The 72,089-nt window shown below is 31.3% G+C and overlaps 1 protein-coding gene across 2 annotated transcripts; it reads right to left on the bottom strand.

Annotated features, from left to right (window-relative positions):
- Positions 1-8,280: 8,280 nt before the first annotated feature.
- On the bottom strand, positions 8,281-52,645 carry LOC139495737 (galanin receptor type 2-like). 2 transcript variants are annotated; one of them, XM_071284098.1, is made up of 5 exons: positions 52,467-52,645; positions 23,354-23,699; positions 13,519-13,654; positions 11,733-11,965; positions 8,281-10,392 (listed from the first exon to the last, which is right to left on the bottom strand). In XM_071284098.1, exons 2-5 carry the CDS (start codon positions 23,678-23,680, stop codon positions 9,943-9,945), a joined length of 1,146 nt encoding a protein of 381 aa, XP_071140199.1. In that variant the 5' UTR covers positions 23,681-23,699; positions 52,467-52,645; the 3' UTR covers positions 8,281-9,942. The 2 variants fall into 2 exon arrangements, with proteins under 2 accessions (XP_071140199.1, XP_071140200.1); XM_071284099.1 differs by lacking the exon at positions 52,467-52,645 and adding an exon at positions 30,896-31,008.
- Positions 52,646-72,089: the final 19,444 nt, after the last annotated feature.

The following is a 72,089-nucleotide window of genomic DNA, read 5'->3' on the forward strand; positions in this document are numbered from 1 at the left end:
AGGTCGATGTTTCAATATAGCAAATAACATTATTAAGTTCGGTACTCTTTTTACTATCTTTTTCGAGTTTCTCAATCTTTTTTTGTACGTCTGTCCATTTGTTCTCTAATACTCAACATATAGTTGTGTTTGTCCCCACTGCACTTGTATCTACAGTTTTCTAACAGTCGCAAACATTTCTTAAAGATCACTAACATAATCATTCAAGCATAAAAACTTTATAAAAGGACATGTATCAGTCTCACAATAGAAAAGTAACATTATATTTTGATATAAATATACTCATCATAAATGCCCAGGACTAAGTTTTGTATATACGCCAGACGCGCGTTTCGTTAAAGTTAAAAAGGCCAAATAAAGTACGAAGTTGAAGAGCATTGAGGACCAAAATTCCTAAAAGTTTTGCCAAATCCAGCTAAGGTAATCTATGCCACACTAATCTATATGTGAAAATGACAGTATTTAAAAAAAAATAATGAAATACCTGGTATATATGAATGTATTTCGTTTTCTAATAACAAAATAAAAATGATGATTGTAGTTATGCTTCGTACTTAAATAACTAAACAAAAACTAAGAAATACACAAACAACGAACTAAATTTCATGTCAAACCATAACTTACACAAATTCTTCACATTGACAAACTAGAGAAGTCAGCCAAGATTAGAGATAATATGAGACAAATTATCTCTTAGTGCAGCATCGTGATCAAAATTATATAGTACCTATAAAAAACTAGATGTTGTTAGTGCAAAAACAGACTCTGGTAAATATACACTTCTTATTGTGTTTTCGAATAGTATGAATGTGTGTAATTGACAAGCAATTGGGCCATTTTTTGTCCATTTCATTATTTCAATTAAAAAATGACAAGAACAGATATATACAACAGTGCTTAGATAATATAACTCAAAGACGGACTTATGTTTTCATTTGTACAGACGTCTGAAAAAGTCCAAAAAGGATTGTATTATTAAAAGTATTGTCAATCTGACATGAACTATTTTTTGTTTTTTTATGAAGAGGTATGAAATGTGAACACAAGTGGATATATATAAAAGTTAATGAAATCAATCCAATGATTTCATAAATCAGGAAAAAAATACTTTAAATTAATACGGATTTTTGTATGATTGTCAATGAAAAATATATCCATCATAGAACACAATGACCTAAGGGCAACACCAGTTTATCGCATGTCGTTCAACTATGAGCACAACACATATCTAACAGCAAGATATTTGTTAATATTACGACGAGGTCACTGATTATTGTTATATGAACAAACGTTATATTAACACAATAAGATATATGAAATCATATAAATTGCGCCATAACGAAGTGAATAAACACCAGACTACTACTGAAAGGCTACAAATTATACTTGGCATTTCAATGTCTGCATCATCTAATAACCCCGTCCTCCTCACAATTAATTGTGATAAGCTACTATTGTTATTAAAAATGATGGTTATAGAATTTGGCGACACAGTCAATCAAAATGTCAATAATAATTTTTCAGTTGTAAGGAATTAAGTAAAATATTATACACGAAAAGATAATATAAACGCTATATCCGAACATAATAAAAGATAATTACTGGTTGCATGCGTAAGAGTTATATAAAATGGTTGTACATGTACGTATACAGTGTAATATTTCAATCCTGGTACCGCAATGTTTCTGTACTTATTAATTTGATAACTTTTATGAACAATGTGCTTTAATTTTTCTTTCTACATTTCTATGGTAAAAATACGTTTCTGTAACACAAATGGTCAACTTAGATCAATATAAGTTTTTTTCATCTCAGAAAATGTTGCGGTGATTTTTGTTTAGTGCTAAAATGCATATGTTTACACCTTCAATTCTTGTCTGTAGGGTGTTGGTATCTTTTCAAAATAGATTAAAAAATTATATATCTTGCAATTTAACAGAAAAAACACAATTCTACCATCAAAATCCTAGACCGAGATCGTTTCAGTTTTTGTCATCTGGAAAAAGTATTGCAGTGACATTTGTCAATTGTTAAAGGATGAATAATTGACCTTATACATCTTGTCTTTAAGTATTTTGATGGCAATTAATTTTTAAAATCAATATTGTATACTTTCAGTTACATTAATTATGTTAAAATGTAGTATTTTGCCTATGCAATCGATAATGTCATCACACAGAGTATACTAAAAACTCTAAGCTAATGATGTATTATAATGACATTGGAAACTAAGAAAGATTATGAGAGACGTTTTTTTGACAGTTTTTGTCTATTATTCTATATTGAAATTTTTCATTTCATTATATTTTCAATCCTCAAGTCAATTCTTCAAATACAACTTTTTGTGCTGACATGAATTATCATTGATATTGTTATATTTATAATTTGACTGTTTACCAAAAAATTTACTAAGTCTTTTCTACCTCAGGCATAGATTACCTTAGCTGTATTTGGCAACACTTTTAGGAATTTTGGATCTCAATGCTCTTCAACTTCGTACTTTATTTGGCTTTTTTGAACTTTTTTGAATTCGAGCGTCACTATGAGTCTTTTGTGGACTAAATTTAGTCCTGGTATCTATGAAGAATTTATGGTACTGAGTAATAGTCAAACTTAAGATAATTCAAGGATCACACTCAATTTTCACTCACTTTTCTTTGGACATTTGATTGTAATATACGATGGTAACATTTTGAAAATCTTACATTCTATTATCATTAGACTATTATGCGTCATTCACAACGGTAAGGATAAATTGTAAAGGGAAATAATTTTCATAGAATGAGAACTTTATTCGACCCCTAATAACAAAATACCCGTAACAAGTCAGGAATATAACAGTTGTTATCCATCCGTTTAATTTTCCTTGTAGTTCCGTATTTTTTTCTGATTTTACATTTTGATATGTTTGAGTTTTTGATTTTGCCATTTGAATAGGAGCTTACCGTTTTTAGCTGTTCTCGGAGTTCGGAATTTTTATGATGTCACTTTTTTAGCATTTGGATATTTTTAATAATTGACGCTAACTTGTAGTTTCGATTGATACTCATTGACTTTATAGGTAAGGATATCAAAAAGGTGCACTTGATTCAGCTATTTTATTAAAACATTTCATTTTATAATCGGAGTTATGATATGTTGGAAACAACTATTTCCAAGAAACCACCTACCGAGGATTGAAACAACAAGACCTCATCACACGATCTTCATAATCAACAATGAGCAAAACCAGTACAGTAGAATAAGTCTAAAAATGGCTTATGATACTATTTTTCCGGTGTTTTTTTAACGATACATCAATTTAAAAAAATAGTGATACACTACGAATTTCATTGATGAAAGATATTTGGGTCTAAATGGGGTATACAGAATACAGAATAATTGGCAAAAAATGCAGAATAAAGTGCCAAAAATTTAAAGAAGATAGAAATAAAGGCAATAGTAGTATACCGCTGTTCAAAACTCGTAAATCTATGGACAAAAAACAAAATTGGAATAACAAACTAAAATTAGGGGAAACGCATTAAATATAAGAGGAGAACAACGACACAACATTAAAATGTAACATACACAGAAACGGACTAAGTATTATACAAAATCCGATGAGAATAACAAATATAACATCAAAACCAAATACCTGAATGTGGGATAGAAAAGTATCGTGACACGTCTTATAGTAATGTGAATTCACACTCAAATATAAGAGAAAACAAACGACACAACGGAGACACAACGTTAAAATGTTACACACACAGAAACGAACTATAATATAACAATGGCCATTTTCCTGACTTGGTACAGGACATATAGAAAATAGGCCAAATAAGTTAAGAATCAAGTAATGAAGGGTCCCTGCGATCCAGACCCTCATATATGAAAAGAACAATCATGAGACGACAAAGTCCGATTTGCTGAACTATTACTGACCATTTATCTTAATTCTCAAGAGGCCTTTACTGTACAGATTTATAAGGATTGAAAATAATAAATGACCATCTGAGCGAGATCAATTAAGTTAATAGATCTTGACTGAACCTGTTTGAAACTGATTATATAAAAAGTAATTTGGTCAAATGTCAAACCGTCAAGAGACTCCAATAGTGTGGTTGTTATTGAATTATATCGTTAATTATAAACATTGTCACCATTCTTTGCGGAAATGAGATTACAGTGTTCGGAAAGAGAAGACATATATTTGTGATAGAAGCTGAGAGTTTACATGATTTTCGTGAAAACATTTATTACTATCTTTTATTTCAAATGTCAAAATATACTGTCTTACATGTATTAATCGATTGAATGTCAATACATTCTTAAGCTTAAGAATTGAATTCACAATACTTGTTCCGTGTTTCAACAATCAACACTGTTGAATAAGTGTTTCATATGAGCAATTGACATTTATCGCATATTAATTGGTAAAAATTGAATTTTGACATCAAATTTACTTGTTTATCCGTTAATTATATGATGGTGACGATCATAAACAAAATGACCAGTTGAGATAAGGTTACATTTAAGAAATAGATTTTCAAATTGATTAAAAAGTTAAGACAATATTTGACAACAAATCCTATCCAAATATATATGTATAAACTCCATAACTGTATCACGTACAATACGATATTTCATGAGTATTTAGTAGACAAAAAAAGCGCGTCATGTTACAAAATGATCATTATGGTATCTTTATTTGGATTTCTTTTCTTTTTCAGTTCTTGGCATATGATATATATTATATCACACTCGTGGCACAGGTGAAATCTATATGTAACATTATCCTTCTCATTTTCATGAAATGCTGCTAAATGTCAAGGTCATTTATCAAAATCTGCAAAATAACTCGAACTGATCATTAATTGTCTTCATGGTGGATGCATTTCAAGGGTTATGTGTCTTTATTGGAAGTAGAGCTCTTTTATGACATTTGTAAACTCGGGTGATATATTGTCTGCTATAAGACGTCAAAAACTGTTTGCGTTTATATGTATCTATTACATATACTTTATTTAAGTAGTATATAATGATAAATAAACTCATCATAGATACCCGGACTAAATTTTGTATATACGCCAGACGCGCGTTTCGTCTACAAAAATGAAGTGTATGTTTTCTACAATCCATAGTATTTTGTATGCATAAGCAACGGCTTTATCAAAGTTCGTATCTGTATTATAATATGTTATCGATATCAGTTACGATTGCAAAGGCTTTATATAATCCCTTACATATATATGTATCTTCACTATGTCATGTTACATCTACATCTACATCTACATTAGGAATAATATACAGTTTTTTTTCAATTTATCACATTGCATCAACACTCAACCTAAATGAATCCTCGGGCAAGACTTTTGTGATTATACTGGTGTATCGGGATGAAGCGGATGTGAAATTGAAAAGTAGTATCTTCATGTGTTGTTGTTAGGACGTGGTTTTTCTTTTTTATAAATGTAAATGAATAACTACCCGTCAGCAAAAAAGTAAAATCTCAAAAATACTGAACTTAGAGGAAAATCAATTCGAAAAGTCCATAATCACATGGCAAAATCAAATAACAAAATAATTAATGAGCACTAAATACTCTATTATATTGACGCACTCCGTCTTGTGTTTCTCTCAATTTAAATCTGCATTGTATATTGAAAAGCGGTTTATGAGTCTTGAATATCGGTATACTACTGTTGTCTCATACTTTATACAATATGTGTGAGTTGACTCGTTCTAACATCTACAGTTTGATAAATAATGATTTGTTCGAATGACGATTTGATTCAATCGCTTATATATTAACCAAAAGATGGTCATCTGATAAATGCATGTTGACTCCATTCAAAAAATTCTTAGTTTGTTGAAATCATCTGTCCTATCGAACCAGAGATAAAGGATACAACAGATACAGTAATGTCTGACTCATATATTGACTTAGATTTAGAAATTTACCATGGGTCGGTAAAAACAAAACTTCTACGACAAAAGAGATAATTGCAGTTTCCCTATTGTGAACTTTTCATTTCTATGTAGCAACAATGTAAGACCGCCTGCTTACGGAATATATATCTCCAAATTGATACGATAACATTTTGTCATTTATAATAGACATAAGCTCCAACATCCTTCTCATGTAATGAAAAAAGTGGGCATTTATGATACACAAGTGTAACAATTACAAAAAAAAAGTTTTCCAGAGGTTAACTTTGAAAATAGAAACTTTTACCGATTTTGCTTTTTATCGAACTTGATACGTTACCATGGTTACCGATTAAAACATGAATAATATCATACAGAAATGGCAAAACAGGAAAATTGTATAACATACCACTCCAAAACGCAACACCCTAGATCTCATAAAAAAATTATGAACAATCAAGGACAAACATCTATGAACAACACATGATCAAGAAATGCACATTATGCTAGCCTTACTGGTAAATTGTATATCATTTTGTGATTTGAAAGAAAAATCATGTTTTTTCCTTATCTTATTGCATTGAATGTCTTATTACATAATCTGTTTTTGTATTTTTTATATTGTACTCTCAATATTGATTGTTGATCTCTCTTAAAATATACATATAACAAGTACCAGTTTTATAACTAAGTTAACTAGACTAGCATATCGTCTACGTAATAACTGTATGACTCAAAACTGCCGTAAAGATCAAACCGACTGAAAGAACAAATTACCGAAGAACCTGAAATGTTGCATTATCTGTCTGACATCTTTCAACTGTTTTATATTGATAACTTTAACATAATAAGTATAAATTAGGAACCAAGTAAAACAAACCAAAAAAATGCCATAATCAAAAAGTAAAAACATCGTTAGTTATAGCTACAATGTACATCGTTATTTAGAGTTATAACATGACTATGGATTATAAGGTTTCCAATTGTACGGTTTATGATTTAGTATCTCATCAAGACATCACAGTAATACAATTTACAAACACAATATAGTTGTAATTGGAGGATCAATACTATATTTAGTATAGAAATGCTACATTTGTACCTACGTAATTCCTGAAGTGATTCCTTTTCTGATATGAACTATGGAGAGACAAAATTGTACCAAAGAAAATGAAACTCATTATTCTAAAACGAATGACAAGACCATAGTAAAACGACAAAACTAAAAAAACGACTAAAAGAGAAACAACAGTTTATGGAACACAACATCGAAAACTAATGACTTAGCAATACGAACATTACCAAAACCCGATGAATTCAGATGATGAAGGAGCAGTATAAAATCAGATCATGCTCCACATGTGTTGTCTCGTTTGTTGTTCATGTAAGTACACAAATGGTAGGTAAGAAGCAAAGATAAGACACCAGGATTGCAGTTTCGGCAAAAGTTAAATAAAAAAAAAATGCCTCCGAAACATCTTTTTTTTCAAATTTACATCATGATACAAATACAGAGCACAGGCATTTGTCTCAAAATGTTTTCCCCTGTATACCTTAATTGAATTTGGGCTAAGTATCATTGTATCTTTTATCTGTCTATATCGCTTCCCTGATTTCGTAGTTGCATGAGCGCAAAGAGTGTTAAAGAGGTCATGGGATCTCTCCCAATCTGATACTTATATCCCCTACATGGCAGTTACCGCTAATCACGAATGAGTATTGAAATTAGCCCGCCCGAAATATGCCTGCCAAGGTTCCGTATTGAAGACCGTACTTTGACCTATAATGGTTTACTTTTACAAATTGTGACTTAAATAGCACTCATACAACATGTTCCTATTTCTATCAACTGATTCATAATTGACGTTATGTATGTGTTTGTCCCAAGCCAGGCGCATGCAGTTCAGTTTTTGTAGTTTGTTGCTGAATATTCATATTAGTTTTCGTTAATTATTTTGTGCAGGCATTCGGCTGTTACATTTTCTCGTTGGAATTGTTTAGCATTTGTACGTAAGGTGTTCCTTTTATAATTGACTATGCGTTATTGGTTTTGCTCATTGTTGAAGACCGTAGAGTAATCTAAATCTATGTCATTTGGTTTCTTGTGGAGAGGTGTCTGTTTGGAAATCCTACCACATCTTCTTATTTTTACATACTTGTAACAAGTCAAGAATATGACAGCTGTTATCCATTCGTTTGATGTGTTGAATTTTTTATGTTGCCATTTTATTAGGGACTTTGCGCTTTGAATTTTCCTCGGAGTTCAGTAGTTTTGTGATTTTACTTGTTGCGATAATCCTAAAATGTATCAATCATTGAATACATTAAGAACAATGGATACATATATGTACCAATAAAGTGACACAGTCGAATTGAAATTTGATTTTATTTGCTTTGAGATAAAATACAAATATAAAGAGAAATATCTATGTCTAACATCTAACGTTTCTATTTTGGTTATCTCATACGATTCGGACTATTATTACAGTATTTCTGGACTTCGTACGTGTCTTTAAGATATGTAATGTCCGACTCATCGTCAGCTACATCAACATTTAAGTTAATGTGTAAAGCTTTCTTTCTTTTTGTTAAATCTTGAAGAAGAAAAAATGTTGACTTATATTAAAAGAACTGTTTACGTACTTTTTACAAGTTTCATTTTTCTACAACAAACCAACATAAGAATATGAATTAAAAATTGGTAATTTCTGTCAAAAAACCGTTCGATGGATGTTTTGCCAGTTAAGGTTATTAAACATCACCATCATCATTTAGTCATAAGACAAGACAAGTGTTCTATGGATCATTAGCATTATATATAGTTCAATCAAGATGGCATCGAAACCAGGATGTCGTTGTAATAATGTTCTCTTTTTTATTCACCTTAATACAGAAGCATTGAAAGTTAAACCACATTTTAAACAAATTATAATAAACATCTAAAAGAAATATTGACTAGTTTAGTAGCCATCAAATATGAATATAATTATAAGAAACAGCTAAAACACTGTATGGATTGGCCATGAATATCAAGCTTTTTCCTGAGTATTGCAAATCCATATGCGTAACAAACCTTACTAACACAATTAAAAACACCATTTAATTTCAATAATTTAAGATAGCTGGTGAACTTAAATGAGGCAGCAACTCAAATATGAAAAAAATTTGAGATGTATATATATATATATCGATACAATAGTTAAGTTTCTCTGTTATATGGCTCGAACGTATTTGCTCCGAGTAGCGATGCAATACAATAATGAACCTTTACTGACACTGCCTCTTTTGTAAAAACATTATTCCTCCTACTCCTTTTTTCCATTCCGAAAATCACTTAACATATTCAATTACACTGCTGCTGCATTAAACGACAATCTTACAGAAGTTTGACAGTACATGTATTTGTGTTTACATTTAGTTTATTCATAACGGATAACATCTTATTTGAGTAGATTGTACCTCATTGAATTATATACAACCGTTAAGGAAACTTTTTGCGAAAAAAATTAAACTGTTTAAATATTTATCACTCGAAAAGGATTTTTCACAATTGTATTCGAATAATTTTGAAGTAACAGAAGAATGTAATTTTTATATAAACATGATAAAAGTAACACATTAATTATGTATCTTTTTTTTAATTATTGACAGAATTGTTGCAGAATTTGTTTATGAAAATATAAGAATCATCTCTTTTTTTTAATAGAAACAATTGTCTGGTGTTTTTTTTTGTGTGTAAAATATTGATGCAAATCACAGTTAATATTTCTGCAATCTTAGAGCCTTTTAATAATATTATATGCTGTTGTCATAGTTACATATATATTGCCATTTTCTCATGGAGTCTTGGTTGAATAAATCTGAAATCAGAACGCGACGTAAAAACTCTGATATCGCCTTATATAAACATTCATTAAATCATTAAAATTCCTTTCAGGCCTCATGTAAAAGTAAAACATGAGTTATGAATGTTATTTTAGGTTCATATAATTCATCTTCATCCTTTAAAATGTCCAAACTAATATTTGATTAATGAAATATACACGCTGTAGTCTGTGTTGCTGTACTACATTCGGAATGCACGTCCATTCCGGGTTTGGCTTCTACGGCTTTATCTACCATACTTGTATCCGTTTCCTGCGCAATCGGTGATCGCAATAAACAACTACACAATTGATATAATTTAGGTGATCGTCGTATAATAGCTTTTCTAAATCCTTCATTTATAAAAGCATACACAAATGGGTTTACACAAGAGTTGGCGTAAGATAGTGTGTGAGCAAATAGTTTAAAATAGTGCATTGAGTCTGTTTTCGGAAATTTCGGGTCAAACTTTATACAAATGGCAAGTATGTGAATAGGTAACCAACATATAGCAAACAGAAAGACAACAATTGCTACCATCCGGGTAACTCGTCTTTTTCTCCGAACTTGTCTTTCTGCCTTGTCATTTTTAACTGAAAGCGCACTGTTTTCTCTCTGAAAAATAAAATTTAAGTTAGACTTATTTCAATCAGTGGTATATACAGCCAGAATATTTTTGGGTATCAAACGAAGATTCAAGTCGGAATCAAGTATAAGAATGTAATAAAAGATCAAAGAAGAATAATTTGTTACGTATGATTTTACAATATTGAGGTCGGAGTTTGAGATATGATTATGTAGGTTCGAAAGATGATTTTCATAATAATGTTTATCCTTTTCGTCCAGTCATATTATTTATAAAAGGTTTGAACATAATTATTTACATTTATTATAGTATTTAATATTCTTTTATACTCAAGCAGTCGGACTCGATCCGTGATGAGTACTAGATATTTCAGCGTGTTAAAAATTATATGCATTAGTTTACTGTTTGCTTTGGTTATATAATTAAAACGCGAATATGTATTGGCATGTTTCTACGTAGAGAGGTAAAACTCCCAAAAGTCACTTCCGTTGCCTGTGGAGAATGTATAAATACAAAGCGTGGCCCGACCGCAATGAATTTTGATTCACGCTATATGTCAAAGGGTCAAGATTGCTTCAATCTTGAAAGGTTTTCATTAATGGCCTGTTTTAAGATCTAATTAATGTTGTCCCTTTCCAATTACTCTTTGTTCGGAGATTGTGTTTAACAATCTAACATTTATCTTCATCCCGCTACTACACAGAACCTACCATTTACGTTTATTATGTATTCGCGTTCTAAATATGCATGAAATATTAGCCACTGGACGTTAAACAGACAACAAGCAATTGAGTTCGATTGGAATACCTTACTCAATAACATATAAGATTTAATTAGCACATAGTTGTAATTGAAATTACTTAATTCCTACTAAATTTCCATGAATTTCCGTAAAAGGTTACTGAATCACCAGTACTATAACCTTAAGGTTTTATCATGAAGACGGTAGACTAAGTATTCTTTTATTCTAAAGACACTTTTATACTGTTGGTGACCTTCTGCTGTTCTATGGTCGGATTGTTGCCTCTTGGCACATTCCCCAATTCTATTCCCAATTTTTTTTTGTAGCAGTAGTGTATATTCAAAATGTATTACTTTTTTGGACTTCAGACGAAATATGTAAGATAAACCTCTTCGTGTATACATTTTGACTGATGATTAATGTTGGTTGGAAGTCGACACGATACTACATGTACCAGTAGCCAGGCACTAATTACCTTTCAAATTAATAAAGCGTAAATTGCATACCGTTCTTGTTTCATCTTATGTTTCGCTATTATCTAAATTGATTTCTTTTTTGCTTTGCATATTTTATAAAGCATCTTTTTGTACAAAACAATCGCTGTACATACATATTTGTATACCATACCTCAAGTCGGTTGTTTTTCCTGTTTGCTCCACTCCATAAATGAAACAAAATACAAGCATAACAGATTATTATGGCTGTAAGCGGCAACACAAATGTTGTCAAGACGACAACTAATGTTACGGCTTTATCAAATTCTAATGACGGCCATTGTGGAATGCAATCTATATCATCAAATTTTCCAACTTCAGTTACTTTAGTGTAGATCAAGTATGGACAGCAAATTGATAGTGATACTAAAAAATAATTATACAAATGTTTGAATGTAATATACAGCAATGTATCATTTTTTGTAAGTGACGTTTTTTTATTGTGTAAGGCGACAATGGTCTCTCTGCATTGACAAATGCTAGCTTTTTATGAAAGAGTTACACCGGTTGCATAAATAACGACATTGAACAATAGACTACTACTACTACTGGTGAGGCTATAACAGGTGCGTTGTTAAACTAGAAATGTACAGGACAATGCATGAAGTTTAAAGTCGTCTGTATTAAATGCACTTTGTTATCAGAAAATTACACACTCATTAAGACATATTGTAAGGGATGGCATTTTTTTGTATCATAAAACTTGGAATTTTATCTATGTTTTTTTAATGATTTGTGTATGCTTATGTGTATACTGATGCTTATGGTTTTTGTTTCTATATATTCCTGACTTGTCACATGCATTTTTTGATGTAGAAAATGATGGATTTTATAGCTAACTTGATATGTAAGTAAAATTTAATAGCTGTATGCGCTAACTATTATATTTGTAAGTTGATACCAACGAAAAAATATACACGTTTAATGACTACGACATTTGCCCATTTCTCTGGAATGTGTTCCGATGTGTGAAAACTTTGAAGCATTCTAACGAAATCAACACAAGCAAGCCAATAACACTATGAAGTAAATGTCCACATATTTGAAATAACTTAACGTCTGTAACTACTCTGGAATAATCATGTTGAATATCTTGATATTAATTTGACTTATTTACGTCTTCCAATTTTCTTCGATTTTTCGAATATGTAGTAATAATTACATTAGATGTATGTTTTATTATTATACTTTATTATGATTGGCTTACTGCACATCACATGTTATTCCTTAAGCAATTGCATCAGTCAATAAAACTTATCATTCCCGATAACACGTGGTCCCACAATAAAGTGCACAGGTGAATTAAATAAAAAAATTATAAAATTCGTGTTTTCATGATCATAGCTATAAAATGTAATTATAAGTATTGAATGATTCTTTTTGTAACTTCATAGTGTTGTAAAAGCGTTGACCGTGCGCACATTTTTTGTACTTCGGTCAACGTTTTTACACCCCAATAAAGTTACAAAAAGAAGCATTCAATTCTTAAATGTCCCCCATATTTAAAGATATTTATTAGTGACAGTTATGAAAGTTTTTAGTCAATGTGACTGTATTTTATTTCTACAGGGTTATTATATTTGCGATTCACAGATTTTGTTTTTTGTCCTTTTAAGGGTTGTCGTACTTTTATGGCATTACAAATTTGGATGTTGGTTGAGAAAAAAATTGAAAACTTTAAAAAAAAATTGTTTATTACTATTGTAAATGAGGAATAAAGTAAATTTCCAAAAAAAAAAACAATTTTCCTTCCTGTATGCATTTCAAAGGTATATTTGTTTGTTTTATCAGCGTCGAAAAAAATGTGTCGTGAGAGAGAAAAAGCCACGAAACAGAAGCATGCTCGATGCTTGAGAAACCAATTTTGAAAATAAATCTGTTAAATTAATTATAATACATTTGTTAGATTGTCCATTCACCTGCCCATACTGCTAGACTGATCGCCGAAGCCGTCTTTGTTGACCGCCAGTTCATGGAATCTATGGGATTAACAATGGCATGATATCGGTCCACTGTCATGGCTGACAAAGTTAAACACGTGGCATGAAGAGTCACCTGAAAAGAAAAGCAAAAACAATTGAATTAATGTGTTAGGTCAACTGTCATGGCTGACAAAGTTGAACACGTGGCATGCAGAGCTACCTGTAAAAGAACATTATAAAAATTGCATCAACGCCTTTATTCAAAGGAATAAAAAACTTACCATTTGATTTTTTTACAAATTATATTACGAACATTGTTAAATCGCACAAACAGAACAGGATACAGTACTGCTTCTAAAAAGTTGCAGCAATAGCAAGACTATGATTGGTGATTGCTTACTTTATATTCTATCTGCGTATCAGAAATTTGATTAAAATAAAGTTGAAATAAATAAAATGAAGATAGCGAGTTTAAAACACGTAAAATCAAGTAAATTATTATAGCTTTGATTCAAACAGTTGTTGATAAAACATCATGCTGCTTTTATGATGCATAACTAGATGTTATAATTGTTGAACAGTACCAATTTCGTGATTTTAAAAGCCATTCAATTCTTTTAATAGCGTTTTTTTATGATTGATTGATATTTATTATCCAAGTTCTAAAACATTTTCATCCATAAAATTAGCGACTTCAAATAAAATTTCAGTATTAAAAATTTGAACGGAAAACATTAAAAGCCATTAAAATTTAAAATTCACAGGAAAAAGAGATGATAAAATAAGTATTTTCAACAGCTGATATTAACGAGTATAAGCACGAACGTAATGATTGCATGTGTGTGTTAACCAGTGTAAGATCTTCAAAAATAACGTATTTCTATTAGATATGATATTTTCTCTAATTAAATGTGCGCATTTATACCGGTTCTGACCAGTTTATTTTCCACGTTTATTAAGTTTATATCATGTAAGTCTCGCGATATCTTTTCGAGATATTTTCATTGGTATCGTCCAACAAATCATGAGAAACAAGATTATATATCACTATAAGCTGCAAGATATACAAACAATTAAGTGCAAGTATGATTTTTTTTATTTTTAATTATTCAAAAAAAAGTTCAGTAGTGAAATATAGCAAGTTTGGTTATTTTTTGTCAAAATAAGCTAAAATATCGGTGATATATTATTCACTTGCACTGAAAATTTCGACCTGATTGAATCCGTAATTTTAAGTCACATTCAATTTAACCCCTTATGTAAAAAAAAAATGGTAACGCATGCATTAGTCGTGTTAAGTTATTAAATGGAAAAATGTAAACATTAAAAATGAATCAAGGATAAACCATTTGATTGACTGATTCGATCCACAAAAACTCGTTCTTATACATGTTGAAACCGATGATTGTCATATAGTGTTAACCTATAATATGAGAACAATGACACCTACAAAAATTTAATTGCACGAATTCGCTAGCTATTTATACTTTTGTTTAATATCAGGTTATATGACAACGATGATTGTCGGCGGTTTCGGATGCCGCCCCCAAAAGCCTAGACTTATATACACGTACGTTAAATGCCGAAACATTTTGTCGAGCCCATGTTTAATTCAGACTTTTTTTATAATTTGAATATACGTTGTAGTATGTTATAAATCAAAAATGAGAATTTAAGTCAAATCTGTGAACATGAATTTGACAGCGTATGACCATTTAACAATATTTAATATATAAATAAGATCTGGACTGATTGCCAATCAAAACACTTTCCACCAGAGTTACAATGGCCAACCCCGTGTAGTACAATACTTCTCAACTCCTAATCTTTAAATGAATAATTTTGACAATGTTCGGTAAGCCTCGCATTCAAAATTTCATAATATCGAGTGCATGTATATCGTTATCGATGGTGTTATGTAGTATGTATAGATGCAATCGTTTAAGATAATATTTCAGAAGGGTTTGCTGTAGTTCAGATATTTCGTTATCGGGTTTCGATGGAAAAAAAGGGGGTAACTTATATACGATTCTTCTTGTAGGGATATACCGTACTCTCTGCAAATTGAACAGTACTGTAGTCATAGATTATGATGGTTTTTTTTTAATGTTATTGGTTTTGAATTTGTTGTCTGTACTTCGTGTCTTTTTGTCGTGGGAATGATTAAGTACCCTGCCACGTCCACTCTGTGTGTGTTTTAAGATGTATATCTGCTATGTATCAATCTTATAAGTTAAGGCCTTTTCTTTGAGTTTTATAGTTTATTATTGTGTTGTTCTATGAAACTACTGTTCCAGGTTATAGGAGAGGATTGACGCCTTAAAATTAGTTTAACCCCGCCGCATTCTGTATGTGCCTTTCAAAGGTCAGGAGCTTGTTATTCAGTGGTTGTCGTTTGTTGCTGTATATCATATTTGTTATTGTTCATTATTTTGTACACAAATCAGGTCGTTAGTATTCTGGCTTTGAATTGTTTATCTTTTGCCATTTCAGGTCCTTTTATAACTTTGCATTATTGGATTTACTCATTGTTGATGGTTGTACGGTGACTAATATTTGTAAATTTCCATGTCAATTTATCTCATGTTGTGACTTGTTTCATTGACAACAATACCACATTTTCTTATTTTTATAAGTGTGGTAAATCTTTGAAAGACTGTAGATGACCTATTACAATAAACAATTTCTTTTCCCAGTCAAAATAACTTCCTATCCTCTTTAATGTCATTAAACCAACTTTGCAGAACCTACTTAATGTATCTATTCTAGTGTTCTGAAGATGCATGAATTATTTGCCACTGGAGGTTTAACAAACATCAATTGATCTTATATCATATTCAAGAAATTGCAATAAAATAGTTAGAAGCATACAATATAACAACCTAACCTATCTTTCACAAAGGATAAAACTGGATACTTAAGCAAAGAAGTGAATTTTGTTATTTGATAAAATATTTAATATCTTGCTAGCTTTCTGACAGGACTTGTTAAAATTCAGATTAAAATTAAGCACAAAATATTCTTTATAAACTCTTAGTTTTATTCTGTAATTCAATTAGTAAAGTATTACATAAAAAGTTGTATAATAGTTCAGGTTAGACAAACTTTAGTAACGAAAGTCAATAAGAACTCTACATAACAGCCGGTATATCACGATTCCTCACGCACTATTCGTCGTTACTTCTTAAATCATTGGCGTCAAAAAACAAAGATAAGTTATCAACTAAAATGATGTTATGCTATTTTTCGCCTCTATAATTATTGGTTTTGAAAAAAAAAAGATAAGAAAATCAACAAAAACGTTGTTGTATTACTCCCTACGCACACTTTATCATCAATGAGTCTAACTATTTCTTTGTACTCTAAAATGTTTTTGAGACTTATCAATTGTAACCACTTTATATCGATAACATTTATCTTCTTTACAGTAATAACATTTTTTTCTCTATGCTTTTAGTTATTTTAATATGTTCCCGTTGACTTGAGTTGATTAACCATCAATATCACTTTGTTTGAAATGAAATTCCACAAATGTTAATTTGATACAGAATTATACAATTTGATGCAATTGCATTCAGAGTAAATACATGTTCGCTGAAGTGTTGGATTTGGCGCCATAAATCCTATCTTAACTAGACTATCTGTGGTGGCGAAATCCTGTGTAGAATTAGAATAGGGATGCTGTTACATGTTCTCCCAACCAGCTTGGAGTAAAAAAAGAAGCGAAATAATACCAAAAGAATAATTGAATTCATCAATCGAAAACAAACTGATAGTGTTAGTTTTCAAAACGAAAAACGAAAGTATGCTTAACACAGTATAGAAAATTAAAGACTGGGCAACACGCACCCGACCCATACTCGGATGTGATCTCAGGTGCTCCGGAAGGATACACAGATATCGGAAAGGTGTTAATGATCACGTGCATTTTTAATTAATGTTGCTATTATTCTTAGATAAGTCGTTGGTTTTTGTTTTTCCTGCAATAAAACAATTTGCACCGTTGCTTATCTCATTTAAATGGTGTAACAGTTAAGCATGCTTGCGTTTTGCGTATTGTAGTACAAGTGTCTTATAGTGGAGTACATCCTCAACAATTGGTAGATATGTGTCTCAAAGGCAATCATACCACATCACTATATTTCTTATAGTTATATTTCAGAAATTGTAATCTAAATAAACATAATACATGTATACCTAAATACATGTTTTTTTTCTCTTAATACCATCAACCCCGCACCGGTATTATATACATATATATGCTGCATATGAAATGCACAAGCCCCGGTTTTATATACATGCATATGCTGTTTATGAAATGCCCATGCGTCCCATGAACCTTTCATTCATTAGCTATGCATGAGATCCTAACTCGGAGTCATTATAGGATAGCAGATCTGTTTCAAAAAATATCTTGGTAAATTGGGCCCTTTGTCAGATTCATTTGCATAAACAACTAAATTCAGAATATTATATTACCTTACCAAAGTATAAAATAACATTTCATAATCTATGTCAAATCTGCCCATGGAATAGAATGACAGACTGCTGGTGAATGCTATATATAACTATGCGCATAAATCATTTAGACGTGACATTAAATAATTCATGTGAAATCCTTACGCTGGGGAATAGTGATTATTTTATGTCGAATAAAACGTGCACCCAATGACTGCCTTGGCTGGTACAATGAAATGAGCACAAGAGTACATTGCATTAACAAAAATCAATTTTAAAGATTTGTATAAAAAAGGTATGTGTCAAGCATAGACAATGCTTGAAATTATCTTTAAAATCCTCGTTTCAAGTACGCAGGTGCTGATGTGTAGCTTCTTTATCATCTTTATTGACGTTCGTTCTACGTTTTTAGTTCACATTCTAAATTAATAATTAAATAGGAAGTTGTATTCTCCATTTTTGTTTTCAAATTTAGTTCATGATTAAAATATACGAAATTAAAGTCTGTATTAAACATTTTGTATAATTTTATCTCGACCTTTCCAAATTGGTTTTTTTTAAGTTTCAAATCTTTAAATTAAGAATGATGTTATTTGTCTTCTATTTTGCATAAATTAAAGGTTATACATTAAGTTGCTACTGTTTTGAAGCTTGGATGATTAAATTCACTAAAAGATGGGGATGACTGGAAAATGCAGAACTATTGACACGTCTTCCCCGCGACATACATGGAAAATTTAAGGTGGTATCTAACACTAAAGGGAGATAACTGTATAAAATCAGCTAAACGTTTTAATTACGTTGTGTTGTTAAGAAAATATTAAGCTTCTCAATGATCAAAAGTAGTATTTGCCAAACTGCTATATAACCAGTGTAATTTTTCTGAAAAAATGGTTGGTTCAAATATTCTGAAATTTTTATACTTTTGTCAAAGGGTCAAAGTAAACACTTTGTCAAAATTTTATGACAAAAAGTTAAACGAACCAAATAAAGGTTAGTGAATGTATGGGGTACCACCTTAAGCGAGCAATTTGTAATGATTTCAGAAAGCTGCCTTTTTATGATCTTTAACACACAAAAAAAACATCCAATATATTATTCTTTAATAAAATCTATATGCTGTTCGTGATTTAACATGGGTATCTATTTAACATTCAATCCTAATTTTAAACGCTGTATTATCAAAGTTTAAGATCATTAGTTTATTCTAGAATCAGAGCAAAAATTATTATGTTTTAACATAATCATGCATAATGCATTTCATAAGCTTCAGCCTTTTATTATGAATGCGAAAACGTGCCTGCTTACCATTTTTTATATTGAGTTTTATGTTACGGATTAAAAGTTCATAGAAAAACATCATAAATATGCATAAAATTGTATATTTCCATACCTTGGGTCATAAACAAGATATAAAAATGTTAAAATTTGCAATTGCCATTCTTTTGTTATGCAGACTTAGATCACGTTAATAGGAGCTTGTATAGTAGTCGTTATAAAAGTTGTTGACGAATTATCGTAACTATTAATATTATATATTTACAAATATACACTTACAGAAAATATATCCCGTAAAAAAATTAAGTCGTTAAGGTTTATTAAAAGTGAATTTGTTCACATTTGTGATTTCAGAGCCTTCAAACTTGCTATGAAATATTTCCGATATGCGCGTTGAGGGCCGTACGTTGATTTATAGATGCTAACTGCTACGTCATGTTGTCTCTGGTTGAGAGTTTTCGCATTGTCAATCTTCCTTATTTACTTAATTGTGGTTTAACTTTGTAATTCTGTTTTACATGTACATGTCATATCAAAATTAGTGGACGTACATTTACTAGCGCAAGCAATACGATACTTTGCAGAGAAGAAAAACAAAATAATTTTTTAATGTCAGTGTTGCGCATAAAATTGCAAATACTAATAAATCAAAAGCTTCAATCATTTATTTAATGTTTTTCCTTCCCCTTTTTCTTACTACAATTTGCAGTTTTTCGAACTGATACAGGTTTAAAAATATTTGTTGTCCATTTCATTAATAATAACAATGACTGCAAAGAGACTATGATAAAACGTATAATAAAAGGCGACAAATCCCAAATGACCAAACCTACATTTAAATTCGACTACTATTCATGTTAACCCATTTATTTTCAACAGTTAGTCAATTCCAGATGATGATAATCAAGATATTTTTTCATCGTGTAAATAAACCACATTATTTTTAATGTCAAATTTGATTGATGACGTTAAAGATATCATTTATCAATGGAATATCATTTATTTAATTGAAAATAATGCTGTATTAAAAGACTCTATGGGGATTTTGTCTCGTTTTTGGTTTCACACAAATGCATTGTAAATCAAAATATTGACAGTTGTATCTATTCTAGGTATCAAAGTGAACTAACCTTTATAATCAGGGCGATTATTTAATATTGACACATATTTTATTTAAAGAGGAGATCTCACTGAAAATGGAATAGCGCAATTTACACCAAGATGTCATTAAGGTGGCTCGGGACTATTCGACTGCGCATTATTTCACGCATGAATTACAAAAGTATTTGTCGTAAATTCGATATAATATTTTTAAATATTTTGATAAGAAATGTTTAATCATTAAAGTTAGTTGACTAAACGAATATTTTCGTTATTATCAGTATTTTTTTCAAAGGTCAAAATGACATTTCACCCATTTTCACCATTTTCCCGCCAAAATTTGGGTTTTACGGCAAAAAAAATTTTTTTCTTATCGGTGACCTATGTTTTTTATTTGCTCATTCTTTTAAGCTATATTTCAGCTTTTTATATTACAGTTTTGGACCAAATGTCATAGAACTTTTTTTTTTTTATATTCCGATAAAAATATGTCAACACCTCTATTTTTCCCTATAACTTCATTGAAAAATGGCCCCTTTTGCATACCTGTTTAAAAGTAAAATTTTGAGCTCAAATGGTCAGTGACCCCATATTATTTTCGACCAATTTGATTCACTTCCTGTAAAGAATCAGATAATAAAAAATACGGCACTTCTGATAGAGACTTCGAAGAGGCCCGAGCCACCTTAAAGGTAATTGAATACCCTGTCCATCGTACATTACCATGAGATAAGGGCACATTCCGGGAAGCCTCCCATCTTAACTATCTAAATATATCCTTAACACGAGCCCTAATACCTTTGGGTACATAAGAAACATCAAATCGGACTAAAGATCTCATGGGTGTTTCAAATACAATTTTGTACGCAACGCAAACAATAAAAGAACAATCTCGAATTCATCAGAAATATAGAAACATGTACAGAGAAATACTAACATCAATACAAACATATAAAACATAGCGAGATCTCAGAAGTGTTAACAGACTCGTAAAATAATTAGTATCTCACTTTTTTAGAATTTGTGTTTGTATATATGTATATACAATATATGTACATAGTCGGAAAATATAAAGCGTTTCTCCTGTTTCGTAGCGAATTGAGCACATATTTATTTGTGTACCTGTTATTTGTGCAATAGTAAGCTGATAACAGGATAAATCGTGTTACTAGTATTTATGCTACTAAAGGACTGATTTCATAGAGCCGCATCTCCTCTGAAACCTTACAAATTCACATAGAAAGAACACATCTTTTTTGCAGCTCATTTGAAAAGAAGGAATAAGATTGCCTGCATATTATATGAGTCCACCACAAAATTTCGTGTAATACGGTATTTATACACTGGAAACAGTTACATTTTACATATTCCAAAATGGTCAAATAAATTACAAAGCGGAACAATGTAGAAGAGCATTCATAAAGGTTTTTTCAGTTATAGTTGAGATACAAATAACAACAACTTCAACTGTTAGGCTATACACAAGGAAGACGAGCGGTAAAATTGAATTGTAAAACGTAGTGTTATATATTTTTTAAAGACATTTATTTCTATAACTTTGACCTTTTACTTTGATTGTCAGTCGAGCGCCACTGATGAGTCTTTTGTAGACGAAATGCGCATTTGGGGTTAATATAAAATGTTAATCCTGGTATCTTTGATGAGTGTATTGACAACCATGCACTGGGTCGATGATACTGCTGTTGGAGACTTATTTGAATTATCATTGATTTGTTCATAATTATAAATTACCCGTTAACAAAACTTTGAATTTTTAAAATACTAAGACTGTTCTTTGAATTTTTGAAATACTAAGGCTTTTATACCCCAGGAAAAGGTGCATTATCTGTATGTGGCAAAACTTTTAGGAATTTTTGGTCCTCAATGCTCTTGAACTTCGTACTTCATTTGGCCTCTTAAACATTTTTAGTTTGAGTCATTTGTAGACGAAACGCGCGTCTGGGGTAAATATAAAATGTTAATCCTGGTATCTATGATGAGTTTATTTAATAGTCTTCATGAATAATTATGATAATAGAGGATTGCAGTGTTTGGATAAAGTCATGTAAACTAACTATAAAGTGTCAAACCAATTGAACTTATGATCATTAATTAAATATATTTGATATTTAGGTCTAAATCCTAACAACAAAATCTCACAATATAATATAGCGACAGCAGGGCTTTGTTGATTTGACATTGTTATTGAGATTTTTTTTTATCTATATGTTAATAATCAAATTTCACATTTATTTATTCGTTCATATATTTACATATTCTAGGTTTTACATTGATAGAGATGATTACTATATTAATAATAACAGTTGGCGAGAAATTATAGATTATTAAAAGAAAAAAGTAGAAGAATGTAAAAAACTGATGGCGTCGATCAAGTTTTGTGTATATACATTGAGTTATGAGTTGTAAAGAAAAACATATAATGCAGATGTTATATTTCCTTGAAATATAAATCAAGAAACACGTTTTCTTTATCAGTTAAACAAATCAGAAAGTGTAACACAAATATTTACAGATCGTATGATTTGTCAGTGACTATACTTTCTATTTTTATAAAGACATGAATGTCACTTTTGACAGACAGGAATTTATAATCTGTTACAACAACAATGAGATGTTGTACAATTGTCAATGCCACATCTAGCATAAAACATCAAAATACGAGGATATAAACAACTATAGGTAAACCACTGAATTATAAAGTCATGAATGGAGACATTTAGAATTGTCAATGGTTTTAAACGAATGTCAGCGTTCAACCTATCTACCAATCCGATACAGCGATCTCCCAGCACAACATTAGACGACCAAGTAAAGGCAGTTGGATAGGGCTTGAATGAATGAATTTAACATAATAATAGTTACATATATATTATAGCATTATAGGAAGGGACATTGCAGATGATATTTTCAAATAAAAAAATATTAATCACAATGTAGCAAGAACATCAAATAAAGTTAACATAAAAATACTTACATATATCATATAGTTGGAGAACTTGCAGATGATATTTCCCAAAATCCAAGTTGGAATCACAATATGTATCAAAGTTGCTGGCACAACAAATAAAATAAACATTAAATCAGCGAATGCTAGGTTAACTATGTATACATTTGTCACAGAACGTTCGCCATAACGTAACATTATATAAATCACAAGGCCATTCCCTATGGCTCCTATCACTATTATTAAACTCCATACGAAACTCAATAATACGACAACTTCCGTTGGCAATGGTTGTTCTCGTAAAGTATCGTTAGATAAAGGTGTTGTGAACGTTAAGTTTGAAGACACTGTTGTCATACTGCAGATCCTAAGATATCTGTAAAAACAAAAGATAAAGTACAAAAATGTAAAATGTATTTTTATGTTATTGGTTTTTTTTATAAATTCAATAACCCTTTCAAAAAAGACACACACTCATTTTGTATCCTGTTATAGTTTAAAATGCAGTATAGATTTTGCAAATGGTTGGAGACCGTACTAGACTATAGTTGTTTACTTCGATATCAATTGGTCTCTGGTAAAGAGTTGTGCAAATGGAATTCCTACTACTTCTTCCTACATGTATATTAAGATAAGAATTATCCAAAAGTCTTATCACTTATTTTTGTAAATAATTGACATCTGCTCGAATGCTAGGATACGTTTGTCATGGTTAATGGTATATTTTCAATTTTAGTTATTTAAAAGTTCAATGTGTGATAAAAAAAACTTAATTCATATAGTTTTTGCACTGACCCCTCCCCTGACCCCCCTCTTAACTTAATTTTGGAAAACAATGATTGACCAATAAAGATATACAATGTATACAAAATCGATCTCAATTAAGCAAACCTTGCAGCAATTTTGCTATTTAAACTAATTAGATATAACAATTTAAAAAGTAAACCATTATAGGTTAAAGTACGGCCTTCAACACGGAGCCTTGGCTCACACCGAACAACAAGCTATAAAGGGCCCCAAAATTACTAGTGTAAAACCATTCAAACGGGAAAACCAACGGTCTAATCTATTTAAACAAAACGAGAAACGATAAACACGTATATATTACATAAACAAACGACAACTACTGTACATCAGATTCCTGACTTAGGACAGGTGCAAACATTTGCAGCGGGATTAAACGTTTTAATGGATCCAAACCTTCTCCCTTTTTCTGAAACAATAGCATAACATCACAACAAAGAAAAACATACGATAAAATATCAATTGGCAGACTTAACTCAATCAAAAAACGTATGATTAAACAATGAACGAATAAATTTGATCTGCGATATCTGAATACAAATGCACAGTTAATTAAATATTAGAGACAAAAATTCATGACCAAAAAGCTAACAAACAAATTCAAACATAGGACATGACTGAGAAAGTTTATACAAATGTTGTAAGAATAAGTGAAAAATTGAAGATATTACAAATAATGAAAGCTGGTGTACAGACAAGATCCATATAAATAAAAAATAACAAAAAAGCATTATAAACAGTATCAACAGGTCGAATTAACAAGAAAATACGATTTGAGAGAACTCGCAGTTACTGACAGCTAGTTAAAAGCCAAAACCAATAAATAATAAAAAATCATGCATCAGAGACTAAAATCGACTAAAACACATCACAGGGATTTAGTATTTTAACGTCATTAATAGTAAAAAAAGACATGACTTGTGCAATGCCAAAAATAAATGTATCGACAGGTAGTAGTATAGTGAAGAGCGACTTCTATAGAAATAAAAGTTAACGTGTCTGTGTCTCTATACATCTCGCCTCAAAAGATAATGAAATGATAAGTTTTTTCTTATCCTTCATTGGTCTTGTTAAGTCGTCCCTAACGAGCAAGGTCTTATTATCTGGCATATACCTTTAATCTGTTCCAACAAGTAACAAACTGAAGATACAGTATATGATTGTTCCCATTGTTGACAGCCATTGCTTATAATTCCTTTCATCAACTTCATTTGAACTTTCACGGATAATGGTCTATTTAGCTATCGTATCATATAGAATTTTTTTTTCTCATTGTATAAACAACCTAGCATACGAATATTGTTTGTAATCCATGTCCTCATTTTAAAACCCAAACTGATTGTAGCTTTAGCACCTGAGATCACCCCTAGTTTTTGGTGGGGTTCGTGTTGTTTGTTCTTTAATTTTCTATGTTGTGTCATGTGTACTATTGTTTTTCTGTTTGTCTTTTTCATTTTTGGCCATGGCGTTGTCAGTTTGTTTTAGATTTATGAGTTTGACTGTCCCTTTGGTATCTTTCGTCCCTCTTTTAAAAAGAATACAAAAAGATATTTAAGTTACTTTATTTAATTTTACTTTGATAAACTATTTTAATAATTATTAGCAAGAACAAAGCATTATTGATTTATTGACCTTTTTCTGAAAGGTCAACATGTGCTGTGTGTCATATAAATCACAAAATAAATTTGGAATCAGTTTTTATATATACCGTAAATATTTATATTACAGGTTCAGAACACGTTGATTATATATAAGATTGTTTGATGTTTTAGACAAAATATGCTAAGGTAATGAAAGAAAAAGTATGCGTGTTTAAAACACGTGTAGCTATCAACATGACTGATGGGTGTGGCAAACACGAACATCAGACGTGTGAAAGTTTCCTTTGGCCAATCTTTCACGCCTGATTGTTTTTCTTATGTCGATTCACTCCGATTTCTTCTGTAAAGCAGGGTATATACGATGTTTATATATAATTAATAATAGTCTTCTATGATGAGTGACATATATACATATGACCTATCCATCACCTTCTCATGTTACGTACAATGTACTTATAGTAGCCGGAGAATCAATGAATAATATTATATTCCGATATGATTAAATTTATCACATATCTTACATGACTTACATGACTTACATGTATATGACATTCTAATGCCAGTGTTGAAATGGTCCTTGTTTATTGTGTGAAATGCAGTATATCCAAATTCCAATAAAATTATTTCTATTGTATTACAGAAAATTCCATACAAATACATGTCATATGCTGAATGAATAAAATATATTTTAGTTATAACAAACCTGTTTATCACCAGAATAAGTTATGAATTTATCGAGGCTTTTTTTATTTATTTTTTTACTTTTGAATGTTACTTTGATATCTGTTGTCTCTCTTTATTAACAGCAGCTTGTATTCTTTCTATGATTTAATTCATTTAATGAATATGCATTTCCAAATCAATTCATAAATCAACCTTTTGCGATGCAAAAGACGCTGTTTTTCACTGCTTATTATACGTTGCTACAAAATAGCTACTTGCAAGAACACTGTATCACTCAAGAATGAAGGATATAGTCAAATATTAGAAAATTATTGGGAAGTTAAATACACTTGATTAATATTCAATAACATCCACGTAAAATGATAAATCATACTAATAACAAACGAAGTAAATATCAATAGTCATCTAAGATAAGAGTGTTGATGGAAGTATACCGAATAGAAAATAATAGGCAGAAATATAAAGAATGAAGAAATATTTGATCAAATAATAAAGCAAAATAAATGTTGAGGTGCTATAAAAGAGGGACGAAAGATACCAGAGGGACAGTCAATATTGAGACTATAAAATGATGGAAAAAGGGTAAAAATAGAGACAAACGAATCCAAAAATATAAGACCTCCTTCCAGACACTTTCAGGTGCCATCTTCAGATTTATTTCAATTCTGATACGCCATTTGTCGTAAAATTAATTAAAGAACATCGTAGAAATCACCTTCTAAATTCGTAGAAAAAGTAAATTTGGGGAATCTTGAAGCCAAATACAAAATTTAAATAACACTATGTGGTGCGACTGAAGAGCTGTACTGAATTTACCTTTATAGTGCGAACTCATACTTATCCAAAATCTTTCAAGCACAGGATGTATATCTATCTGAAAACGCAATGGAAATGCTGAACTGAACAAATGAAAAACAAATTTCCATATTTCTATTTTGGTACAGGCATTGATAGATGAAATGTTAGGTTAAACCTATGTTGATAGCTAGAAACACTGACTACTGAACTGATAAAACTTACAGGCCAAACCAGTGGTATTGACTTATCATTTAAACCTGAAAATAACACTGTAAAACATGTGCATCCAAAACGCTTTCCTGGATTTATCATCAATAGGAAAGCTCACATCGCAAAAAATGAAATACAAGGATGTATAAACACTGTAATGCATTCCAAATCAAACGAACTAAGGCAGGTTACAGACAGTTGCTTATCTCTTTGTAAAAATCTTATATTGGAATTATGTCATAAAATGCGTTCATATCTTTCTAATAAAATGCTTTTGAATATAAAATTGTAACGTCATTGAAGATCACGTACCAGTAACGACAGAAACTGATTGAATTCCCTAATTTAATACAAATTTCTCCTTATTTAATATGAAAACTGAAATTGGAGTCACGATGTCCGTTGTTATGTTGAATAATACGACAATTTATTTATTCATTAATATTACTATTTCCTAATGTTCTTTTGTGTATTATACAATCGACATTTTTCCTTGTTTAGTATCACATATATCATAATATCAAGATCTGTAGTCACGTGTTATGAATATATTATAAGCTGGCAAATCAATGATACTGGAGTGTTCTTAAGATACTGTATATCAACCTATCTTTCGGTAATTTTGTTTTTCGCATATAGAACGTTAAGTCGATTTTTGCAATTTCCACTGGTTTTTTTTTCAGTTTCTAGATTTTCGCGACTTTAATACTTGTGTCAATTTTCTAGTCACGAAAATAGATTCATCGTTAAAATCATTTCGTTTAGGATTTTTGGGGTCATTGATGCATTTCAATTTCTACTTCTCTGATTCGTATGTCAATGCTGAGTCTGTTGCGAAATCATTAAAATCTTATCATAACTAACACAACAATCATGGGAACGTTCAGCTTTAAGAATCCTGCATGGCTGATAATGATCCTATCGCATATTCATTTCCAAAATCAGTACATAAATGATAATGGTAAGGGCCTTTTAAAACAATCAGGCCTTTTTGGTAATTATTCAGGCATGATAATAATCATAAAGCCTAGTGATATTCAAAAAGAGCCTGATAATAATTTTAGTCCTGATTATAACTCTAAGACAGACAATAATGCACAGACAATCATTTATATGATTGTAATTCTCACTGACGAACCAAACTTCAAATGACCTTATAAAACTCAGAAAGATGCACAAAATAACCAACATTAAGATTTTGAAACTACGAATTTGGTTTTAAGTATTTTTACAAATGCATCTATTCAAAAATGTTATTGACATTTTCCTTCCGCAGTTGATTTTAATTTGATTATTAATTGTATGGTCCTCATGAAACAAAACAAAGACATGTATGAACTATGTGGTTGAGTAAACAAAATGCCATAAAATTAAATTATAAGTAATTGCCTCACACAATGTTTGATAATTTGGTATGAAACAACCAACAGTAAAATTTTAGCACATAACATGTAATTAAAATTTCAAACTACGATTCGTTTTTAAGTATATTTACAAATGCATCTATTCAAATATTTATTGACTTTTTCTATCCGCAGTCGGTTTTTATTTGATAATTAATTGTATGGTACTGATAAAACAAACAATAGAATATACCAATAAAACAAAATTCTTTCAAATTGACACGTACGTATTGTTCTCAGAATCAATGTGATGCTTGCGTACATTTTGTAAAATAAAACGATACAGAGCAGTCATCAGTTCTTATCAAACAGGACGGTTTACTAGTCAATGCGTGTACAGAAAATAAACTCATCATAGATACAAGGACAAAATTTTGTATATACGCCAGACGCGCGTTACCTCTACAAAAGACTCATCAGTGACGCTCGAATCCAAAAATGTTAAAAAGGCCAAATAAAGTACGAAGTTGAAGAGCATTAAGGACCAAAATTCCTAAAAGTTATGCCAAATACAGATAAGGTAATCTATGCCAGAGGTAAAAAAGCCTTAGTTTGGTTTTTTTTTAAATTCCAAATTTTGTTAAAATAGTTAATTTATAAATATAACCATATCAATACAAAAAGTGCTGACTACTGGACTGGTGATACCCGCGGGGAAATAAATCTCCACCAGCAGTGGCATCGACCCAGTGGTTGTAAATAAACTCATCATAGATACCAGGACACGGTTTCATTAAAGGTGTATCTCCATTGTAGGTAATAATGGTAACACACACTGAAAGTAATTCTAGATAGGTATATTCAATAGTAAGACACCATTTTGAACAATGTTGAAGAAAATATTAAGAAAATGTTTATTTAACATCTTTAAAGCTTGAAGGTTACTGGCAAAATAACAATATATTCAATTTGCAAATGCAAAGTTTTTTTGTGTAACAATTATTCAGACTAACTCGCATATGGACTCCGAAACTACATTTATTTTTATTCGTTTCAATAAAAGGAAAAAAATCTTTAAGGACCGATTTTGGCCTCAAATTTCAGGTTCATCTGACGAACGATTTTGACCACTTTTTAAACACTTAAGTGTCTATTTTATTTGAATTTATTAGTTTATGTGAAAGATTTTAACAGATTTAGTCATTAAAAACGATCCGATTCAAGCTCAAATATGAAACATCTACCTAATATGCCGAAAAATGTCACTTTTCAGATGGTTTTTGGTAAAAATGAAAGTGGCCGCATCCGTGTTCATCCTCAACCTTTATATATGTTATGTTATATCATAAAATACAACTTACATTTCAATATTAAGGATGAACACGAATGCGGCCACTTTCGTTTTACACGAAAACCATCTAAAATTTAACTAAAATGCTAGAATTATGAGGATTTCAGTAATTTAGCATGACTTAATGGTGCTAGTACCGGATATATGTGCATTGTATTGTCAAAAACAGCCCATATTAATGTAGCAGAAGCATTCTTCTGTCCAATAAATAACTAAAGGTTTACATTTTAACAATTTTGTAAAACTGCTATATTTTGGGGCCAAAAAGGGATCTTACTGAACCTACTCCTTTGATCTTTTTTTCAATAAGTGCAGCTCTAAATGAAACTAAAATATGTTCTATATTTAATTTAATTTCAATGTACCAACATGTTCCATTAACACATACTTGACTTACATAACTTTTGAGATTTAATTACAAATATTATCATTCTCATTTGTGGTTACAGAAATAAATACAATCGAAGCTATTAGAAATGTGTTTGTCAATAGAAATAAAAACACGAATCCAACAAAATATCGAGATCGGAGAGGGAAATTAAAAACAAATTAATAAAAATTAAAGGACTAGCTAGGCATATGTAAAACAAGATACAACTGTAGCATCCCCTATCTACCAACTACCTCAATTAAATAAAGAAAATGAAAAACAAAAATTAAATTATGTTCAAGCAGTATAGCATTTACAGGTAGGTAAAATTCAAATTAAAACTATAGACAATCTGCTTTCAATTAAGTACAATTAAAATAAAATACAACACACTTTAAAGTATAGACTTACGATTCTAATTGGAAAAATCCTCTTAAATATCACTTTTTATATTTAATAAACGACTATACATAATTCTCTTTTAATACTGAACGCTCAATATTGTATCGCACTATGAACAGATCTATCGGATTTCACTGACAAATCTTAATATATTGTGATGCCTGGACAGATTTTTATACAGGGTTCTAAATACATATTGTAATTATGCAAATGTTCATCAATTCTGTTTTTGTTTTTACTATTACGTTATTGGATTTTTGAATGTCATTGATACGAAGTTAATCATATTCTACTCATTTCTGTTCATATTGTTCATTTGGAATCTGTAATTTCATCAATTGCTTATATATTATTTATGACTTTGTGAGAAATTAAAATCTTTTTTCCGGCTCGTTACTGTTCGCGTGTTATGTTTACGTCAATTAGACAGCAACTCAATGACACAAGATATCATCCCATCTCAATAAAATGTTAATAACGAATCTTTACATCGACACAATGTTTTGAAATATCTAAAACCGGCTGTTTGTCTCTTTTCTGTTATATCCTAATTTATATAAATTAACACTTTCAAAATATGAATACTTTAGTCTAGCCTGTCTCTTTCGTCTTTCTTTACATCTGTAGAAAGTAAAATTTTTTTTTTTAAAAACAACCTCCGAGGAAAATACAAAACGGTATGTAGTACCTAATGAAATCGCAAAACAAAGACCGACACACAACGAAAGGAATGAGTAACCACTGTGACTATTCCTGATTTGGCACATGAGTTAGAAAATGTTGGATTGAACCTGAATTTATAGCTAGCTAAACTTCTGACTTGTACGCACAAATATATTAGTTTCAACTACTTTTACCTAGTTACGTTGTAAGTTCGAAAGTAAGAAAATAAAATAAGTTAACATAGGTCTATTCTTTTTTTTAGTAAAGATATAAAGGAAGTAATAGTAAAGCTTCCGATATCACAAATATATGTGTATAGATAATGAAGTAAAAAGTATAATAAAAAAAGTTCTGAACCCCAAAGAATATTCAAAACTGAAATTCCACAAATATATAAAAGAAAAGACTGATTGTAAAAAAGCAAAAAGTGAAATGCAATATATGTACATATCGAAATATATATTTTTACTTCCTTGTCGCATTATCAGTCATAATGACTAAATGATTTACATAAGATAAGCTTTCAAACGCCAAATAAAAAGTAAGAACAGGAAGTTCATTAATGTATTGGTAGTGTACTGCTCTTTGGTTCCTAAGATTTGCAGTTTAAGTGACTGCCGTTTGTTGCTGTGATACATACATGTATGTGTTTTTCGTTCGTTTTTTGTACATTACATTTACGCGTGTCTGTCGTATATATAAAATTTAGTCCTGGAATCTATGATGAGTTTATTTACCGTTACTTTTTTCGTTTTAATTTTTGACATTTGTCATTGCGGGGTCATTTATAGCTGACAATGCAATAAAGGTTTACACGGTTTACACGTATGGCTTTTATATTTCCCTTGGCAATAGACATTTGATTGCTTTTTCATTAAAAGATCAAAATGAATGCCTTAAAATACTGTTCTTTTTTTCAAACTAATGTTATACCAAAGTAAAATGTGAAATGTCATTTAAAACAGCATCCTTAGGCAATTTCATCGGAAATTTGCTATTCCATAATAATATAAAATAATAAATTCTGGTTTAATCTATATGACATGAATTTAACATTAAGTTTGTGGTATGAACTGTTTCGTTAAACATCGACCATAAAGCCTAGGTTTACACAAGTTGTGGTTCACAACATGAGTTTAATTCAAACCTGTATAAAAAAAATTCAATGGTGTCTATAAAAACAATAATGTCCATGTACATGATGACAAGTGCATATATAATCATATAGACTTATTAAGGGATATAGTCACGATACTGTAGAAAGGGCATTAAAGATTGCATATTTTGTCTTTAATATTGATTCACTTATCGGGTCTTTCATCGGAACTAAACACTTTTATTTAAAAACCAGTTGTTGGCATGACACGGGTTATGTTCTTCTCATGTATGTTATGATTGTATGATACTAAACCCCTAACGGGAGGGATTGTGCCTGATATTCATATGATGAAGACATAATCTTTCAATGAGTTTAATTGAGGTCTATGGCTGGTATGTCAGTTAACTGCTAATAGTCTGTTGTTATTTATGTATTATTGTCATTTTATTTATTTTCTTTTGTTACATCTTGTGACGTCAGAATCATCCTTCTCTTGAACTGAATGGTAATGTGTGTATTGTTATGCGTTTTCTATTCTACATTAAGTAGAAGTATAAGGGGAGGGTTGAGATCTCATAAACATGTTTAACCACGCCGCATGTTTGCGCCTGTCCCAAGTTAGGAGCCTCTGGCTTTTGTTAATCTTGTATTATTTTTAATTTTAGTTTCTTGTGTATATTTGGAGTTTAGTATGGCGTTCATTATCACTGAACTTGTATATATCTTTGTTAAGGGGCCAGCTGAAGGACGCCTCCGGGTACGGGAATATGTCGCTGCAGTGAAGACTTATTGGTGACCTTTTGCTGTTGTCTGTTCTATGGTCGGGTTGTTGTCTCTTTGAGACATTCCCCATTACCATTCTCAATTTTTTTGCTCTTGTCGATTTAATTGATATTTTTAGAATTAATGTATAGAGGCTATATGTATTATTTCGTCTTTAAACTTATGTTTGCGGAAATGCAACCCAAGTGTATCTTATTAGTTATATCCGTATGGTTGATACTATTTATTTTGTATTGAAATTCAGTTCCACATTGACTTTGAATCAGGTCGTTTCTCTCTTTATTTTATGTTATTGATATATTAAAACCTACATCTAATGTACTTTAAAGTAGAACAACCAATATTATAATACGACATAATTTCATAAAACAAGTTAAGTACGTTGAGTGAACTCTCGGTTACAGTTAACATTTATTGATAACGTATTATTTATCATTAAAATGTTCCAGCGTTGTCTACTTAACAGGAATTATAAAATAAAGTGCTAAAAAAATGTATTCCTCTGTTAGAAATAAATAATACAAATGCTGAGTGCGAAAAACTATCTGAGTGAAATTTGTGGTTTTTGGAAATCTTGATTCATGTTAGGCCTGAAATAGTTTCTGTTACATATACATGTATCTAAAAGTTTCTTAAATCAGAGCAAGTACAGTTTGGAATATAATAAAGGCAGTCAGTTTTAGAATATTCCGTAGGTGATTTTTCAGTTTAAAAAAAAGGGTTTTGAAAGCGATTTTTTTCTCCACATTTTATGTTATTGATATATGAAAACTTATATTTAATGAACTTTTAAGTAGAACATCGAGGAGTATAATACGACATAATTTCATAAAGCAAGTTAAGTACTTTGAGTGCTCTCTCGGTTACAGCTAACATTTATTGATACGGTATTATTTAGTATTAAATTGCTCCAGCGTTGTCTACTTTACAGGGATTATATATTAAAGTGATCTCCTTAGTAACACTTTTTTGTATTCCTCTGATGGAGATAAATAGATAGATGGTCGAGTTTTAAAGAACTATCTTAGTCGTTATTTAATGTTTAATATGTGCTATACTATTTGATGATATAACATAGCCGTTTCTTTTTTACATTACTTATGAGATTGTTGCATGACAATCTATATTTTATGTACTTCAAAGTACAGCAATCGTGACTTAAATACAAGATAATTTCATAAAGCAAGTTAAGTACTTTGAGTGCTCTCTCGGTTACAGCTAACATTTATTGATACGGTATTATTTATTATTGCCAGCGTCGTCTACTTTACAGAAATTATAATTTGAAGTGCTCGTAACACTTTTTTATTCCTCTGTTAGCGATAAATAGTCAGAATGTTGAGTGCGAAAAACTATCTTAGTCGTTACCTTATAAGAAATTTATGCTTTTGATTATTGTTCTTCAGTAGACTTCTGTAAAATATATCTATGCAATTCCTTAACTCGGAGCAAATACAGTTTGGTATATTCAGTATGCAGTAGTCAAATTATATCTATAGCGTACTAATTTCATTTTTTTTATTTTTTTTTTCTCTGATGGATAATTTCGAAATAAGTGTTTTTGTTTCATATTGAGCTATATGAAATACTTAATATCAAAATCTGCTATTATTATAATGTTTCACAAATGATATCGGGTATGTGCGTTATGTCGTACTACAATCCCGTACCTATTTCACGAATTTGACCTACCGAATTATACTTTTGACTGGGTTTGTAATAATATGAGCAACACGACGGGTATTTAGTGCGGAACAGGATTTGTTTGACCGTCCAGATCAGCTCCCGTTTTGTTGGAGTTCGTGTTGCTTAATCTTTAGTTTTCTATGTTGTGTCTTGTGTACTATTATTTGTCTTTTTGTCTTTCTCTTTTTTAGCCATGGCATTGTCAATTTATTTTCGATCTACGAATTTGAATGTTCCTCTGGTATCTTACGCCCCTCTTTTAAGGTAACAATCGTTCACTCTGAAAATGACAAAACGCCATTTAACAATCTTTCTGAGTAACACAAGTTATGGTTGATAGCAAGATGAAGGTTGTCTCGTGTACATACATTTATATATATTTATATATATATATATATCTTTTTATCAACATTTGCATCACAATTTGTTACTTTTTAATACTGCATATAAAATGATGTCAGGTTCCTGTTTTATTTTTAAAAAAAATGTATAGTAGTTCATGATTGCAGCTAGTGTTTAAAATTTCCATTTTTGTCGCTTTAGTGATGTTTATATCTAACGTGTTGAGTAATAACTTTGAAACACAGTTTTCACACCGTAATCATATTCATAAATGAATTTTATTTGATGATAATGACACTATATGTATGTTTCATATTAAAACGGTATTCTGATTGGCAACCTGAATTTCAAAATGAATAAAATTGTAACATTCATGTTAACATGACATTCTGCTTACACAGGTAAATAAAAGAAAAAAACTTGATAGTAATCGTGTTTTTATGATGAAAGCAAAAAAACGCTTCCGCGCTTCATACAAAATGTACTTCGGTCAACGCTTTTACACCCCAATAAATTTACAAAAAGAAGCATTCAATTCTTAAATAAACGTTTTTGTCGTGTACATTATTGCATGATGTCTCTATGAAAGTACTATGAAAATCAATTTTCTGATAACTGTCTGCAGGACTTTTAACATCGCCACTTTACGTGATAAACCTTTTCATAGGTGAATGATGATTGAATTGAGAAGCTTTATGAATTTGCTCTTTCAAGTTTGTAGACAATTCGATTTTTGTTTCCTTATAAACGTTATTTGGTAAACGTGATCAAGACCTATTTTTTTAAACTAAAGGCTCCAATGACCATGAATTACTCATTGTAATTCAGGGGCAATATTTCCCATGTATCAATACCGCTATGTTGACCTATTTGTCAAAATGTATTTCGGCGGTTATCAAGGTTTTTTCTTTCATGCAATTGTGCTAAACGTTGCATTTCAATGAAAAATGAGTATTGATTCGTTAGTTCTGACAAGGCACATACTTATGAAAGTTTAATGCATAGCCCTTACTGAGATCAAGAAAGAAGTACATATTTTGGACAAAATAGTTCCTACAGATACATTTAACTTTAACTTTCAAAATAATTTAAGTGTTTTAATTATATGACTAATTTTGGTTTGAAATGAGAGTTACGGACTTGAGATCCATGTTGAACCCTTGCTGAAGGTTTGTTTTAAATGATAATTGATAAAGAAAAATGAAGAAAAAAATCTAAATAAAACATGTGTTTCTTGTCAATGAGTTCAGGAGTTTCTGTTTTTGCACAAAAATAAGTGAGCTGTTTATGGAAATAATTGTTTCATCCATAGCCAGGATGATATATTGTTTTTATACGAAATGTCGTTTACCTTTAACTGAAGAAGAAATTCAATTACTGTAAATGTTGACATTGCAGAATTATAAAACGCAATGTGGACATGAATTAGTGGTGTTATACCACAAAGCAATACAAATCCTGTCCGGCGTGTTAAAATTGAGATGAAATTTTAGGATAAATTTCGCCACTCCTTTCAATGTCACGAATGTAGACCTTTTTTTTCTTGTTTTGAAAATTAGTGTCACGTCCATGTTTACTGAACAAGAACACATTTTGTTTGTTTTCTGCTCTTTGGTCGGGTTGTTTTCTCTTTGACAAATTCTCCATTTTAATTCTCATTTAAAAAAAACTTTTAAAGTCAATGTTTATCAAATAATTAACCCCAACATGTTTGTAAATAGAATATGTCAAGATAATCAAATTTAACGTGATAGTAGCCAATTAATGTAGACTAGATCTTATATAAACGTTCGTGGAAAACACATAGATCATAGATATTTAGATTTAAAATTTCAAAGACTTTTCTCATTTTAATTTGTGCTAATAGTAATATAAATGCTAAAAATAATTTACTAATTATTTGATAAGGGTAAACGGATAGGAGATCTGTTGTACGTTATAAATTGTAGGCTCGTAGATTTCTAACAACTAACAGGGCTAATATATTAATGTGAAGGACAGCATTTTAATTGATTAACTTTTACAACTAACTCCAAATTAATTGCCAGTTTTTCCGATTCAGGGTCGGATCCAGGATGTAATAATAAGATGGCGTCAGTTTATCAAAAACGAGATCAGTTGTTTATGGGAGGTGCAGGTGCAAGTGCTTGCTGTGTTCCGCCTACACCGGTCCTTGCAAAGTCAATATTAAACAAACTGTTTCCTTTTGACGCCTTAGTCGGTCGTTCAGTCGAGTCATTATTATAACCGGTTTGACATTTACACGAACAACAAAGCATAAAAGTTTTTGATATACATAGATAAGTCACAATATATTTAGATTTTTAAGCAGTAAGGTCGATTATTATGAAAATCATTTAATATCCAGCCCTTTAAGAATGTTACACAGTGAATTCTCATTTTTTTTTTATTATATACAAATGTTTGCTGATTTTTTGGGAACAGGCCTTGAAGGCATAAAACTTTGCTCAGTGCTCGGAGCACAAAAATCATGCTCGAAACATGAAATCCAGCAATTTGATTGGTTAATTTTCGAGTCTGAGTACAAAAATCATGCTCGAAAATTTTATGAACGTGAGGCCAGGTCACCCAGAATTGAAAATATTTAACGAATTACAAATTTCTCATAAGGTTATTGGCAGAATTTGGCAAAGCAATAAAATGAAATATCAACGAAAAAACAAGTTCTCATCAATCCACAAAAATTGATACCAAAGAAAATCAATGAATCCACAGTACTGTATATCTGCAGTAAGTAAGTCAGTTATCAAAATAAATCGATCCACCATGATAAGGAATATTAACCGCGGGAGCATTTTAATGGTTTCTCAATGTTATGCTACCCAGCAAGTATGGTATTTCTTAAACTTCATTTCAATAAACGGTTTTATCGTTTATAATATTGAATGATATCTCTATAAAAGTGCAGTAGAAATCAATTTTGTGACTACAGTCTGCATGACATTTATTTAAAATTGCAACTTAATGTGATAAACATGTGCATAGGTGAATGATGATGGAATTAAGAGTTAATTAGCCTTTTAAAAGCTACATGGGATTGCTCTTTCAAGTCAAAAGAATCTTGAGTTTTTTCCCCATTATGAAGGTGCATGAACATTATTTGGTAAACAAAAACGTTAATGAGACAGAAAATGCAAACAAACAATAAAATACAATTTCATTTACTTTCCTGAGTACATATTTTTGTTGATTCGGAAAAATACAGGATTCAATGAGCCTGAATGGGTCATTGTTATGCAAGGTCAATAACTCCTAAAGATATAATTTCAGACATTCTGACCTATTTGTAGATATTCTTCTGGTTTTGGGGCAAGATGTACAATTTATTTATATAAAAATGAAAGTTAAAAACTTGATATACCAGTTAAATCTTTTGTTTTTACTAATAAAAAAAATACTAATAAAAGCATGTGTTGCTTGTACCTCAGATCAGAAGTATATATATATTGCACTTCAAGAAACAAGTTGGCTTTTTCTGTAATTTCTTGATTCCGCTTAAGTCAGGATGATGTATTATTTTAATATGAATTGTCATTATCCTTTAACTGAAGACGAAATTCAATTACTATAAATATTGCCATTATAGAATCAATGGGGACATGAATTAGTGGTTTTAAACCACAAAGCAATATAAATCCTATACAACGTGTTGGAATGGATCCCTTCTGAGAACTCTTATAGGCAATGTCATACACATTTCGAGGAGCTTTTGTGAGCTCATTCATATTTCTTATCAAAATGCAAATATTTTTGTCCTTAGGGTAGAAAGTCTTTTATACATGACACTCTTCATAGTAAGAACTTTTGAATAGAACAACCAGGAGTATAATAAGACATAATTTCGTAATGCAAGTTAAGTACTTTGAGTGCTCTCTCGGTTACAGCTAACATTTATTGATACGGTATTATTTATTATTAAATTTCTTCATCATTTTCCACTTTACAGAAATTATAAAAATGAAGTGCTCTTCTTTCTTATGGATAGAAAGTCTGAGTAAAATAACAGATTTTAGTTACGGGGGCAAACTTTGCCACACCTTTTAATTCATGTATGGATACTACTTACTGTTTTTGGTGTTTTGTGTGACGTACATTGTTACTTAACTAGTTCACATTTTGTTATGGAGCCAGCTGAAGCCCGCATCCGGGTTTCGGGATTTTTTCGCTATGTTGAAGACCAATTGTTGACCTTGGGCTGTTCTTTGGTCGGATTGTTGTCTCTTTGACATATTCCCATTCATTCTAAATTGTATCTAGTGTAAAAAGAACACGATTAGTCTAAAAGTTAAAATGTATATCAAATAATTAACACCAACGTTTGTGCATAGAATATGTCAAACGAATCTAATTTAACGTGATAAAAGCAAATTCATTTAGACTAGGTCTTATCTAAACGTTCATGGAAAACGTTTGTCAAATTATAGATATTCAGATTTAAAATTTCAAAGACTTTTGTCACTTTAATCTGTACTAAAACCAATATAACTCCTTAAAATAATTTCCTTATTATTTGATAAGTGTAAATGGCAATACGATCTGTGGTACGTTATAAGGTCAAATCGATGAACTCAAAGGCATGTAGTTATGTAAAGGACAGCGTTATAATTCCACTATTTTGTCATCTTTGTTGTAATAAAGAATAACGATTTTAATAATTATAATCCGCCTTTCACAAATGTTTGATCAATAATTTTGTGCACATGCATTTAGTGTAACGTTATATTTTAATTGATTAACTTTTACAGTTATTTCTAAATATAATTGCCATTTTATTCGATCAGACTCGGATCCAGGATGTGATACAAGTGTTGTTCAAAACCCTTATAACAATTATATATTGACGTGTTTTTAGCCAAAACAAATATCAATTGTTTGAGTGGAGATGCGGGTGCAGGCTGTGGCCCGCCTACATTCATCCTTACAAAAACAATATCAAAATAAACCTTTTCTGTTGATACCTTAACCAGTCATCCAGACAATGATTATAACCCGTTTGACATTTATTTGAACAACAAAGTATAAAAGTGTTGATATACATGTATGTTTAAAATTAAACAAAATAAGCTTGACAGAAGAGTTTCCTCTATTTAATCACACAATGCCAAAAATCGAAACAATCGACCAAACGGTATGTGTACAATTTATCATTTCGAAATCAGATGTTGATTTCTCGTATTCAAATCTTCAACTCGACATTGAGTAAACAACAATCAGCCAATCAATATAACATTCATTAAACCAAATATTTTAAGTTAGTGCGTTTAACGTGATTTGAACTACATGTAACACTAATTTTTATTTCTGCATTTTGCTATCAGATTGGTTTGTTGGAAAGGGGTGGTGGGTTATTATTGAACACCTGTTAAAACAAACATCTTTCATTTTCTCTTTATGGACAGTTGTCTAGTTGGTACTCAGACCAAATCTTATTATTTTGGTATCGCAGACTTCAACGTCAGAACTTGCAAAACCTATCATTTTCTTTTTCTTATTTTGAAGCCTATGTTTCTCTATCCTATATATATTTTATTTTACTTTATTCTGTATTTTTCTATTCTCTATTCTGAAACCCCAATCCATATACCATCAATTATAAGGTTATTTAGCTAGTGCATGTTTTTGTTTAAAGATTGTAAAAACCAACGGTAACTAAAACATACAAACCAGGTACAAAAGATGACAATTACTAACACTTAAGCGTTCTTGCGCTTGTATTTTATACTGGATAACGTAGTTTAATGTGGTACCCAACACCTTCACTAAAATTAATTTGACACTTTTAATTTTCATAAAATTTTGACAAGGTATTTACTTTGACCATTTGACTAAATTATAAATATTTCAAAAAAATTGAACCAACCGTTTAATCAGAAAAATTACACTGGTTATATAGCATTTTGACAAACACTAATTTTGATCATTGAGAAGCTTATGTCCATGGATAAATTTATGCAAGCTTCTCATCAATGCTGTATCTCTTTCAATTAAAATACCGAAGATAAAACAGAGTTACGTTTTCTCCAGTGGGTCCCAAATGTATTGGTCATTATGTCGTGACGTCATATATCGAATGACGTCGTTGTTTGGCATGTTACGTCACAGACGTTGTTCTGTCGTATTTTCCGGCATATGAAATGCAACCTTGAAAACGGTCGGCAGCAAGAGGGTTAATATTCCCCAAACAACACAACGTGAAACGTGAAACATTTAGCTGATTCTAAAGAGTTATCTTCCTGTAGTGTTAGGTACCACCTTAATGGTTAAGCAATCAATCATCAGTATGATATCAAATGATAAAGTATATGTTAATGCATAGTCATGATAGGAATTCAATGACAATTATAAGGCAATTTGGATGTAACATTTTTCTTCATTTCAATCCACAGTTGACCAGGCGTAACTAAGGAGGGACCCGCCATTTTGAATTGATTGAATCAGCAAATGTTCGAGTACAACTATATAATCGAAAATAAAACATCACCTTCCTCGAACATTTTTCGAATTCGCCGTTTTAATGTAATTTTATCCGAATTTGAAGCGTACAGGTAACGTGACGTCACGTTTAGCCATTACGTCTTTGTGCTAAAATCATTGATGAAGTTTCGCGGATTTTTTTGACAAATTTAGACATTTTTTCAACTTTTATCGTATTTTTTCTTTTTGAAATGCATTAGAATCGGAATAACAGTACTGTAGTTGAAGAGTTGCCACCGTCAATTTTGATTTGACGGTCGCAAATCTCCGTTTTATTGTCTCCGCTACGCGTCGCCGGTAAAACTGCATTTACGACCGTCAAATCTACAATCTTCAAGAACGTTTGAACAGAAAAAAGTATCATATTTAACAGCAGAAAATATTCAATTGTTTTGTTCCATTTAAATCAACACTGCTATTTACACGCACATGTAATTTCAACTTTTTAGTGTAAACATATCAAAAGGGATACAAATAACATTAATTAAAGATTGCAATTGATGGTGTTTTTTTATATAATACTTTGGACTAAAAGATATATCCTGATTTTAATTGGCATCGATCAAAGTTACTGGATAAAAGGTAATATGTAAACAAAGAGGCGTTGTAAAGTAAGCAATAATTATAACTTTTTATTGAAGTATAGTATCGACTTCTATAGACGTGTTCTGTTTAACATCTATGCATACTTTGTAATCAAGAAATATACTTAATATCTACTTTTAACTAAAGCGTTCTTAACATTAACAATTCTCTAATGATTAATATTCAAAGATCAATCATCTAAAGGCTATGCTATTATTAAAAAAGTGTAAGATCTCTTATGTCATGTTATGTTATTAGGGTCTTGATATGGTTTTAAAATAGAGAATAATGGTAAAACAAATACCAGAGTAAACAACAACAAAATAAAGGAAAGAATAAAATAGACAAAGAAAAAACAAGCTCAAAAAGAGAATACGTTGGTTGTTTAAATATAAATAATACGTAACAATTGTTTAAAATTTAAGAAACGACTCTATCATTTAGATAAAAAAAAATATGTTTATATTTAGTAATTGACATTTATATAATGCATTAGTGCTGAAGAGACGTAGAGCCAATACCAATCAATCCGTCAAAATATAATTTATAATGCTAATTCGCCGTTTCAGAATCTAATGCATCCTGGGTAATATTTTCAAAAATGTACACCGAAACGTCGTGATTGGTTGAAAACGTCCAAAACAATGGAAATTCAACCAATGTCGTGACGTTATTTTCATTTTGGGGTACGAACAATGAAATTACCCATAGTCCTTTAGATTCTGAAACGGCTAATTGTTACTGCTGTTCAAGGTCGCGAGCATTCAAAAACATATTCAAAATCTGTGACCAACAAATGGTTAGTGTGGCACAAAAATTGTCTCTTTCTGTTAACCATTAACTACACAGCCAATTTTGCATAGGTACTATTTTTGTACTTAACATCTGTGGTACTGAAAATTTACTTTTGATATTTAGTACTATTTCTTTACTTAAAAATTATTGTACTATTTACGAACCTGTATTTTACAGTACTTGATTTGTACTTAAAATTTTGGTACAGAAATTAGACCAAAAGCGATCACAATATTCCATGTTTAAAAATCATAATATTAAGAGATTTGAAGTAGACATACTATCAAAATGCTTAAAATGTAACGTTGTAACCAAAAATATGTAGTACTTAAATTTTCAAGTACAAATCAAGTACTGTAAAATACAGGTACCTAAATATTACAATATTTTTAGAGTAACAAAATAGTGCTGAATATGAAAAGTAGTTTTCCAGTACTACATATTTTTGGTACAGACATTATAGTACCTATGCAAAATTGGCTGTGTACACGATTTGAAAGTTTCGCCGGATATATAAATACACAGCCACATCTAATATGAACTGTAACGTGATAGTCGATACTCAATACAAAGAAAGAGAGTGACACGCTTTCTGTAGGTAAAAGAATCAAGGCAACACTTTTTAACTGGTAAATTAGTAATAATGATGCGAAACAAATTGAATATTTCTGCTATTAATTACCATCTTCGAGTGTATTTCAAATGTCATGACATACATCCTTCATAAAGGACTTACTTTACGAATCTACACGATAAATTGATAATTGTTTACATGCATCTTTTTGAATATGGAGGGTCATTGGTAGCTGATCATTTTCCTTCCAAAGATCAGTGGTTGTCTACAGTACTCCAGCTTAAGCCACAAATTACATCTGATATAGTGTCTCATAAGTCAAATTTATGACTGGATATTGATTGTATTATTGTACTGTGATTTGTAATAAGTGTCAATCAATATGTGACACTATAATAAAATAATTATTTATTTTATTTATAGTCAAACGTGCTTGAGTTGGCATAAAACACCAACACTCATCAATTCAATCTTAAATACATTGTATTTAGATTGAAAGTATAAAATACATATCAAATATAAAAATCAAATTTTGAATTAATAACTGCAAGCTAAACTCAATATTTTACACTCTAGGGCGTAGGAATATATTGGCATATTTATAACAACTCATGTACACAGAAGGGTGTAAGTCACTGTATAGTTAATTTGCAATTAATAAAAAGAAATATTTCTTTTTTTAATCTATTTTGGTAGCGAAATTACTTAGTTGTGCTATTTTTGTTGGTATAGAAACCCACACAGAACCTAAATTGTGTCAATCTTGTTGAAAATTCAATTACAGTAGATACAGATGTGAATGGCTTTAATACGTCAATAGCATAGTACCCAACAACACAAATCATAATAAAAACATCTAGATGTCAGTAATACCAACAAGGAGTTTATACAATATGGAAAACTCTAAGTAGTTTCAGAATTTGATTTTTTAGTTGCTTGCAGACCGAATACTTTCTGGTAGTTTATTCTCCATACATATATTTATATATATAAAGGTTAGGAAATACTATTAGTTACATAGTGTGCTAGTGATCTAATACGGTATATATGGGGTCAGTAAATTCCATATGCATATATCTTGTTTATTCCAGATTGTTTCGAAGGTGGATTATATTATAGGGTTATTGCATGAATATTCCCCAATATTCATGCAATAACCCTTTTATTGTATAGCAATATAATTTTTGAAAGTAAAAATTGGTTTAAACTAAGATTGTGTCGTTGATGACGTCGTGAATTTTGAAGATGTATTGCACTAGTGCAATATTGGAATTTATTACACGCTAATGTTTGGTTACTTTCTGTGGGAAATGTTATATTGCTATGCAATAATATTTATTATTTACCCAGTTGTTTCTATATTTCTATAGTATTCCTTAAAAAAACCCACTTTTTCTTGTTTCATTTAAAGCTTTACCGTCCGAAAAAATAAAATCTTACTAGGTGCGTTACTCGAATAATTGTGCCCAAACTCTGCACTCTTTAGCGGTATAAATATACCGGTAATGACTAACTGAATTTTCGGCTCTCCCTTGACACCATTTGCGAGTATGGTCTTGAGAAAACGATGATAGTCCGTCGGAAGGAGACGATATATGGTCGACTCGTGTTAAGAGAGGAGAGCCATGTCTCTTGCACGTTAAAGACACCCTTGTAGATTTTGATCAAGCGCAGGCTAATGCCGCTACAAGGCAGCACTCGCACCCGCAAAGAGGAAACGGATTAATATAAGTAGCAAAACTTGTTCTCAATCCAATATTATAGATAAATATGTTTAAACTAATATTCGCGTTACAAATGTATGACATGTTTCGGCAAGTTTATTTCTGTTAATGTCCATTCACACAATTCAAACGATATTTAGAATTACAATTAAAAAAAAAACAATCAAACAAAAACGCAAACAAAGCCATGATAACAAAACATGTATAGGCCTGCGCATAACTACGAGATACGAGACAGACAAAGAGACAAATAGCCTAACAGTGGTAGGTCGGTTAGGTATATTTTTGCGTACATTATTTAGGAGATACGGATTTTTTTTAATTTTTTTTAACGCTAACGCACAAGAAAGAAATGCGAGGCCGGCATGGCTATTTTGTAGCGATTACACATTGATTTTATACCTTTCTAGGCTATAATGCGCAAATGTTGTTTTTGACTTGTAATTTAACATTAACACTTTAACCACGGGTGTCATTCGGTTTAAAGAGAGAAATGATCGTGAAAGAATATCTAACGGTGGTCAACTAATGCGGGACGATCGTTAAAGCTCTGGTACCGGATCGTGAAATAAAACTGAGAATGGAAATGGGAAATGTGCCAAAGAGACAACAACCCGACCATAGAAAAAACAACAGCAGGAGGTCACCAACAGGTCTTCAATGTAGCGAGAAATTCCCGCACCCTCATTAATTTTAAGAATTTTAATGTAAATTCTAGGTCAGAATCTGTGAAAAAATCGCTTAATTTTCAGAACATAAAATTATGTCTCAAAATGATTCAACTTCCTCAACATTACTGTGCAATAAGATAAAGAAAATGCAGTACTTTACGAAAAAACACAAAAGGCGCTATGCATGTCTATGGAAATAATTAGAAAAAACACGCTATTTGTACCTATAATGGTCATATTTCAATATAACATGATATATTTTGAAATTAAATCTTTGTTGTATCTGATAGTACAGTAAAATACGAGTATGTTCGTCCCTTAAAAGCGTTAATTTGTTTACGAAAACCTTGAATTTGGTTGAATTTTCATCAAACCTCAGCGTGAAAGATCAGGCTACGCATTACTTTGATCGTGAAAGATAATGCGTGACCAGACTAAATACTAGTCATCAGAAATCAATATTTCTTTTACCATTTTATATACCTGCAACTGGTTGAAACCTGTAACTATTCTGATAAGAATGAACATTAAAACTATATTTTTTTTTAATTCAACACTTTACATCGAAAGTTAAAAAAAAAACCAAAAAAAAACCAAGAATGTGTCCAAAGTACACGGATGCCCCACTCGCATTATCATTTTCCATGTTCAATGGACCGTGAAATTGGGTAAAAAATCTAATTTGGCCTTAAAAGTAAATTGATCAACCAAAAGGGAACATGTGTACTAAGTTTCAAGTTGATTGGACTTTAACTTCATTGAAAACTACCTTGACCAAAAACTTTAACCAGAAACTCACACCTTTAATTTCTATGTTCCGGGACCATGAAAATGGGTCAAAAGATTAATTTTGTTTTAAAATAAGAAAGATCATATCATAAGGAACATGTGTACTAAGTTTCAAATTGATTGTACTTTAGCTTCTTCAAAAACTACCTTGACCAAAAACTTTAACCTGAAATGGGACGGACGCACAGACGGAAGGACGCACAGACCAGAAAACATAATGCCCCTCTACTATCGTAGGTGGGGCATAAAAAACGTGTCTAAATCAGTGTGACACATTCAGCTCTGAGAATCGGTCAGTACAAATTATAATCATAACAACAGAGTTATCCGAAAGCTTAACGAATCCACGATACGGACTTGACCACAAAACTAAATCTTGATCCATGAAATGTGGCAAAGTCGAGGTCAGGTGAATCCTGTCTGACATCATGTAGATTATAGGATCTAATATGCATAATGTAGTTATCCTATAACTCGTGTTAAGTGAGTACTTCACATGACATTAAAATCCTTAATCCTACAATCAGCCAACTATTATACATATAACATGTTCACAAATGCACAAATAATAATGTGTTTGTATTATTTGTACTTGTACAAATAAAATCTCCTGTTACCCCACTTATATTTTGAGCAAGCATTAATATGAATGGTCTTAATGAGTATCAGATCATTTTTGGCTCCACTTCGAGGTCTATGTTTGAACAAAAGTTTCAAGTGCCGGGTGTAACTTACAGGATACTAGCAATATACATAACATGCTTCAATATATTGAGGATTTGGCCTATCTAGTTTTTCTCAATACCTATAACAAATAATAATTATCATATAATTGAAAAATAATCTGAACTTCTTCGTAGAATCAGATCTGTTACTATACTTTTCACGTTCTTCAAGAAAGCGGTACGTGATCTTTCACGATCAGAAAAATCAATTTTGTGTAAATATTTCTTTTTTTACCAAGTTTCAGATTATGTTGATACAAAATAACTATGAAAACCATTTGATTCATTCAAATAGAATCACTGTGCTTAAACGGCTGTGGTACCCACAGTCCAAGATTGAGCCGCCTTGCGTCGGTTAGATACTTCTCTTCTATAGAATAACAATACCAAGAATGCATCAATTAAACAACTGAATTTAAAAGTTGTATTAATCGTTTAGGGAAACCCCTAAACTGGACAGGTGATTAAATTCTACAAAACAAACGATCACAGCACGATTTGAAAAAAACACTTAGGCTGTCCGTAACTTCAAAACAACTTGTCCGTAACTTTTTTCATCATACCAATTGAGATGTCCGTAACTTTCAAAGAATCGACATACGTGGATGTAATGTTTAAACTGATGATAGAGATTGCATCGAATACATTCACAAAACGAAGTAGATGTCTAGTATGATATAATTCATTGTATCGATGGAAGACAAAATTGGGAAAAATATGAAAAAAATAAGGATAAATCCGCAAAACTCGGGTCTCATTTTGTATAACGTCGGGGTACCCGAATCGCCTAGTTCGGAGGGTTGTTTCCGATCATTGCAGATAAACTGTTGAAACATCATTGTTCTTTTTTTATTTTTGAAGAAGTAGACTACACAAGTATTTTTTACACATACATGTAGCGTGTATACACTTACTGATTTTCTGCCAATAACGACAAGGGTAGCGTGAATTTGGGATTTTGGAATTGGAATCCAAATTGCCAAGGCAGTGGGTAGACTTTACGAGACTTCAGTGCACAAACTTCTTTCCCTTTGACACATTCCCCATTTCCATTCTCAATTTTATTCTTTCCGTCTTTTTGAAAAAGCCAAAAAAACTTTTCTCTCATCCCCACAAAAAAACAAATCCCATCAGCATTGACAGTAAAATAAAAGGGGGTGTCAATCTGGGCACACTGGGACGTTGCGCACGATATTGCAACACGCTGGCCAAGATTTGCAGTAAATAGAAAAACTTGAAGAAAGGACATTTTGTATAAATGAATAAACCTAGTTTTACAGCTAGCTGCATATTTCATTTGTATGCAAGTTGCATTAAATCTCATTAAACTGAATAAAACTAAAAGACACAATAGGTAAAAGTCAGTGACAATAAAAGGAATAGAGCAGTCAACATAGTGTAACAATTAGACATAGTATATAAAAATATAAATAACTACGTAAGACAACAGAGTAGATCAATAGTATAACAACCCCTGATAACATACAAAGAGAGAAAAAAAACATACTAGGAAACATATTCAAAAAATCACAACACTATAACTAACTGGTTGGATGTATAAATACCGAGCCGCGTCAAAGAGCATTCATCAAAATACACATAGAAAGAAACAGAGGGGAAGGTAAACCGCAAACAGATAATTAAACTCAAAACATTAAAGAGTATGTAAAAGCCTTGGTCTGAAGCAAAACACGTCGATAAGACACACATTAGTTAATAAAAGTTCAAACAATAACCAGGATCGAGTACCACAAACCCCACATATAAAACTGCCGTTGTGTAAGTATGCTGCGTTAATAAAATCACATTTGGTGGTGAATGAGCAGTATAAACGGTCGTGTATGTTACAAATAAGGGGTTTCATGATGTAAATCGTCTTTTAATTGTTCAAATTATAAATGTTAAAATTTTGAATCAAAAGTTACCCACATCTGCAAATAAAGTTACGAACGTCTGCTTAGTTTCGATCAAAAAGTTACGGACGTCTTATGCTTTTTTTTTAAGTTGGCCTTGCGCTTTAGTGAACTCTTAATTAATAAACTTATAGTAATTGTTAGTGATTTCTTTATTCAAGAATCCTATAAATATTTACATTCTGTATGAAAAACGTTGCAAAAGGTAGATTTTGTATGCATTAAATATCAACGAGTTCAGAGTCCGCCATCTTGGGCTGTGGTTATTAAGTTACCCACAGCCGTTTAAGCACAGTGAGAATGCTCTTATTCGGATACAAGTAGTTTTTTTTATTCGAATTTGTGAAAAACTCATGTGTGTTTACATTTTTTATGTCATTGAAATGTCGAGAAGCAATCAGCCTTTTGTTGTTTTTTAAAAAATATACTTTTAAAACTGGATTTTCTCACATACTGATCATAATGTTGAACCATTTGACAGACAGTTTTATTTTGTCGTAAACTTTTCTGTGTAATTAATGAAATTAGATTATTTAATGATCTTTCATATGTCTTCTCGATAAAAATATCTTTCACGATCCGGTGCCAGGGCTTTCACGATCTTCTTGCAATACTTGACCACCGTTAGATATTCTTTCGCGATCATTTTTCTCGTTAAACCGAATGACACCCGTGTTAACGCACACTTTCTGATTTAATGAAATCAATGATTCAAACGTTAAACGAAATGAGGACTACAATTCTGAACTGTCATAGTGACTTAATAATATAGATATAACAAGTTGCTCATAACAAAAGCGGGAATACGAGAAGACTGTGATTGTTCAATATGCTTCACGTTAAAATGCCAGATTTTGATTGGCGAATACGAGGGAGACATTTTCTTGAATGCAACCCTTTTGTGCAGACCAAGCAAAAATCGAGAGTTAAACGGGCAGTGAATTGAATTTACATCAAATAATTAAGTGCAATGCTTAAGATCTACGTTCTGACTTAAACATTTTCATAGAATGTCACTACACAGTCATGATATATTCTGTGAATTCTTCTAATATCTGTAATGTTGTTATCTACGGGACGCCATTGCGAAAAAATAAACCGGTAAAAAATAATTATGGTAGAACATTCAGTATAATAAATGTACATGTAATAACTCATAGTTGAGAGTTTGATAGAGCAGATTGATATCCCTCGAAAAAACAATTGCCAGTCTTAACTTCGCCTCGGTTGACAATGTTTTCTCGGGGTAACAATCTGTTCTGTCATCCTGTCAGCTATTTGTTATTTATACTATACGGTTTATCGCTTCATGTTGTCTGCCAATCTGTATTTGTATAGAAGAAGGTCGATTGCAGGATGAATTAATTTACATCGGTACATGTATAATATATTCTGGTACATTTGTCACCAACTGAGATGTATGCTCTCTTATAGTTTCCCGCCATTGTATTTTATCAACGACTTTTGTGACCCAGAGTGTTTATATAGAAAACAATACAATACTTGGAACAGCTTGTATTCTGTAGTGTAGAGAGGATATATGATATTATGAACCTTGTTAACATGATAAGTACATGTACAACAATTGTCGCGACATACACACGTGTAACATATGTCCAACGATTAAATAACCTGATCGAATCAGTAAGTTGTAAAAAATGAACTGTTATAAATACGGCCATGTTTTTTTTATTCTCATTTTGTCATACCTTGACTTTTAATATCGTGTTGATGATTTCAGTTTCATAAGTGAATAAGAAAACTATCTTGTCCCGGAACAAGATGCTATCTTTGCAAAAATTAAAATAGATAACAATTTAAAAAGGTGAATGGTCGCTGTATAACATACAATGACCCCTTTTTTTTTTGTTATGCAAAACATTAATATACTATTTATGATATAATATTTTTTTGTATATTTTAACTTATACAAACATTTATAATTTTATGTTTGACGTTTAAGATGTATTAAAACATTTGAATAAAAATAGTATTTTAAAACAGAAAATCATATGTTTTTGAAAGTTTAAGATACGGCTTTGAAATGATGTGCTTTGGGAAAACTATTTTAACGAACTCCACAAATGTATGTTTTTAGGTACGAATTTGGAATTGTAAAACGGGTGTTGCGTGTGTAGTTCTGCTTATTTGTATGATGCAGCTTGAATGACTCAAACTTGTAAAAGTCTAAAGCTATTAGATTTTCTATTATTAATGTTTTCCATTTCCATTTTAACCGTGTACATGCCTCGTTGTTTTTCATTCCCGTTTTTCGTTCCAGACTTTAATTTATTTTTCTGGCTTTATAAGTAAAAAACATCATCTACAAATAATAAGAAATGGTAAAGAAATTGAAAAATGAAAACAAAACCTGAAAACAATGGCATGCATCCGAAGCGCTTTTCTGGATTTACTTTCATCGGGAACGGTCAAAAACCGTAGAGTGAAAGAGCTGCTATTATAGGACCTAAAATATTAGCAAAACTCCATCTAAAGTCAACTTTGACTGAGAGAGAAGAACCTTTCACTTCTTCATAATTTCTGTATTCATTAATTGATAACTAAAGAAAGGTTTGCTATAAATCATCTCGGTACCGAAGTATTTACTGATATGGTGATTGTGTATGAATAAATTGATATAAAAAATTTGTTGCGAACAATGTTAATATTATATTCTCTTTGATGCATTAGATAAATAAAATAACTGCACCATTAATTTAAAATATATACACTTACCTTTTATAACTTTTGTAAAATATCCAATTAAAAATACAAAATTAAAACTTTCCCAGTGTCTCGTGATCAGAGTTTTATTGAACAAACCATTTTTATCCTCAAAGACAAACCCTTTAACTATTACGAAGAAAATCAGCGACAAATAAAATACCGCGAGAAGTCAAACGTCACTATATTGTAATTGTATAATACGGAAGAAGTTTTCGATCGATTTGACGGGTTGAAGATTTTTTTTCATATTAATTTATGCATCTGGTGTAATGATTAATAACAATATCGCTAAACCTGTTATTATATTGTGCAGCTACTTGAAGCAATTCATTTCTGATAAGGTTAAAGTTTAATTATAGAGAGGGTTTGGATGGGACATATTTTTATAACGGCCGGTTAATAGAAATTTAACTTACCATTTCGTGAACACAAAATAGTGGAAATTGGCAACAATGCCGTTAAACCTGTTATAATATTATGCAGCTACTTTTAGCGATTGCATATCTGATAACTTAAGATTAAAGTTTAATATATAGGGAGGATTTGTATGAGAGGTATTTCTATGGTGCCCGGTTCAAATAATAAAAAAATATATCAATTATAATAAATGTACACAGAGTTGTAGCAATTGATTACCGCTACCCCTGTATTGTGCAGCTACATGTACTTAAAGCCATTCCATTAAAGTTTAGTAATAGTGAGGGTATATAAACTTAAGATATTTCTATAGTAAATATAATGTAACAATACCGTTTAACTATAATTGTATAAGGGTAACGTTTAATTTTAGGGAGGGTTCGAACGAGAAGTATTTCCACAATCTCCAATGCAGAGTTATCGGTCCTTTATTGAGAGAGAGAAAGGACCGATAACTCTGCATGGGAAATTTTTTTTTTTTTTTTTTTTTTTTTTTTTATGATAGAACAACTGAGAGTTTTCCTGTGATATTTTAGAAATGCTTGCTTTTCCTGTGATATGTAAGAAATGCTAGGTTGTCCTGTTGACTAAATACTACACGAATTCAAAATTTAAAAAATAATGTCGATATGTAGCATTTTAGTGTAAAAGCCGATTTATATGTTAAACGAGAAGATATTTTAAATGTATCAGAAATCTGCTACAATATGTATAGACGGTTTATAATTGTCCAGTTGACTAACTATTACTACATGAGTATATAACACGAAACTAACCATTCAATGGAAAAAAACTGATTTTTATAGCAAACTTATTGGACTATAATTATAAAAATAGATTTTATTTTACAGTTGATGAGGAACAAGAATTCAAACATATGTTAATATTAATAATGATACTAATAAGTTAAAACGGATAATAATACATAAATATGTTATTTCATGTACAAAAGTCAGTATGGAAAAATGAAGAAGCAAATGTCACTCAGAAAATGTATTAACTACCAATGAATATGAATTAAACATGTCGGTGTGAAATACATTTATACATATGAAAAGAAAATGTGTTATCAAAGCTTTAGATATAATTCATAACAAAATAATTACAGCCGATTTCATTGAGTGTGTAGGGAAAGGTAGAATCCTTGATTAGATTGCTTGTTAGCTGAACCGTGAAATCATTATATGGTAAGGTATACTTCCCTCCTTTCGAAGAAGTCTAGTCTCACATACAGATAGACTGGTTATCTGTCGGACTAGTCTACTCTTAAAGGAGTATAATAATGAGAATAATGACTTCACGGTTCAGCTAACTAGCAAGCTAACCAAGGATTCTACCTTTAGCTACACACTCAATGAAATAGGCTGTAACGAAATGACAATCCCTGCATTACCGGTTCCTAGCTCGGAACCGGCATTTAAAGAACACGACGGGGTTTAACATCCTTGCAAACGTCCAACCTCCGGTAATCTTGGAGAGTGGTGTTACAGTAAAGCATTATAAAACAAACTGTAGGGGTTGATGACCTTTTGCAATAAAAATATATCGGTAAATTGTATCGTTAAGATGTAGGATCATAAGTAGTCATAACTGTATAGCAATATATTCATATTAAGTTATACTATGTTTTATTCATATTCTGTTGAGAATAATCAATTTATTCTCTATACTTACTTCCTTAATTGTTTTTGCTTCTTCAATCATATTTCTAAACCTTCTTTCGTGACATGATCTCTTCAATCGGCAATCTTCGGATGACTCCGCTACTCTCGATAGATTAGGTATGGAATCGGCCGAGTCGTGACGAATCATGATCGCTTCAATCGGCAATCCTCGGGTGACTCCGCTACTCTCGATAGATTAGGTACGGAATCGGCCGAGTTGTGACGAACCCCAATGTATTCAATCGGCAATCCTCGGGTGACTCCGCTACTTTCGATATATTAGGTACGGAATCGGCCGAGTCGTGACGAATGATGATCTCTTGCAGCCAATAATTTTTATTGCTAAGAAACGAAGCGATAAATATTATTAATATTTTTTTCTGATTCGTGGTTCTAAAAGCGAACAGTGTTCTTTTAATTTTAATTCTAGACTCTCTCTTGCGAAATGCTCACTCGAGTCCAATACTAGTATTCATTGCTAGGAAGCGAGGTGATAAGAATTATCAATAATTTTGTCGATTCTTGGTTCAAGAGCAGAACGTTTACTTTTCCATGACCCCCTTTTTTGTGACATACATTGTTATCTTTTTAGTCATTTTTTAAAAATAATTATATCGATTTGTGGTTTAAAGAGCAGAATGATTTATTTATCCATATTCTAAGCCATCTTTTACGACATGCTCCCTAGAGGACAATAGTATTCATTGCTAAGAATTATTAATAATTTTGTCGATTCTTGATTGAAAACCAGAACGTTTATTTTTCCATGCCCTAGACCCTCTTTTGTGATATAATCTCTTTAGTCCAAAACAATTCATTGCAAAAAAGCGGAGAAATGCAGTTATTGTTGATAATTTTGCTAATGTTTTTCCGTATCCTATACCCTCTTTTCAAAACATGCTCTGTTCAGTCCAATAATATTCATTGCTAGAAAGAAAAATGATAACAAATCTTTAGCTAATAATTTTACAGTTTCGTGGTTTAAAAAGGAGATTGTTTACCTCTAACTATCCTAGACCCTCGTTCGCGACGTGGACTTTGAAGCCAATAGTTCTATTGCTAGGAAGCTCTGACGGATACAAAATTAATCAAATTGACATCAAATAACTTTCTCTCGCCAAATTTAAATCTGTGAATGTATCTAGAAGGTCATTATTGTTTATAAATTGATGACCATGAAAGTTGGGTCAATATTAATAAGTTAACTGAATACATATTGTCTTATATGTTGTCAAGATCTTTGGGAAAAACAACAACTGTCAAGAGTGCAATGACATAGCAAAATACCGTCTCGCATGAGATTTATGGTGGAATCTATTGCTATGAACCGTTCAATATCGATGTAACTAATTAAGACAACTGAACGCATAGGAAACGTAGACGTCAAACATATCTACCCTAGAAACATTTAAGACAGTTCTGTATAGAAATTATTGAATCGTTGGTCAGTTTTACGACTAGAACAGTTCTACGATTAGAACTGATTAGTTCTACGGCTAGAATTGACTTAGTCAGTTCTATCTACATGTAATAGAACAGTTTTAAGAACTCTTTGTCTTAGATTTAAATAAGTTTTTTTTAAAAGAATATAATATATATTTCATGAAAAAATATCATCACAGCACTGTTGTAACATTTAGTGACGTCATTTAGATCTGTTCTACAATCCTGATAGGTTTGGTCTGTTCTACAGCTAGAACAGTTTAGACAGTTCTGCTGACAATTCTACGGTAAGAACTGATTAAGTCATTTCTACGGTTAGAAATGATTAGGTCAGTTCTACGGTTAGAAATGATTAGGTCAGTTCTACGGTTAGAAATGATAAAGTCAGTGTATACGGTTAAAAATGATTAAGTCAGTTTATACGGTTAGAAATGATTAGGTCAGTTCTGCTGAAAGTTCTACGTTTAGAACTGATTTAAACAGTTATACATAGAACAGTTTTAGACAGTTCTAACCTAGAACTGATCTAGGGTAGGACAGTTTAGAACAGTTCTATGCTAGATTATTCTAAAAGTTCTAATGAGAAGTGATCTCTTCTATATATAAATTTAAAAATGTCATGCTATCTATAGACTCCAAGATGGCATCAGATTTCTGATGGTACCATCTATGCCATTTTAGTAGGATATATGATTGCCATAGATACAATGTAGATATCAGAGACATATTGGCTATATCAGATGTAGTATTGCCAAGAAAAGAACTAACATGGAGTGAACTACGCTTCAATTGTAAGACGGCCCCTAATTTTTTTTTTTTATTTCCTGAATTCAAACTACGATGTTTTCAATGATGCTTTAAGTGTATTTTAATTATGATACATACCACTATTTTGTTTAATCATAGTTTTTTTAAAGATTCTACCACTTCACTAGGTGATGCAATACTTTCCCTCTCAGAATAGTCAAATTTCTTATTTCATAAGCGAGACATGTGCACATTGATAAATGTTGAGGGTCGAGAAATATTGTTTTGAAAGAGGAAAAGGGTGGGTCTACCTTCGGAACACTAGGAAACGCTAACAAAATAAAAAAGAAAAGAAAAAGAGGGTCACGACCGCTGGATCGATCTAATGGTATCCCTTTGGATCCGCAAATTAAAGCCTTATATTGTCTAACAACCTAAAGACATGTTCACAAAAGACAACCAGCATCTTGTCTATAAATCTATGGACAGCGTTTAACCATAAAAACTGAAGTCGTAAATGGAATTTTATTGCCACTGAAGTGCTTTCCTGAATTTATACTTCCATCAAGAACGTGTGTACCCAATCATTTGAAAACCAAGGATGTTTGAGACAAAAAATCGTGATGACATATATTACCAAGGGGAACTAAATATAATGTTATTCATTTAAGTTCATTTTTTGCCTGATAATGGATCATAATATAGACAACTAATTTATATTCTATTTGATGTTGGTACTTTAGTTTTTTTTTCCTATTAAAAATCAACCTTTCCAGGTAAATGGAAATCAGTATTTAGCCAATCAAATACGAAAACCATGCCCGTTAATAGCGATATGGTTTAGATATCAATCCCTTTACGATTTGTTTGTAATGTTTTATTATATATTGGAGATTATGAGAATGTAGATGGGAGGATGTAGATGGGGGTTTACAGAATAGAGAACAATGGTAAAAAAAAAATTCAAAAAAATTCAAACAAGCTAAGACAACCCATTATTCTGTTTTATTCTCAACATCTATCAGATAGTAACAATTGATGGTACATAAAAGAAAACTCTTGTTTTTACTATATATGTGTTAAGTTCATATTCAGAGTTATAATAATAAAATAATAGATAAATAATGTATTAATGATAAACATTGTATAAAAGACATATAATATATATATTAACAAAATTATAAATATATACCTGAAGATAGTATTACCCTGGTTTTAAGGTACTACTATACAGTGATATCCACTGAAATAGCTGTACCAGTGAAGAAATCTGTAAACAGCATGTGCAATAGTGTTGTTGAATAAAACATTTTTTTTTTACTAAGAATAGAAAAAAAATAGGCAAAAAAATAACAATAGTGAATATTGAGTGCTAAAATAGCAAGGAAAGGGAACCATGGGTAAACGAAATGTAGTTTAATAAATAAACTCATCACAGATACCGGGACCAAATTTTATATTTACGCCAGACGCGCGTTTCGTCTACAAAAGACTCATCATTGACGCTCGAATCAAAACAGTTTTAAAAGGCCAAATAAAGTACGAAGTTGAAGAGCAACGACGACCAAAAATTCGCAAAAGTTATGCCAAATACGGCTAAGGTAATCTATTCCTGAAGTAGAAAAGCCTTCTATAAAGAATAGAAAAAATGGCCTAGAAAATTAAAGGAAACAGAAATAAAGTACCCTCAGCCAGGCCCTCATATTATTAGTCCCTCTAATATTTGATTACTCCTGATAATGTCTGTCTGAGTTAATAGATAAACTGCTAAATGGATTTTGCTCTTGTACTTCCGCTTACCGATTCCATTGGCAAACAGATTAAATTTGTCTTAATGCTTCTGTTTCTTGGATATTGTTTCTATTCAAACATTTCCTAACAGTGCAACTTATTATCGTATCCTTTTCCGTCGTTATTCCTGATATTATCTTCAAGCTGACAGGTGAACGTATTACAACTCGGACAAAACACCTGTGTTTATGCAATGTTCTCAGAACATTCATATTATAATAATATATTTAAAATTTAACATTTATTTTGTTTCATCTCGTCGCATGTTATATCGATAAATATCGAAGAACTTCCTTCATTCAACCTGATATCGTTGTCACCAGCTGGTGCACGTGTGCATCATTGATGTGTAATCTGACGAATTTCACTTGAAAACATCCTCATGGTTAACTGGATTCGAAGCTTCACCACAAAAAAAATCTGGTTTTAAGATGCAAATCTTTAAAGTTCAGATGGATAGATGCAATTGTAATGTTGAACCTTAGTTGCAAGCATTTTATAAAATTATCCAAACACGAGACATCGGATTTTACGTACAAATTTATACCCAACATAAGGAACCTCTTCCGCATGGGCTTTTCTGTCGGGTCAAGATACCCATGGTACACACAATTTCTGGGAATTATAGATGAATATATATTTTAATTAGTTGTATACTCCTTTCCACCATGGCAAGATTTTCAAAAAGTGTTATTGAAAATTAACAAAATGAGAGAATAAACCCCAAAAGTAAAAAAAAAAAAAAGAAAGAAAAAGAACAAACGAACGAACAGATGAGCACCCATGCAAACACAAAAATGTGCACAGATTAATCGGATCCAACACACAAGCTCCACAAAAATCAGGGGATGGACTATGGTGTTTCGAAAGGGACGAACAGTCAGTTTCTGCTTCTCTTGTGGAACAGATATTTAAATAAAATATTTATTCATGTCCGACTGAAAGTAATCTACATTCTGATAATGTTACACCGATACAAGTAATGTGCATACCAACGTAAGAATCTTATCTCTGACATTAACACGCAATTAGACAAGATTGAAATAAACGACTCCTGTTTGCAATGGTTACAGCACGTGCATTTGTACCAAAGAGTTGTCGGGTTATAAAACAGCAGCTTAACCTTTTTATTTTCTGTTTTAATACGTTAACCACATGATATTTCCAGATAATGTACTTATAATTATATAACATTAAATTATACACCTGCGATCATGTAATGTCTATCATAATGTCTATCATAAGAAACTATTTGTTGATGTAGCATTGAAGTAAACAAATTATACAGAAGCTTGAATTTCAAAGATGAAATCACATTATTTAGGAAAACATGGTTATACTAAGTGTTTGTTTTAGCATTTTCTCTGTATGCATAACCTCCTGGTTAGCGTATTTCTGATTTCTTAATCAAATAACAATGGCGTTTGGTTATTAACGCATTACCGTTTTGCGATGACAGCAATGTAAACATTCACAATTTGTACTGCAGTACATTTATCTTCATTTGATGAAAAGCAATCATAGAAACGTATTCTACTAAGTACTGAATGTCAATCGGCTTGCTGGGTACAGTCATTAAGTACTTCATGCCTGCATAAGTGAGGGTCTGGATGGGGTGAACGGAATAGAGAATAATGGCAAAAAGGGTTGAAAAGGTAGAGAATAGAGAAAATAAGACCAAAATAAAAAGATTAGAGAATAATGGGGTGCTAAAATATAAACAATAAAGTAATTAAAACCGAAATAAAAAAAGAAAAGATTATGATTGGGTGCAGAAATATTAATCAAATAGAGAATACTGGGGTGCTGAAATATAAAGAAAAGAACATAATGGGGTTCTTAAAATAAAAAAATAGAGAAAATGGGCAAAATAAATAAAGAAGAGAGAATTTAAAAATATCTAAAAAAAAAAAGAGAGAGAACGCTGCATCCAGATCCCAATATGTTATGGAGGTGGTAGGATGATTAAAACCTCGTTATCATTTTACGACTTAATAAGTTTATAAACAGTGCCATTTACATCAAAGATATAAAAAAATAACGTGATAAACATCGACAGATTTTTAAATAATAGGGTAAGATAAAAGCAATTAGATGTACATGTAATCATAAGCTTTTTTGTAGATTATACTTTTCCTAAGTTACAATACGTCAATCACAGCAAGTGTTGTAAAAAAAATATAATCTTAACCAATAGTTTCTCCCTGCATTTACGGTCTATATTTCCTATCTCAAATCAAAGCTACTGTTGTTAAAATAACATGAAATATGTGCCACTGGACCCACTAGGTTATTACAATGTATTCATCATATTGTAATAAAGAATTCAAATACAAAAGTACATATTAAAATGTGTTTTAATAACATTTAGAAATACTGTATTTACTTTCTATTCTCTCTGATGCAAATAATATTTTTGGAGATTTACTTGGTACCTTAGATCTTTTTTATTTTATTTTACAAAATGTAAATCTTTTAAAGAAATTGTATCGCGTACAGGTTATATGTTTAAAGTCTGAATTAAAAGAGAAATAAATCATATCGGAATATTTTGGAAAAGTAAAAATCAAAATTTACCGAGAAGAAACTATAAGATAGTACTAGGAAAATGTTAAAACCGTAAGCGTCTGTGAACTTTTAACATAGAAAAACCCCGCTTATTCAGCAATTCTTCGCCACTGACATGATTTATGTATATGAAAATAAAAAGATGTATGATTGCCAATGAGACAACCCTCCACAAAAGAACGAATGATATAGAAATTAACAACTATAGATCGCCGTATGACCTTTTATAATGAGCAATGATATCCATACAGCATAACAAGCTTTCAAAGGCCGCGAAATGTCAAATGTAAAATAATTCAAACGATAAAACTAACGACCTACTTTTAACTTTGAAACTTTTGTTACTGATGGTACAAACTGTTTTTGCTGACATTTCTTGTATATAAGCAAATGTACCACGATATCAATGTTACAGCTAATTTCCTAATGCGTGTAAAGCGAGACTTTGGTTAGCTTGCTTACTTTGTTTGTATATTGTACAATTGTAATTGGGATAACGTCCAATCAAATTTAAATAAATACATACTGGTTAAAATATGCTTACATATATTGTTGAAGATGTCAATGTCAATTACAATGCTTGAATTAACGTTTATACAAACAGAGCAAGCAAACCTACCAAAGTTTTACCCTACAAGCATTAGGAAATTAGCTGTAAAAGTTTCAGAAAATATACATTCTGCATCAGATCTGCTTGTCTCATGTCAGGATTCTGTATTTCAGTGATCATTTATAATTTTGTAACTAAATCAGGCCGTTGCATTTTTCGTTTGAATTATTTCTCATTTGGTATTGAAGGGCAGGTTTTTTTTTTAGCATACTTTACGTTTTGAGTTTTACTCATTGCTAAACGCAGAACGGTGACCTATGCTTGTCTTTTTGGCAATCATACTACAAGTTTTCATTTGTATATGTAATATGCAACTGTAATAATAGTTATATAACATATAAGTATCAGTGTGGGCTTATTTGACAACGAAAAAAGTATCACTGGAGTGAAAGAATTTTATTTTCAATTTACATTCACTTTTCAGCAAGCATTAAGTAGAAAGTACATCGTAAAATAGGAATCTCAAGAATATTATAGATCAATAAACTGACATTCCATGACCCTCCTAACAATCCGGGACAAATGAGATCACGCCAAGTGTTTGTTAGAGTTCTTGTTGTTTAGTGGCCCATTTCTGGGCAGTGTTCGATTAACCGTTTTGTTGTTGCCGTTATTCTTTCTGACCATATTGCTGTCGTTTTTTTTTTTTTACTGATGATTGTTTTATTGTCCCATTGGTATCTCTTGTCTTCTCTCTACAAATCCTAAAGAATAGATACTGTAAGTTTTAATGGAATAAACCACAATTAATTACACAGGAGGTTTGTTTTTCATTAACATCCTGATATTTTGTATTCCTGATATAAGATTATTTGTCCTATTAAAGTTTTAGTTGTAAAACATATCGTCGACAAAGGACACTTTAATGTCCCATTAATGTGTCTATCGACCCAAAACAAATATCTCTTTAAACTCTCAAGACAATAGATGATTTAGTGTTTAATTGTTCAAATGTACTTATCAGATAATATAACGACAATCTACTTCTTATCAACTCTAAAATAGATGTAATTATAAAAAAGAAGATGTGGTATGCTTGCCAATGAGACAACTGTCCACAAGAGACCAAAATAACACAGAAATTAACAACTACGTGTATTCGTCACCGTACGGCCTTCAACAATGAGCAAATCCCATACCGCATAGTCAGCTATATTATGCTTGTTTTCAACTCTTAATTGTAAAGTGTCATCAATAACTCACGACAAGGTCAGTTTATGGTGTTTTTTTATTTTCAGACTTTTGCTGAAACTGATTCAGTATAAAATGAAAAGCTGTGGTTTGATTTCAAGCGAGACAATTTTCACCAGAGTTCAGTTTATGGTGTTTTTATTTTCAGACTTTTGCGAGCGAGACAATTTTCACCAGAGTTCAAATGAATAAGATACATGCAATTATAGGTTACTGTACAGTAATCCATTCAGCAATGAGAAAAAAATACACTGTATAGTCAGCTTCAAAATTCTTCGAAATGACAAAACAAAACAGTTCAAACAAGAAAACGAACAGCATTATTTATGTTAGCAACTATATATAAAAGTCACTGTATAATGAACACACAGCAGATACATGTATGGTTATATTTATAAATTTACTGTTTACAAATTTTGGAATTTTTTGAAAAACTAAGGCTTTTCTACCTCAGGCATATATTACCTTAGCTGTATTTGGCAAAACTTTTAGGAATTTTGGTCCTTCAACTTCGTACTTTATTTGGCCTTTTAACTTGTTTGGATTCGAGCGTCACTGATGAGTCTTTTGTAGACGAAACGCGAGTCTGGCGTATATACTAAATTTAGTCCTGGTATCTATGATGAGTTTATTCATAAATACACAGGATAGTGGGCTTCTACGTACTCTTTATTATCATGGATTAACCAATATAAAACAATGCAAGTTGCAGTCCGGTAAATAACAATGCATAGGGTTATCACATAAACTAACTTGACATTCGAATACAACATTCTATTAAAATGCAATTATAAGTTTCCTAACAATAAAATATTTTCTCTAATAGAAAAATGAACCATACCACTTTCGTATTTATCACCCATTTTGTTATCCATAAAAAAAAGAGAAAAAAAAAAAAACTCCAAAAGGCTTCCTTGAAGTTTGTTTGCTTCTCAGTCGTGACCTAATGCATGTATCATCACGGCATTATTGCTGCCAAGCTTTGCTCTCAGATGTACAAACTGTCATCAGAAACGTTTAACGCCAATGTATCACGACCAATGATGAATAAGAACAGAAATTATTGAAAAACCATATGACCATAACATTAGTTTCAATATTTTACATATTTAGTTATTACCCCAACAACGCATGGCTAACTGAAATAAAATAGAATAGAACTGGAAACGTGTTCCTCGACCAATCAATACTACCGTATCTATTTGAGTAATATACAATTCAACAGGAATCGTTTATACAAAAGATGTGGTATAATTGCCAATGAGACAACTCTCTACAATAGACCAAAATGACACAGAAATTAACAACTATAGGTCACTGAACGACTTTCAGCCAAAGCCCACACCGTATATTCAGCTATAAAAGGCCACGAAATGACGATGTAAAACAATTCAAACGAGAAAATGCTTAATTTCATAAGGAAATGCATACCCATGTTATCTGACATTACTTGATAAATAAATATGTACGAATGGCACACTAAGTTAACCAATGTTTGGAAGGCATTGCTGCAACGAATGAAATAATCTTATCAGTCTGACGATACTAGTAAAATTTAGAACAGAGATTGTATTTTTGTTAAATTGGTTAAATTTACAATTTTTTTCCCGAATGTTTGCCGTTGTCTCTTTTTTGTGCATATTACATGTATAAGTACACAATACCGGTCTCTCTATCACGCTCAGAACAAGAGACCGACTCTTTTCAAGTAATAATTTTCATTTTACTGATAATCAAAATGCTAATGAAACAACGTTTGTAACGTTCATTTTGATTGGATAACGTCACTTATTTACATGGCATCAATTGACAATTGATGCTATGGGACGTACGCGCAAGCGCAGACGGCATATGACAGATATTAAATGCATGTTTTAACGTTGTTTCCTGTCAGTTTCATTTCATTATGGGGATTTGATGGTCGCAAATACCCGTTTACTGTCTCCGCTAACGCGTCGCCAGTAAACTTAATTTGCGACCATCAAATCCTCAATTGATGCCGTCGGAGCTTAAAATACAATACAGTTATCTCCTAATTATAACGTACGTTCAGCTGATGAAAAACTATTAAATCTTCCAAAAACCAAAAACAATTTTTTTAAAGAAAACATTTACATATTCAGGTTCTCAAATATGGAACAGTTTACCAAATGAAATAAAAATGAGTAATACACTTGTATCTTAAAACAAAATGTTACAAATTTTTCTTCAATTGTGCAAATTAATATGCTTTTTCATTATTATTTAAATACAATTGTACATGTATATTGTGTATAATATAACTTTATAATACTCTAATATGTACTTATAAATATGTTATTATTATTTTGAGGACTCTCAGGAAGATTACTAGTTTTAACTAATGGGATCATCCTCTTGAAATAAAGATTATTTATTTATTTATTTATTTTATTTAAGGGTTAACATATGAAAATAGATCCTTCACGTGTCTTAAAGACAGAGACAACACAGGACCTTTAACCACAAAAAGAAAAGAAAAGAAAAGAAGCAGAGCATGAGACAACTTAAAATGTGTTTATGTTACTAGAAAATATTTTTTTTAATTATGTTGATTTAGTATATGTGTGTTAAAATTATTCCTTTAAACGATTACTTTTTATGAATTGAAAGGGCATACAAGCCATTGCTGGCCGAGTGATAAGCTGTGATCTACTGTATAAATTATAGATTGTCAACTATGAGGTTGTGAGTTTGAATCCAGCACGTGACCACTGCACGTGACTATGACCTTTTTATTCCAGTCAAGGTCAGTGGCACTGTGACTTCCTGCAGCAATAAACACTGATCGCCACGAAACAACACAATAATACTGAAAAAGCCGTAACAAAAAACATCAATCGATTAGTTTATTATTTTATAGTTGTCAATTTAGTAAATAGTATTTAGAGGAATATCTGCTAACATCCAGATATTTAACGACGAACTATTTACTCGGTAGAACTTGCGAGGTCATCCATAGTAATGCTATCACTCACATTCTGAAAGAGAGACTGAGTGTGATTTTAATACAGCATTAGTAAGGTTTGTTTTAATTTGTTCTACAGGTCAACACTGAAGATCCTCTAGTTGTTCTCAGTATACGAGCAAATATTGATGTTCTTTTTGCATATTACACCTATGATATCTTTCTTATGTTTCATCATGTGCATCAATCCTTCTACATTAAACCAGATTGCTAGCGTTTAGACAGCTCCTAAATTAGCTTGTTTTGCGTATTATGTGTATAATGAGTCAGGGCTATGAAACTACCAATATGGTCCGAATGTACTAATATTGGCAGGCAGTGAACATTGAACTTTCTTCTCAGATTAGCGACCTTTTGTCACGAAACAATCATGAAAAACTCGTTCTTGCTAGTTTTGTAATCTGCACAACTCTCGGATGCCACATTAAAAACAAACAGATAAAGCCTACATAATAACCTACCACCATTTACATCAACTCCTAAAGGAAACTAAAATATTATATTAATTATTTTAAGCTACACGAACAACATTTTATCCTCCAGATTAGTTTTGGTATAATGGTAGCTATTCATGGAATATGACATTAAGACCCGTATGTTTCGGACATTGACATTTGTGCATATTTTTGGAATACTTTTTGATTAACTTACAGTTGATAATCAAGAAATGTGGCAATTAGACCCGTATGTATAGGACCTTGACGTTAACATTTCTTTCAACTAGTAAAATAACAAAAATACCGAATTCCAATGACCTATTTTGCTTTCCTTTTTTATTTATTCATTGTTTCAACAATTTTCTTTTTGCCACATAATGAAATGGAAGCAAATACTTAGTTTCCCTACCATCATCTCCTGTTTTTTTGATGGCTGATAATAAAAGGATCATGTTTTGACTATTTTCAAATGGTAGATGCTAAATCTATTCATAACAACTGCATGTATAAAGAAATTTTGATAACGAAAGGAAGGAGAGAAAACAATACATGGTGTGTCTTAACAAGACAATTTGCTTGCTTAACAGTCGTGAATCAAACAAAATTCCGAATATGATTAAAGTAAATTTGTTTACCCGCTGTTTATAACATGCAGCATATTTGCACTCTATGAGATTTAAGTCAGCATTGATATCATTCTTCTAATTATTCATTGAAAAACTTAGAAAACAGTACTATTATTGTTTTTGTCAAAATATAACAGAAGACTTTCCTGTTGACGTGGAAACTAATATGTACACAGACATACAGTGCATGCTTATCATAGAAGCTGTTCCAAAATTGACACATTCGGAGATAGATATGCAGTTAGAATTAATTTTACGACATGTTAGAAAATGTGAATCAATATCATGGCTTAAACGAAATAGACATTGTTTAGATCTGACATGCAATATTATTGAAAAACAGGAAAATATATTTCTCGATCCGTCTCTAAATAATAAATAATTAATAATTAAATCAAGTTCTGGATTCTCATTCTTCGTCAAAAGTCAATGACAGAAACAGGAGACACTACCATGATTAAAAAGATAAAACGTAAATGTTGTAGTGCTTTTTATATTTACTACTCTTATGAAATAAAGAACCATAGACATGCATATACAACGTGTTTGTGATTTATTCAAATGCAAAGTAAACACGACTACAACAAGACAAACAACAGTTCTTATAAAAAAAAGAAGATGTGGTATGATTGCCAATGAGACAAATCTTCACAAGAGACCAAAATGACACAGAAATTGACAACTATAGGTCACCGTACGGCCTTCAACAATGAGCAAAGCCCATACCGCATAGTCAGCTATCAAGGCCTCCAAAACGACAATGTAAAACGATTCAAACGAGAAAACTAACGGCCTTATCTTATTTGTATTACAAACAGAAATCTAAAGAATGAACACGAACCCACAACAAACCAGAGATGAACCCTTTTACATATGAACGAACGTTCAAGTCGACAAGATAATAATAATTACCTTTCTCCAAATATGTGATGAAAAAAGACATCGACAAAACTCTTACTTGAAAACTAATGGCTGACGACCAACCTTATTAAAAATAAGGTGTTACATGTACCTCATATATTAAAATATCACCTTAATGTTGAACAAGTAAAAAATAAAAAATAAAAAATAAAATAACGAAAATTCCGAACTCCGAGGAAAATTCTAGACGGAAATTCCCTGAGCAAATAGCAAAATCAAAGCCTCAAATACATCAAACGAATGGACAACAATTGTCATATTCCTCACTTGGTACAGTCTGAGACATTTTCTTATGTAGAAATTGTAGGATTAAACCTGGTTTTATAGCTTACAAAGCCTCTAACGTCTATAACAGTCGCACGTTTGATATACAAGCTGTTAGGTGTATGCAACTCACTTCCAATAAACTAGACAGATGAATTAACAGGGCAATATATAAAACAATGCATCTGATGTACAGTAGTTGTCGTCTGTGTATGTAGCTCGTACGTATTTCTCGTTTCTCGTTTTTATATAGATTAGACCGTTGGTTTTCCCGTTTGAATGGTTTTACACTAGTTGGTTTTGGGGGTCCTTAATAGCTTGCTGTTCGCTGAGAGCCAAGGCTTCGTGTTGAAGGCCTACCTTGACCTATAATGGTTTACTTTTATACATGGTAACTTGGATGGAGAGTTGTCTCATTGGCACATCTTCCTATATCTATATAAAACAATGCCTGAACACGATAAAACAAAATCCTCGCAAACGAAAGGAATAGAAAAAACTATACTTACCCATAGATTTTGGTTGCATAAACTATCGTTACAACATGTCAGTTCTAACCTTTCTTTAGACTGTCAAAATATTGAACTGTCAGAGATTGATTGATTGTTGGATGATTAACGTCCAGTCACTTAGATATTTCTTAAATAAGTCACAAAAGATCAAATGCGTAAATCGTTATCCGATTACATACAGTTAAACAATAAAATTGAGAATGGAAATGGGGAATGTGCCAAAGAGACAACAACCCAACCATAGAAAAAAAAACAACAGCAGAAGGTCACCAACAGGTCTTCAATGTAGCGAGAAATTCCCGCACCCGGAGGCGTCCTTCAGCTGGTCTCTAAACAAATATATACTAGTTCAGTGATAATGAACGCCATACTAATTTCCAAATTGTACACAAGAAACCTAAATTAAAATAATACAAGACTAACAATGGCCAGAGGCTCCTGACTTGGGACATGCGCAAAAATGCGGCGGGGTTAAACATGTTTGTGAGATCTCAACCCTCCCCCTATACCTCTAGCCAATGTAGAAAAGTAAACGCATAACAATACGCAGAAGACTAAAATTCATATTAAGTTGAAGAATGTTTTTATTAAAAAGGAAAACATGTTTGCAAAATGGTATTATTTTTTACAAGATTTTTATTTACGTACTTCGCGTTTAAAAATACTATTGATTTTTCAGTTTTTTTTAGTTTAAGATTAAAATAACAAAACACATAGAGAAGATACCAAAGAAAGACAATCGAGAACCACAAATGGTAGAAACCTGAAAACACTATGGGATACAGAAAACTAGAAAAAAAAACATACAACAGTTTAGCAAACTCGATACGGAAAACTAGACACCAGAACACACATCTAGCAACATAAAACCTTTTAACAAACAGAGGTGAACTCATGTGCTATAGAAGGGTCAACAGTTTCTGCTTCATTAAATGCACATGTCGAGATGATAGTTGATAATGGCATATACGAAAGTCAGTGATAAGTCTCCTGGAGAAAAAAGTGTGGAATAACGGTCTTTATAATGATACGAGGCCAATCCTCAATTATACACATTTTTAAAAAGCTTTAAAAGCGGCTGTACAGCCAATCCTTAGTGTGTCTTTTTTGTCTAGTGCACAATTGAGTTACAATTTGAAACTTGTTGATTTACAATTAAAAAACAAATTAATTTGTCTTTGCAACTCTCAGACAGTTCTAGTTGCTATATGTTATTTATCTGTTATTTTTTGTCTTTCTAAGACTATTAACCGTTGACTTGAGGAAAATAACAAATTAATTGACGATTTTTAATATTATTTTTTTCAAATCAAACAAAAACAAATTACTTCTTTCTAGGAAAATAATTGTGCTGCGCGTCTTTTTCCCGGTCATAAACATTCAATATGAGATCTCTGTTGTGGAATAATTTACATATATATTCACTTGTCATATACACAAGCCCATTTAAGTCTGAATAACATATGATTTTGTTGTTTTCAATTACTATTCCTAATTACTCAAGGCAGATTTAAACATTCAATCTAAACACTTTTTATGGTAATTAGACGGCTTAACATTCTGAAAGGAATCTCGTTCGTCCAAAGAATGTTTGCTGATTCAGAAAAGACTTTGAACATCCTGTTGGAAATTAAATGCACATTACAAACACAAATTTGCATAAAAAAATATGTCAATTTGGTGCCTTTTATGACTGATTATGCGGTATCGGCATTGTTTATCATTTAAGTCCGTGCGGTGACCTGCATTCGCTATTTTCTCTGTCATTGGTATCTTGTGGAGAGTTGTCTCGTTGGCAATCACACCACATCTTCTATAAATATACAGTGATATGAGTATAAACCTTGTTTTATACTAGACCGACACGCCGAGTTGGATATTTTACTTGTTAGTTTAAAAGGTTATAGTATTTATCCGGACATGTTAATCGGACCCTGAGCCTGCCAGTCTTTCTTCTTACTCCTTCATGCCGCGTGATCAGTAAGGAACCAGCAAACACATTTTCAAGTTATGTTAAATCTTGAAGCTAGGGTACAAACTCTCGACCTCACACACGAGAGGTAAACATGTTAAAACAAGACCACATTGACAGAATCTAATGTTGAATTAGTTGTTATGGTTAACGTTTAATAAATACATGCAAATGAATTGGTGAAACATCTAGTTGCATATTAATATGCATATTAAGGACGAGACTATGTTAGTGTAAAATGAATATTTACCCTACTCTGTACTAGACCGATATGCTGAGACGGATTTCTAACGTGCTTAATTACAAGGCAACAGTCCATAGGAAGACATGTCACCTTATCCGGACACATTATTTTGAATCCGAATCGACCAGTCTTTGCTCTGACTCTTTATAACGCGTGTCTGGCGGAGAAGCAGCAGATACCAATTTCAAAGTCTTGACTCGGCCGTAGTTCGAACCAACGACTTTCCGCACTCGAGTCGAACAGGCTACCATGAAAAAGACGATGCGTTCGAAATATGTGATAACTACCGTTGGACGTTAAATAGGCAAACAAATAATCAATCATAATAATTGACAAACTGCTAACAGTACCAAAGACCTTAAAACTATTTGTGTTAACAACCGTGTGTTGGCCTCTTGATATTTTATAGGTTAAAAACTTTTCCAAACTGTTAGGTCTCGTAGATACAAAAGGTACACAGAACAACATAGACATTATACAATAATACAAACTTTTTTAAGGTACATGTGTTGTGGAAATATACAATTATACAAAGGAATCGAATATACAATTATAATACAAAGATACAGATACACATGTTGGGGAAATATAAAATGATACAAAGACATACATGTTCAATAATTATACAAGACTAGTAATACAAAGGTACAAATAAATTGTAGAAATAATCAATAGAGTAAAAATACCCGAAAACGTGAGATCAAAGGTCACTCTTAGATGCATTCTAAAATATATCTCCCTACTTTAATACAAACTACGCGTTATAACTTATATCAATCATTATTAGTAATTATACATCTAGTATGTTATATTTTTTGCACTATTTCGTGATAACAGATGTTAATTTTAGTTACCATTTTTAATGAAAATATTTTTAACTTCATTAAATTTTTGATATAGCAAACATTTCACTACAGGTTCATTAGATCTTTGACAAGGATAAAAACACATTTAAATACTGTGAAAGCTAATATCTTCGAAAAAAAAGAAATCGTGATATGAAATTTTAACCGGTTAAGTAGCAATTTTCTAAATAAGATTGGTCTGTGATTCTTTATATTTTTATTAACAAAGTTAATTCAATATCAAAAGATCTGAATTTTATTGCCTTTTTATGAATCATCAACTTATTCTAAAGATTCCACCGTTTGAGCACAAACATAAAGAAACATTCCATGCAAATTCTTAAATTACATAGATTGCATACTACTAAAATAATTGCAGACATGTAAATGTACG

This window comes from Mytilus edulis, chromosome 11 (genome assembly GCF_963676685.1).
Source record: "Mytilus edulis chromosome 11, xbMytEdul2.2, whole genome shotgun sequence".
NCBI classification, from domain to species: domain Eukaryota; kingdom Metazoa; phylum Mollusca; class Bivalvia; order Mytilida; family Mytilidae; genus Mytilus; species Mytilus edulis.

What these genes read in the sequence shown, in the direction of transcription:
- LOC139495737 (XM_071284098.1), bottom strand. Translation starts at nt 23,680, where the DNA reads ATGACAACAGTGTCTTCAAACTTAACGTTCACAACACCTTTATCTAAC. An exon ending in TCTCCAACTATATGATATAT is followed by an intron (nt 13,655 to 23,353) that starts GTAAGTATTTTT and finishes TTTTCTTTTCAG; the next exon opens with GTGACTCTTCATGCCACGTG. An exon ending in CAGTCTAGCAGTATGGGCAG is followed by an intron (nt 11,966 to 13,518) that starts GTGAATGGACAA and finishes ATTATTTTTTAG; the next exon opens with TATCACTATCAATTTGCTGT.